Raw genomic sequence first — 72089 nt, 5'->3', positions numbered from 1 at the left:
ACAATCTCTTATCTCACATTCTTGTCAAGTAAAAATGTATCACCAGGATACGGCATGAGAGCCAGTCTTATTATCTTTATTTACAGAAACACTTCACTGTCAATTTAAAGATCGCCGTGTCTTTTTTCTGCTGTACTGTGTTAAGTTTTCCTGTCCCTCAGACAGTGATGCTGCCCCCAGAGGTGGAAAGTCATGAATTACATCTACTCGCATTTCTAGAATTGAGTAGGTTTTTTTGTGTACTTTTTAAAGATATTTGACTTTTACCGTGCTTAGTACCGTGCTTAACTACATTTTAAATCACACTAAGTAAAAATGATGAGGACAGGTGAGTGAACGATGAGGACAGGTGAAGTGGTGCTATTTAAGGTCCCTAGGTGTGTGAGAAAGTTGAAGCATTTGTGACCTTTGACCCATTTTGACTGATACATTATGTGTTTACATATTTTAATTTGTCTGCACTTTAATTTGCAAAGGTTTGCCTTTAATTAAAAACAATAATGTGAGATTTGTGTCTCCTTCTTGCACGACACAAGAAACAACCTTGTTATTAAAGGAACTAAGTAACTTTTATATAAGCTACTTTAACTTAGGTAAATTTTTAGACCAGTACTTTTACTTGTACTTAAGTGAAATCTAATCAAAATAGTGTTTTTCTTGAGTAGGATATTTCAGTACTTTTTTCACCTCTGCTGTCTGCCCGCTTTTCTATTGTGTAATTAAACTGAAGGCTTCCATGCTTTGTGTTTTCTGGCATACAAATATTACGCCGCTCAGCTTCTGTCTCTTAAAAGAATAGTCTAGATGTTAGCTGGAGCATAGGGCTGGAGGATATGACCAAAGAACATTGATGATATTAATAATCATAATTGAAGTTTAAGTTGTGCAGTTATTTTGAGTTTTAAACGTCTCGTCCCGTCATTGTTATTCTCGTCATTGCACAGCAGTCGAGGAGCTTAAGCCTTCATTAAACCCTGATTCTCAGTTCAGCCTTTCCTTTTGACTCTTGGTGGGTTTACATCACGTCTCCCGCGCCGTCCTCACTCACTCACTCACTGAACGAAGTCCCAAGAGATGCATGACTCTGCTCAGTCCACTGCGTGCACACTATCACCACCTTACACACACAATTGAGCACAATATATGAACATCAACGGGGAAAAAAGAGGATTTTTTTATTGGCCATGTGTCAGCTCACAGGTATATTTTTCCTCACTCCAGCACAAATCATTGTTAAAGGACCCAGGGGGGCCCTAACTGTGCTCAGCTCAATTTGCACATGATACACACACACACACACACGCACACCTGCCTCTTGTGCAGTTTTCCATCATAAGCTCTGAAAGTTGAGCCGATGTCGTCATTGTTGCCGGACCTTAAAAACAGCAATGGACGAGAGGAAGAGAGCGTGGGAAGGAAGAAGCGTTAAATAACTGGTTCAGTCAGAACGGGTCAGTTTTCTATAAAAAAAAATATTAAAGATGGGAATAGTTTTGTTGCCACAGCAAATACATGCTGCGATTTATATGTGATCGCACACACGTCCGTGTGCCAAATATGCAGCCAGCAAATCTAACAGCATAACAGACTGGAAACAAAGAGAAACAGATGTCTGTCAGTAACTATGACGTTATTATTGTTACATTAAATCAGTGAAAGTGATGTATTCATTAACAAGACAGTAGACTCATCCTTCATCTCAAAGCTAAATCTTAAAGAATACCATTACTGTACATGTACGAATGAGTGAGTCGGTCTTTACTGTAAGCAAGTGTGTGTGTGTGTGTGTGTGTGTGTGTGTGCGTGCACATCTGAGTAAGAAAATAAACTTCCATTCATTTTTGAAACAGCACCAAATTCTTTGTGAGATTTTAACTAAGCAGATTCAGCTGTAATAATATGAAGCAGCTGTAGATCACACACACATTCTTAAATATGAACGTATGACTCTGCTCCTCACCCCCTTTTGAAGCCTCAGCAAATATCATCAAACCATCTATTCTCTTACATAACCTTTTTTTTTTTTTCAAGGACCAGCCTAACCCCACACCATCAGACTTTATTGTTTCACTGCTTCATTGCTGACTCGCAGGTTGTTTTAAGCCACAAGTGTCCTCCTCCTCCTCCTCCTCCTCCACCACAGTCTCTGAAGGACACCGTGATCTTCCTGTGCTTTAGAGGTGAAATCACACACAGCAGATGGTTCCTCCGTAATGAAACGGCATTTGATCAAGAGACGTGAAGACTCCACAAACCATGTGATGTGCGACAGGACAGGTGTTCCCACTTCCACTTTCCATCTCATTTCACGAGTTTCAGCGACACCTCACACAGAGACATGTGACCGTAAAGAAGGATCTGGTCAGGTTTAAATAATAATTTCATTTTTTTTTTTTTTAGTGTATAACCACCCCAGAATTCAGGTGCCATTTTGGATCATGTTTTTGTTTTGCTCCAACAGATTTTACACACTGTACTTTGAATGGTGCAGGCCTGTGAATGGAGGTAAATCACACAACAACAACAAGAGTGTGCGGCATGGCGAGGAGGAAAAGGCAGGTGGACTCTTCCACAACAGAACACTTTAAATGATGAATGTTGTAAACGGCGGCAAAAGTAAGCTTAAATAATGCACTTTACTAATAGGATTGTAATCACCTGAAAAACCCACTGACCTCATCAGATTAATGCTCGAGCCGCTAACCTCCAACTCTCTATAGTGTATTAAACAAATCCTGTTTCTTTTTATGGACTAGAAGATGTTTCATGTATTTAATTCACAAGAAGCCTTTAAATAGTCACAAATATTATATAATATTAAAGTTTCCTCTCCCTTTTCCCCCCCCTCCTTTGCAGCCACGTGAGACATTTGCTCAACACAAACTTGAATTGAAACTGCATCTTAACAAACGGCTGCAGAACAGTCGCTACGTTAAGACAACTGATCTTTTTACACAGAAAAAAATCTCCAACTCTGAGCTGTCAAACTCTGTTTTTGGTTCCAGAACAGCTGATCAGCATTAGTTAAAATGAAAAAAAGCGTCATCAATGGAGCTCTGATACTACGATTCACCATGGCAACGGGTAAACAAAGAGCACAGCCTCCATTTTAATCCAGTTGAGCAGAAATATTAATGCATGCCAATGACCATGACATTTACAGTATGTGAAGAGTCCTACTATTATTATGATTATTATCATTATTTGATTTAATATTTATTCAGCTGTTACCTGACGGGGACAAATGCATGAGACAGAAACTGAAGATGAGAATATGGACCAAACTGATAAAATATAATTATAAAGACCAACTGAAGAGTCGATGTTCAAACTGGCGAACTTGTTTGACTGTATCTTACATTAAAACATCTTGCTCAATGCTATTTCATGACTAACTAAACTAAATACAAACTAAAACTAATGAAAAAACTATTATAACCTTGGTGTCGTGTCGCAGGTGATCATACACCTGTTCAGTGTCTGTTCTGTTCAACGTAACCCCGCCTCCGCCTCGCTGAATGCACGCGTGCTCCCGCCCACAGCAGGGGACACAAATTCTGTCGTGTGATAATTCCACTATATTGGCACGACACTTGCAATGCCAGGCTTTTTGAGAATATCTTTGTAACTCATTCCCAACCTAAAATAAAACTCAGTCACGTTATCTATGTCCCTCTTTCAGCTCTCCCTGTAATTCATGAGAACGTTATTAATACACGTTTTACCTATTTCTCTGAGACAAATTAGTATTTCGTTCTGTCCTCCTCTACTTTTGAAAAACCTTTCTTTTGGCAATAAAGCTTATCCGACTAATCAATTCCCCACTTAATCACTGTGGTGTGTGTCCTTTTTTTTCCCCCACAATTCCCATGAAAGGGGATCATCGTTGAGCCTACACCAGGCTTCTGTGTGTTTGCACCACTAATCGTGTGCCTTGTTTCACATTAATGAGTTGTTCGACTGCGTGGTGGTGAAATGACATGAGTGAGTGAGTGAGTGAGTGAGAGTGTGTGTGTGTGTGTGTGTGTCACTGCAAGAGCGGAACTGAAACGGCAGAAGTGAATCAAGCTCATGATGTCACCGCTACATGTCACCACTTAATACGCTGTGTTCCACTGTCACGCTTCATTCACTGACGTGCTCGGACAAATTGTTTAACAGACACTGAGCAGCCGTTTCAAATGAATGAAAGGTGCTCATCGGGATTGTCTTAATCTGCTTGTGTCTGTGCATAAATGTATATGTTCTGAGACATTTCAAAGGCACAGAATATGGAACTAAAAGCTCATTTTAGCCGAAACTGAACTGGAAACAAAGAGCAGCGTCGTCATCATCATCACGGGCATGTGACTGTCTGACTGTGAACAGATGAATCTCACACATCACTGCATGTGACTGTCACATGTTGGTGGAAATAGAAACAACTTTCCTCAGCATCAGCAACGCCTCATCATCATCATCATCATCCCCTAAGTTTGGGAGTGGGAAGGATTGTAAATGAGTGCATTTCTCTATTTTGAAAAACACACTTTTCATTTGATAATGTTATACGCCGTCGTTTCCTGGATTAGTTGGATCTGATGTGACACATGATGTCTTGCAGCTCCAGAATTGAACAGCTCCATTTGTCCCGTTTCTCTGGTTCTTTTCTCTTCTTGAAGTTGTGACTAAACAGGAGAGGTGGGAGACAAAGACATTTTTTTATTTATTTTATGTTTATCTCCACTCAGCTGTAATGTGAGGAAACATCAATGTCACTCGCCTCTGATCCTGTTTCTACTGTACCATTTCATTTTGCTTGTTCCTCGTCATAACACAGCCAGTGCTCGTACACCTCTTTACCTCGCCAGATGAGGTCAAACTGCTCATCTCTCTGGATTATCTCAAGGCCACAGTTTGGCACACACACACACACACACACACACACACAGACTGAGGCAGAATTAAGGAAAGCTTGAATCAGAAGGATTAGGGGCAAGTTAACCCAGCTGTGATTTTCAGTAACTTCCAGTATATGTACTGTTTATCTTAATATGTTGATTTCCTTAAAGCTGATGGTTCAACACTGGCCGAGTATAATTATCATAGTAAAAGTTAAAGTGTGTAACCTTTCTTGTAGTTTATTATTGTAGTAATTATTCGGCCTCTGTTCAGTCTTCCACGAGCAGAAATGATCTAAACACTGCTGACATGAGGAAGGAAGATTTCCCAGTTTGCTCTTAATTGGACATTTATTCAGTTTGGACTTCTTTATCTTGAGTTCTGTTTCTGTTTTCTTTGCTTCCTGTTATATTTTATTATGAAGTTTTTCCTTCCTGTGTACCATGTGTGTAGTTTTGCTTCCTGCCCCGTCTTCCCTGATTGTCTGCCCCGCCCTCATGAGATTCACCTGTGTCTCGTTTGTCACACCTGTGTTTGATTGTCCCTGCCTCCACTAGTGTATTTGGTCTCTGTGTTCCCCGGTGTCTGCTTTGCCATCTCATTTGTTTTGGTTTGGTTTGTTGGTGAGTCTTTGGTTACACTTCAGTCCTTTCTGTAGTTTTTTTTTTCCATACTCACATATGTCACTTTTTATTTGTTTTCCTCCATGTTTCTGCTCCAAATTATATTTTGGCTTATGTTCCAATCCTTGCATTTGCTTTATCGAAGACTCTATTTTTGTTCATTTTTGAAGTCTGCGTTTAGGTCCTGAAATGCTTAATCAGCATTGTGGAACTCATTTGACAATTGTTCAAATGTAACACGTGTCACACATTAAGACTGTAGTGTGTATGTATATATCTATGTGTGTGTATGTGTGTGTGTGTGTATACATATACATTACAGTCTTAATATTAGTGAAACATTTTTTTTTGTATAAGGGTAAAGACAAAAATATGTATACAGTGAACGCTGAAGTTTTGTTTCTGGACACTTGATGCAAGTTCAATATTCTCCTTGTTTTTTTCAGGCTTCACCAATCTGTATGAAAATGTTCTCTTTAGCTGCTAAATGAGGTTAAAGGTTAAAAAATGGCCCATTTTGCACTTTTATCTCAACTAGCTTTTGAGGACGTTAACTACCATTAAAATAGCCACTGACTGACTTCCTGTCTTACCTTCCTTTTGTGAGATTTGAAGTATCAAAAGAAATTTCACATAGTGGTGTTGGTGTCGCTTGGTTGTCTACTCCATGTAGTCTTTTGATTTATTGTTAATATTGTCTTGTACACAGATCTCTGGTGACTTTTTAAACTTGAACATCTTCGCTTTTGTCCATTTTATTTTGGGCCGTGCTTTCATTAGAGACATTGTCTTTCTGTTATAAATGAAAATAAATTAAAAACATGTTAAACCCCAAACACATGCTATTTTTTAATTTTAGACTCAAAGCCATGTCCATGTCTTTCTACAATGAACTGATGACTCACAGATTTAATAATAAAGAAGAAGAAAAAAAGCTAAAACTAATTTCCTTTTAGATTTCCAAAATCTTTTTTTTTTTTTTAATCTAAAGCGAGGTGAGTCACTACAACACCTTAAACCCCCTCATGTTCTACAAACAGTGCTTTCACCTATTTCATTATTTAGAGTCTGTGAGCAGGAGATGAAAAGCATTCATGCTTCAAAAATCAATGAGGTTCCACACACATAAACACACAAACATCAACAAAATGGATTTCCTGAGACACGTATACACAAACACTGATGACGGCCTCCGTGTCCCACACACATACAATCATCACCTCTGCGCAATAATCAATACACGGTTTACACATGGATTAGGTGTACTGAACTGCATCAGCAGGTGTTTGCCACAGCTGAATGATTTATCCATTTTCCATTTCTCTGTCACAGTCACTTGGTTATGCAACAACTTAACGCTAACCAGAGAGCCTCAGCTCTTCTTAGTTTCCCGTTTCTTGACTTGTCGTTTATGTGCCGTGAGGAAATACGACGCTCTAACAGGGAGAGGTTTGGATTTTATAATATTTTTGTCCAGCAAGGTCAAGTGCAGGTGTATGAACCTCATTTTTAGTTAATCTCACGTAGGCCAGACCAGTGAAATAATAGCATCACAACAAGAACTCAACATTTTCTTCTTTTTACCTAAGATTTCTTGAGAAAAATATGTGCAATTTTGATTCTATATAGGCACAAAACTTTTAGTCACAGGTATCTCAATCCTGTGGGCCAGATTGGACCCCCTGGAGGGCCAGTTCTGGCCCCTGGGCTGTACATTTGACACCCCTGGATAACTACGAAACAGCTAATGACCAGAATGTGTTTGCAATTACAACAGTAAGCCGAGATTTTGGAATATAACTGTATAAAGTGCACCCCAGAGATATACTGACCTCTTACTAACAGACAAATTACAGGATTTGAAAAAAAACAACACACCACTGTCTTTGGGCCAGGCACATGGAAAATAAATAAAACTAAATAATGTTTTTTTTTTTTTATTCAACGTGCAAGGAGACTGGGATCCGACCAACGCTTACGTTAAATACATCTGAGATACATTTTTGCAAAGATCCCATCCGCTGATAATAAAAGCTCTCTTGCTGAGAGAGAAATATTTTGGCAGCGAGTGTCACAGTGAAAGTGGTTGTATAAAATTTATCTTCCATCACTAAGAATGTGGTGACTGAAGGAACTGAATCAGCTAAAAAAAAGAAAAAAGAAAAAAAAAAAAGGGTTTGCAGCAGTTTCCATCTTGGCGGTGAGTCATACATCTGCAAACTGGATGTGCCTGAGGATGAATGCATCAGCCAAGTCTGTGCAAGTAAACGCAGGAGACAGGAAAGGAGAGAGCAGAGGCTCAAGTGGGTACACTGCATTTACTGTATGCAGCACTTCAAAAGACAATCACTTATCACATTGTATTAAACACCCAATGCTGTCCAAACACTTTGTTTTATTGAGGCTCTTTTATTGAATGAGAAACAGCTGCTTCTTTTTTATTATTATTTTTTTTTTTACAGAAAACGACGAATAAAAAATACAACACTTATGAGATCAGTGAGGGTGAAATAAAACAAAGACCGTTAAAGTTAAGACAGAAACTGTGTGTTCCTGCCCACAAGGGAACTGTTTTACTGCAGGGTTATGTAAATAAAATGTAATGTCATCACTATAGATGATGTCATTTCCCTGTATTGTCGTACATAGTATGAAACATGACAGACATGCTTTAATGCGCTTACGTCAGCGGGCTATTCTTGGTGCCCTTTTTTGGGGGGGGGGGCACACGCAATGTGCTGGGGGATTTTTTTTTTCTCCTGGGAACGTTTCTGGAACTTGTGACGGCACCTACAGATGACCACAGAAAAAAATGAAAGAAAAGTGATGAGGTGGAATGTGGAAGGAAAGAAATGAAATATTTATGGCCATTGAGAGATAGAACAATGAAACTCTTACTTCCTCCCATTGACACGTACTCTACAACTAGTCCATTCAGGCACACAATAGCCCCTTTTCCTCCACAGGAACCTTTCTCACTTACCCGGGATTTTGAAAAACTTTGGTGCGTTTCCCCCGGAAATTACCCAGAGAAATTTTTTCCCCTCAATGCCAAAGAAGTACCTACTCTTTTTAGACTTTTTAGATTATCAAGAACTCTGGTAATCTATGCTTTTTCGGCTGCTTTTTTCCATAACTATGTTAAAACTTACAGTATATACAGAGGCTATAAAAATGTGCAATATAGAGTGTCTTATATCCTTTTTTTTCCATTTTCACCAGCTATGTAAATCCACCCGAGCAAAAAGTACTCAAAATGTTTCAATTTGGATTGAATTTGTGAAATTTATGAAGTTTCAAATAAAGAAAAGAAAAAGGGTCTAATTTTGTGAGTTCTGCATAACTATCACTACTTTACATTGTTACTAAAAATCCGTTTAATCATAACTCTGACTCAACAACACAATTTTTTAAGCCTGAAAATGTGACCTATAAACACACACACCCGGGATCTCCATGTGAGGAGTTGTGTATTATTCCCACTATAATTGACCATGGGTGCACCTGTGGCACAGATCCATGCCACGTGAACACCATGGGTTAAACAAGACCTTTAAAAGAAGACGAAGAAAGACGAGCTTATTCATTTTGCTATCAGTCATTTCAAAAATATAGAGCAAAAGAAAAGGACGTACAGTTTTGGTCAGCTTTTTTCTTTGGTCACCTCATCAGCTTTTTCTGTTTAAATGTACATTTAAACAGAAAATGTACACAAAAAAACCCACTGTTAAATATCTCATACTCCACAGTTTGTGGTGTCCCTACTTTTCCTCGAAGAATCGTTCCTAGAAAGATCTGTTGAAAAGCTATGCTGTATATCATGTGTGTGTGTGTAAATGCAGGGCACACAAGAGTGGAAAAAACATTTGGCCACGTCTTAAAGATATATATGAGAGTGTGGGAAGCCGACTCCAAAACAAACTCACAGCAGTCATCCTTGGTAGCATTAAAGACGGTGTCTGACCTCCGGCTGGAAACACCCAGTGGGAGCAGCCATGGATTTGTTGAGGCAGGTTAGTGTCTGACATGTGAATGACTTGTTTCCTCTCTTCTGCTTCTGTCTGTCTCATCACTCAGGCTGGAGGGCCAGAGGTCTGATAGAGGAGTGGTGTCAACAGCTGTTCACCGCTGGTTTCAGGCCAAATCCTGCGATTGTCGACCACTAATGATGCGCTTATTGGCGGGTTAAACGTGGGGCCGTGTAATTGAAGCAAAAATAGACCACGAGAGGAGATGCTGGGTGTAAAACAGGAGGAACAATTTAAAAGTATTAGAAGAGCCTGCAAAGAGCACATATGAATACTCTAAAGAAGAATTGTGACAATGCATATTTTTGCATACATTACATAATCATTATTTTATATGAATGAGTCATTTTCTACTAGCATTATATATTTTATTTTTTTGACATGTTTGATGGGCCAAGCGCTTTTCTGACAGTGCTTTGAATCAAAATATGCACATGCACGTTTTATTTGTCAGTTTATCAAGAATTAATATCATAAAAGGGGAACAGAGGTTATTTCAGTCATAAATGTGACATGTCACGAGCAGCACCAGTTCCTCTAGAACATATTGTGGCCATATGTTAATGAGTAGACAATAAAGTCAGTGTGTGTGTGGGGATTCCAGCAGGGCAATGGATTTTTCCCGACCCAAAGTTCCTCATTAAATCGCATCAGATGACAAAATATGTCGGTACAGAAAGGTGTGGTTTCTTTTGTGTAACTGTGCTGCGGCATGAATCTCTACAGGTGTATCGGGAATGAATAATCACCTTTTTTTTATATATTAATCAGGCAAAAGATTTTGTATAGACTCAATGTTTTCCATTGCTTTGGTTCCAAAGTGACACCAGCTTAGAAAACTATAAGCACTGAGGTCTGCCAGCCATCTGTAACCAGCGACATTCACTCTTTGGTAATCATTATCACACATATGGGAGCAGTGTGTATTCTGTCAAACAGTAATCCTGGAATTCATTTTTTTTTTAAGTCAGAAATTCCAGCAGGTGATTGGATAAAGCGTCTCAGATTTGTTTATTATTCACTCTTTTTTTGTGTATCCTTTGGCTGATTAGTGTTGCTCCGGGCTAAAATCCATACACTGCACACTCACTTGGGTTACATCACCAGCCAAACACAAACACATGTGGATGGATGAGACTGTTGATGATTTTGGAAACTACGATGATGCAATTTCCCTTCGTCTTTGAGGCGGTTCTTGTCTTCCTTGTTTGAGATGTTTATTTGGATGGTGGTTGGACAATGGCAGGGTTACTGGCTTTGACTCTTTGAATGTCAGCCGCAGAGGCCTAGTAAAACCTGTGGTGATGACAAATGTGCTTTTTTTTCCCACTATGTGACTGCTTTCACATCTTCTGGATCTATTCTTGCCTCAGACAGTGTGTCCCACGGTTTTGCAGGTACACAAGGATCCACAGCAGCTTTCAGTTCTTCAAAATAGCAGAGGAAGAACAGGGTTTTTTTTAGATGCAATTCGGGTGAATTTGTGAAGTATAATGTAAAACAATGTGGATTTTAGGCTAATGGGATAATGTTTATGTGTCACTTTTTTCTTTTGTTCTGGTCCAAACAATCAGTGACACTGAATTAATGTAATAGATCTACATTTATGAGTTGCAGGAACAAAAAAGTCTTCGTCTTAGTCTGTAGGTAAAAGTCAGAGACCATGAATAAGCAGATATTATCCTCCTCTTCCACTTCTGGCCTCCTGCTGTTTTCAACATTCCCTTTTTCTACAAAACAAAAACAACAACAACAACCTCAGAGGTGGAGATGTTGATAATCTAGATTTGGCAATCACATGGTGACATACATGTTTTTCTCCTGCTCTGAATCAACCACTCATGTGCAAATATTCTATCAAAACACCTCCAGCACATTTTTCCAGGGGAAGCATCACTGAGCACCACATAAAATGTTTGTGACTGGTTCAAAGATATCCAAAAAAGGTAAAAGACTCTCTGCAGCACGGCTGGCTAATAATAATAATAATGATAATAATAATACCTTCAGTCATGTGGGACGAGTATCAACATAACCATGTGAATAATAAACATGAAGCATGTTTATTTCAGTGTATCTGTGGATCTCACATTGAAGAACAAACAAGATAATCGACAGTTTCGGCCAGAGTAGCTCAGTAACACACCATCTCTCCTTCTCTGTCGCTGAAAATGTCAGTGCCGGTTCAGATTATCATGCTAAACCTCACAGGAACACATGTGCTCTCCTCGCCCACAGATGTGTTACCTAACACCACAGCGGTTAATGTCAGTGTGTACCGTCTGGTTTTGAGCATAGGACCTACATTTACCAATTCTGGACAGAAACCACAGAAATAAAACAGAATTTAGCAGTACTCAAAAGACATGATAGAATGTCAGTGACACAGATAAGAGGAGATAATCATTTTTTTCCATTGAACACAGACTTGATACCAAATTTAGTGACAAAAGAAGGATCACTGCACTACACTGCAGACAATTATATAACTGTCTATAGAGGAGGTGCATTCGGTTCAGTGACATAACCTGTTACTTTGAAAGTCTAAATACTGTCATTGTATATAGAACTTTAACCAAACGGTCAGTTTAAACAAACTAAGATGTGGAAGGAATGCACAGACCTATCGTATAGCATGGATGACATAACCCACAACAATTAAAGCTTTAAACATAAATCTTTTAGCTGGATTCAATGTTAAAGTGTTTTAATTGTCGAAGTTATGTTGTGAAGAAACTTTGTTTTCATTTTTTATTTTGTCAGTGAACTGTAGAGATTTTATTAGGCAATTATTTTTGTATCTATGGACAAACCTGTATCTTCTTTTATAACTCTCAATGAAGCTAGACATTCATTTGGTTATGTGCTTACAGTTTATCTCTTGAATGTTTAATGGCTTGGTTTAGAATCAAAACCTACAAAACACCTACAGTATAGCTGCTGTTCATCGGCAAATGTTGAGATCTTGATGATGCTTACACTAACTGGACAACCAAGGCTTGTTAAACAACAACGTAAACAACCAATCACATGGCAGCAACTCAAGTTATGAAGACATGTAGACGAGACGAAAGGCTACATTAACTTAAATAACAACTCGTTACGTCCAAGTTTTGAATAAGATAATCTCGTGTGTCACATTGTACTTTGAAGCTATGGGTTACAGCAGCCAAAAAAACACACAGACTGCCACTCCTGCCTCTTTATGGGGAGTCTTGTGTACCTAATAAAGTGGCTGACGACACTTAAGGTCTTTCCATACCTTCTATGTACCATGTCTGCAGTTTCATAATGGCTTGGTTTAGAATCAAAACCTACAAAACACCTACAGTATAGCTGCTGTTCATCGGCAAATGTTGAGATCTTGATGATGCTTACACTAACTGGACAACCAAGGCTTGTTAAACAACAACGTAAACAACCAATCACATGGCAGCAACTCAAGTTATGAAGACATGTAGACGAGACGAAAGGCTACATTAACTTAAATAACAACTCGTTACGTCCAAGTTTTGAATAAGATAATCTCGTGTGTCACATTGTACTTTGAAGCTATGGGTTACAGCAGCCAAAAAAACACACAGACTGCCACTCCTGCCTCTTTATGGGGAGTCTTGTGTACCTAATAAAGTGGCTGACGACACTTAAGGTCTTTCCATACCTTCTATGTACCATGTCTGCAGTTTCACTCAGACTAAAATGAGGGTCAGTTTTGGTTTGGTATTCAGTGTTATGCATATACATAATATACTTGTCTTAGCGAGCACAAGCAAAGTCGATGCATACCATTGTGGACATGCATGGATGATTACATTTTCTCAAAAACTATGGTCTTAGTCTTGATGCTTATGCAAAAGACCATCAGCATGTTAATATGTCAAGTTAGCAACTGTGTAGCTCTTGTGACAGTTCATTTCCGGTCGAACAGGAAGTTCATTTTGGACGGCTGTATCTGTGTTTTGATGCTACTTAAAAGCGAAAAAAGTACGAAGAAAACGGAAAAACGGCGACAAAGGTCAGAGGAAGATAAAAATGACAAAGATTATGTAGATAACACATTTAACGGATAACAGGTAAGACATTATTAGCACCAGTCAGTAGTGGCAACACGGTACATTGTGTTTTGTGTCTTTTATTTAATGGCTAGCTATGTGAAGTTTTGTGTCTGCTAGCTTATTCAGTGTTGGAGATCCATCTGCGTTCACTGCTGTGCTATGTTATTTGCCACTTGCTATGCTAATGTTGTGTTTTTTCTGTCTAATCTTTGTCCAGCTCTTACGTTGGTCTTTCAAGATCAATTCAACTTTCTGACCATCAGCACTGACTTGATGCTACAGGTGAGTTAATGGTGGCAGTTTAATTTATTTTACATCTGAGGTTTGCAATGTCACAATTTAGGCAATCTGCTTTTAATTCATGGGTTTTGTTGTGTACATGTACATCTGAGTACATGGAAGTATTTTTTTTTTCAAACATGGCTGTGACACCACTTACACACATTTCCAAGACATTGTGTTATATTTGTTATTTCAGGTTCTGTCAGTGAATTAGTTAATCTGACATCACGTCGGTGGCGTCAACGGGACATTAATAGCACAGGGAGGTAGGGCCATGTGATGTGTAATAAATGCTGCTAATCTGCACATGACTCTCGTTCCTCCAGTGACACATTATCATAAAACATCACACACAGAATATCTTTGTTTCACTATACAAGTCATTAAAGTTATTGAGGAACATTGCTGCAGTTTATAACCATGTAAATATAGGAGTTCATTTTTCCCATAGGCAGAGTGTGTGTGTGTGCCTGTGCGTGTGTGTGTGTGATGTTACAGTGCAAGGAAGGAGTCATGTTTTGAATTAAAGTTGAAGTCTTTTTGCAGTGGAGTATTGTGATGAATAAAATAAGTGGCAGTCAGAGAAGAATTTGAGGGAGGCGTGAGATGTTGTACATGCACCTACTCAAATAAAAGAGATGATTGCAAAAAAAGGAGTAATGATGATTGATGGAATGATTCAGTGGTGGATAATTCTGCATTATTCCCCCTTTCATTTTCTCTTTCTCTCACTCATACACTTAGCTTTCCCTGAAGAGTGACTCACTCTCACCATTCCTTTAGCCCCTGGTTTTCCATTAGTCTCTTGGCAACCAGGGTTTGATCCCTCAGGATGAAGTCAGGAAACTCCTCATCTCCTTTTTTTTTGATGTAAAATTAGAAAACAGGAACCAGGCACTGGCAACATAATCCCCAACCCTTCTCCCTACAGACCATGCTGTAACTTAAACTACAGGTTTATGTGATTTAATAAAATTGCAAGATTCTTTCATTAACCTTTATATTAAATCTATTATTAATCTATTAATCTCTCTCTCCATATATATATATGTATGTATATATATACACATATATATATATATACATATATGTATATGTATATATATATATATATATATATATATATATATATATATATAATATATATATACATATATGTATATATATATGTACATGTATGATAGGTAATGACTTGTTTCTTGGACAGACTTACTAAACAATAAAGCATCTCATTATCTTATCTTCTTATCACTTTTACATACACATAATAGTCAAAGCTTCTCAGTGGGTGCAGCTTTACTGCGTACATACTCTGACTGATTCTGTTTAAAATGTAATTTCAGTTGCTCAAGCAGTTACCTTTCAATGGCTGCTTTGTTTGAGATTTTCTCATTCCCTCTCACAAAATATCAACAGCCTACAATAATATTGTAACTGGCCCTTCTCCTTTTCCTATTGAGCTTGGGATGAAACATTTTTTCTGAACTGTCAGTAGCTAAAAATAACTAATGAAATTATAGCAGGGGCCATACCGGGAAGGCCACCTCAACTTTTACTCCTCACACAAACTTGAACTTTCACAGCAGTTTTTTCGATTACACTCATCCCACAGGTATTTTCCGGAAATCTGAAATCTTTATAGTTCCCTTTAACAGTATGGTCAAAGAATCTGAGATAACTTTCCCATTTTTTCTTTTCCTTCCTCTTCCGTCTTATTCTATTACTCATCATCATCTCACCTACACAAACTTGAATCTTAAGTATCAAATCTTGAATTACCATATAAATAACAGAACTATTATTACAAGAAATCCCTTTTGTACGTCAAGAGTAATCATAATAGAGGTGTCAGGAAGCAACAGCTAATAAATACCAGGTGCAAATACTGAGCAATGAAACATCTTAACCGTTTCCTTACAACACTACCCTTTATTTGCTTTATATGATGAATCAGTGGAGTTCTTTTTTTTTTTTTTCTGACCGATGACATAACAGGAAATGTCTGAGTGTACCACCTGAATCAACTTCTGCTGACAAGTAACAGATGAGTAGATGGGCATGGTGTGAACAGATCATATAACAGAGTGAGAACTCATAGACACGACTTAGAATGCGAGATGTTTGCGCAGCTATCCTAACTGACAAATGTCTCTGTGGAGAGTATAAACCCAAATGTAATTGTAATCACAACCTCAAAAATGACTTTGAACCTCCCCTCCCCCAAACACACACATACACGCACAAACAAAATAATTCAATAATTATACCAAACACATGCTTCGAGTTCTATATCAGTTCAGTAATGACGCACGCTCTGGGTCACACTGTGACGAACAGCCTTAAGCAGCTGTTTTGAAAGGGTTTTATGAATGGAAGACAAAAATGCCACTGGAGAGGGTAGAATGTTACACTTTACATTACCCTACTTCCTGGCCCTTTACTGGAAATGATTGAAGTGAGTGCAACGGAATTTCAAAATGAAACCACTCATGTTTCATCTTGGTTTGCGGAATAATGAGACCTTGAGGAAAATACATAGTTGTCCTGGTGGGTGGCTCAGCATGTCAACCCCCTTAATGAGGAGGGTCCTGACGTAAATAGCATCAGTTTTCCAGTAAAAAGTGCTAATTTTGCGAGCTGCCTCAATTTTATATTGTCACATGAGGTTGTTTACCATGGTTTCCAAGCCTGAAATATGCAATTAAATGTTCCGGAGCAAAAAGTTGTCTATTAAAAGGCTAAATCTGTTTGTGAAGGCCAACTCTGTCACGCACAGTTGTCTGGTCTCACCAGTTCTTATTCGTGCTCTTGAGTCATTTGACTTCTGTTGATCTTTTCAGTCTTGTCACATATTTAAATTTTAGTTGAGCGCTGGATGTGTATGTGTGTGGTTTTACAAGAGTTTTACAAGAAGTCAACAGTGAAAGTGTGTTCACAAAGAAAGTGAAACTAATTACATTGACCTTTTTACCCAAACAACCATTGTATCAACTATACAGATTATCAGATGTCAACCTAACCTGATTAATTGTCACTTCTGCTCACGAGATACAATAAGAGATACAAGAAATTAGTCACATTAAATAATCTATGTATTGTACAATAACATTATGGATTTTGTTTGAGTTACAGTACGTGGATTACATGAACCTTAAGTATAAAGATGGTGTATCCTGTACATCAGATTATTATATTCAAATATTATTTCTGTATATCTTTTTATTAATACATTCATTTGCATCATACATTGGTTTATATTGTGAACTTTTTATCATTCTATTTAAAAACACTTTTCTGATACCCTTTTCTCCAAAAGTTTGACTCTTTTTTTTTTCATGTGACTGGTCCTCCACAGACCAAACTACACCCAGGTCATAAGTTTGAGACATCTGCTGCATAATCATAATGGGAGGTAATGATTGTTGCTACTTACGACTCACTCTTGAATGGTATAGTATGAGAAACAACAAGTAATATGAGTTCTGGTAAAGTTTTGGTTTTTCATTGGCAATAATGTGTTTCGTCCTTATGACTTGTTTTACTGTAAAAAGGTGTGTGCAGGGAGGAGCTACAGTAAGAGGCAAAGCATTCGATTATGACTCACTCAGCAGCATTTAGATTTATAATCTAAAAATAATCTGTGGTGGACTTCATTCATTCCTATCATAACTGGAACCGTGGTATAACGTATCTAGGTCACCATTTCCCATCCAGGCCTTGCAGACTGTAATGCATCCAGATTAGAGCTCACGTTTGGTTTAGTTTAATCCTCAACTCTGGCAGCACAAGTGTTATGATTCGAAATAATGATGAACAAAACAAATGTGTGCATGAACATGTGAGTGTGTGTACACAGCTGGATTTGGGCTGGAGTGGGCGCCCTCCATTAGGATTAGTTGATGTGTAATTTTAGCAGCATGTATCAAAACAAATGGATGAATGACATCATGCTAATACTAATGTTGTTTACCATATACAAGGTTAGTATTTGTTCTGGCAATCACCACTGTGATCATGGTAAATGAAATATTTATTATATAAGAATTGCATCGTAGACAAACTGTTTTTTCATGTGCATTTCAAATGTATTCATTCATTCATTGTCCACTGCTTTGTCCTCCACTTGAGGGTCCAGGATGCGAAACAGTGATCTACTTGATGCGAGGCAACAGTGCTGGCCACGTGCTCCCAGTTTGTTCTTCTGAATTCTCTGATTTTAAAGGTAATTTTGAAGGTTTATTGGCTGGTGCCAGGTGTTTATCTCTGTGTCTGTGAAGTTTTGCCAGTGTGAAGTGAACACATTACAACTGTGCAAGATGAAACACAGTACAACAAAAAGTACTGAGCAATACCAATGTGGTAGTGACAATGTTGGGTTGGATAGTCAACATGCTTAATAGACATCAGTGTGATCACATCATTAAATACCACTGTTACAGACTAATGAGAGAAAACAACCCATTCACCAATTAAACCTTCAGCGGTCTAAAAGACAAGGAGTAACATATTCCTGGAAAAGAAAGAAGGTCGAGGCAAAATACAGAACAGAAATAAATGATTTACAACGGCAAAATACCAGTTTGTTGTTTGCTTATAACTGTATACAAGACATCAACCAGTAGTCTTGCAGGTGGCACAACCTTTCAAAATAAAACCTCCATAATGTACTTTGGAATACATTACTGTGCATAAACCTCAGGGCTTGTGTTGTTAAATGATGTGGTCATTGGCATTTGGATTGGAATGATGTGTCTGAATGTTATATACAGTATTATCAAAATGTCAACAGTTCGTATATGCTCAAACCTGGTTGAATCTTGAAGTCCCTTTTTACAGCAGCAGTTTTACCAATATCATTAATTAGGCAAGGCAAGTTTATTTATATAGCGCCATTCTTACACAAGGCAATTCATAGTGCTTTACAGGGGCAAATAAATACATTGGAAATTAAAACGAAATCAATTAAAAAATAAATAATACGAATGAAAACAATTTAAAACATTAAACAATTAGGGTTCCACTCCAGTTTTAAGAGAGCCAGGGTCATGATATTGTTCTGAGCCTGAGACTTTTGCACAGTACTGTAGAAACATAGGCCTATGTGATGATTAAATGTAAAACATACTCTCTCGTCTTATAAACAACCCTTAATCTTGAATAGTGTTGAATTATCAAAACCTATTCAGGATTAATTGCACATTCATTCTTTGTCCTCGCTCTGATTAAGTGCAGTGCTGAAAGTGAGATTATGCACGTAGTGCTCTGGATCTGCTTTATAATCAGGACATGGGGCTCAGTTTTTCTCCATTGTAGACGTGCACACAGTCAGGATATATACTGTACTGTGGTACGTGTGTACGTGTCACGTATACACGTGTATATTTGGGTTACAGCGCTGGGAAAATAAACTTAGTTGCAGTGTCACAAACTCAAAGTGTGATGTTATTTCCCCAAAACACAAGCAGCAGTGGCTGTTGTGTTAAAAGGCTGCATTGTGTGCATATTGCTGCAGATGGACAGACTCATTACTACAGAACAAATCTGCTTTAGTTGCAAACCAACACAAGGTGTGTGATGTGAGTCACTCATTTTGGAATACATTTGTGAATAAATACATTCAGTGTGTACTTGCGGAGATGAGTGGGGCAGCATGATGAATAATAAGTGGTGCAGTATTTTGTGGGACACAGAGTTCCACAATTTTATATCGCTTCATTTGCAGAGAGACAGACAGATGGACAGATTTGGGGAGAGGAGAGTGATGAACTGGAAATGAAAAAACAAAACGATGTCAGAGACACCGAATAGGACAGAGGACAACATATAGGTAATACTCGGGCACAAGAGGAAGAGGGAGGACATGCTCAAAATAGCAGCAGTTGGGTCACATGATGAGCGAATCAAACAAGTCACAAGGCAAACTTTAAAAAGGAAATGAAACAGAGATAGAACAGGAAGAGCCCACCTATAAATTACGAGCAATACCTTAAAGTGTGTCCCTGCTGAGCACATTTATTTTTAGATGCTTGTTACGTGAACCAAGCTGCTCAAGAGCACTCTTGGTGTGGACCACACAGAGGCTGATGAATATGGAAAAATGGCTCTTGACATAAGAGGTGTGTAGCTTCAAAGAGCTATATGCACCTCTCAGTAACGCACAGTCAAGGCACAAACATTACATAACCTGAAACAAAGAAGGAAAAAAAAGAGAACACAAAGGTGATAAGAAAGAAAAGATGACATGGATTTAATGCTGAAACACTGAAAACAAATACTTAATTATAGGTCCTGAATAAATTAATTAAAAAACAGCGACAGTTAAGATCTCCTCAGTGATTGCTTTGCTCATTCTGCTGTGGAGTTGATATCACGGATATTACTGAGCCAGTTTCTTTACCTTTTGACTTCAGATCATTTTTATCATCATCCAGGCTGCAGCTTGTTGAAATTACGTTTCCATACAATGAGAATGCAGCAAGAAAAAAATGGTTTTGCATTTATCTTATTCAATCAGTTATCAGTGTTGTGCAAATATCTAACAACTGGTATATTTAAATGACAATTTAATATCTACCAAACATCTCTAAAGTCACTGTGGCTTTATTTAGCCATAATAAAAAAAGGTGGTTTGGGTTAGATGGTTAGAGTAGGAGTGTGATGGTTTGATACTCCATGTTTTTTTCTAACACTTATTAGGAACATTTTCTTTTCCTTGTGTGAATATTTAACTTCCATTCATTTATCTGGTGGACAGAAACACAGCTGCACATGGGTGCGACTTCAGCTTACTCCATTTTCTAAGTTAACATCAACAGCTATAACCTAACTAAAGTAAGCTACAGCAGGGTCACTGGAGCAAATCAAGTATTCAAAGGTAAAACAGGCTTTAACTTTAAACCCCCCCCAAAAAAGGTTGTTTGAAAAAGCCAAATTCTTTGACGCAGGAGTAGCATCACATCACCGGCTGAATTTAAGGCCCCCAGCCCTGCGTCAATTATAACAGCCTGCTAATGAGATTCCATTTATAGACTGCTCATTTATATGATGTCAATGCTCAGGTCAAGCCAACACACACACGCACACACACCGAATGGGTAAATGCAATTTAAAAACACCTTGAAAGGTCTTGCTTTCCTCATTAGTCCAGTAATTTGTTTTAGGGGTTCCTCTTGACCCACATGCAAACTGTTACAGTTACACAACTGTCTTTGAGCTGACTTGAAATAGAAACTCTGGGGGCCATACTTGATTCATCGTGATGTGAACCACTGACCGACGGTGACATGGCTGCCATCTCGGGTGGCTGGGGACACCTCTCTTTTTAAATTAAGGTGCAAACGGGGCTCTTCTGGCTTTGTGACTGCGGCTTAGTCCTCCTCACATCACCTTTCTAACATGTAAATAAACACAGTTTGAGCTAATCTGCACTGAACTACATCTCTTGCATTACATCACAATACACAGCAACTTGGAAACAACTAACCAAACTAAAGGATACCAGGTCGAGGTGGATTGTTTCTCAAGTACATACAGCATTAATAATGATCACCCTGTGAGTCACCAGCTGTCCACATGTTGCCTGCCTGTCTAGAGGTCAGACAACGTGGCTCTTTTGTCAACTGTCAAAAGCTAAAAACAATTACTGACTGTGTTTACTTGGATTCTTACTGGTTGTCATGGCAGGACTCACATGAGCCATGACCTCTTCTAAACCTGGTTAGAGGCCAAGTTTGTGCTTTTTGTCACGGTCTCTATTTTTTTAGCGAGAAAGTGTATTCCTTCCCCTGCAGATGGAAAAATCATTTTCGTACTTGGGGTGCATTGTAATCTGTCACACTTGCTTTGGGGAGCTTCCTGGTTTTGTTCTGTAGTAAGTTATAGCAGATGGTACTTTTAAGTCAGTGTTGCTGTTTCCAATAACATCAGACTTAATTTATCTATCAGTAAACATCCCCAAATTAGCATTTAATGAGCTCACGCGGAATGAAGTATCAGCCGTGTTGGGAGCCAGTCGGTGATCCAGCTGTGGTGACTGTCATGTGCTTCACATGAGCGTACTTCATGGCTGCAGTTTTATTTTTGGATGTTTTTATTATTTTTCAGGCTTAGTGTTGCCTCAGTGAAAACCTATTCACGTGGTGAAGGGCTGATCAAGTGTGTCACCTGAGGCAGTACAAAGAAAAGTGGTTTACTGTTGCGATGGATTCGTCCTGGAGGACAGATGGTCAAAGAACTGGGACTGTGACACAGAAAGCAGAGGAGGGGAAAAAAAAAGGACACATAAATGTGACCTGACCTGACTTTATATTTGTAATTTTAAACTCACAACAGATACGGAGTGCTTTGTGATATGGTACTATCAAAACACTGTAGTATGTCGACAAAGTGCACTCAGAAAACAAACTAAACTAAGCGGGGCTAGGTCAAAACCTAGTTTGAGAACAATTTTGAAAGTTGTTGTAATATCATTTTACACAGGTGAGCATATTTGTGATGTTATTATGCGATATTTACATTTTTGCCTAGCATCATCTGGTTTTTCTACGTATGGTATATTAATCTGGATGTTTTTTTCAATTCAGTTGCCTGAAAGTGGAACAAGTGACTGAAATGCACCACCGTCGAAACCACTCAAATCTTGATGTTTTTACAACTTAGTCTGACAAATACCACACATTAGTTAATGGCAGCAGCTGTTCTGCCATTTAGGCTGTAATTACCTGCAGGACGAGGTTACCGTGCTTGTGTGAAAGCAGCTTCTGTCTCCTGTATAATGCACAGTCAATTAAAATACAATTGCTAATGTTGCTCACCAACACTGCTAGTTTCAAACAAGGCTCCCAAATAAGTAAGCAACAATTTCCTGCCAGAGTAAACACACCAAACAACAATTGCCAAAGGAATATACGGTTTATCAAAACAAGACAAATTAATGTTTAGTGCCACTCCGTCATTAGGAGGCAGTTTTGATTTAACAGCCGTCTCTGTGAACAAGTAGTATATTTATTAATCTCAGCCATATAGTGACACAGTAGCAATTTAATAGTCAGAAATTTAACAATATTCTACTACATCAATTCTACTGCTTTAACAGTACTGAGTGTATACGTGTGTGTGTGTAGGTTAGAGGTTTTTAATCAAAACAGTTATTTCAGGTCTTACTGGTGGATTCTAAAAACCACAAGGTGAGATTGTCATGTGAGTTTGTAAACAGTGATGTCAAATTTATATAAAATATCTTCAGTCTGCGCCTACGTTTTTAGTCAAGGTAACTATACCGACTAAAGAAGATCCAAAACCCATCTCCGGAAAGCATATGCTCCGATTTCTCCTTTGACATGTCATGTTGTTGACACGTGTGACGTTGAATAATAACTATTAGGTAAACAATGGTTTTATTTTCACTAGCCACCGTGTTTGGATAATAGATTTAATTTAATTTAATTTAAATAATTTAATTTAATTTAAAGATTTCCCAGGGTTAGAAAATGTAACGTTACAATGCTAATTCAAACTGGCATCATTATAAATTAACTGTAGTTTCTTTTGTTTTACAGTTGTCTGCTACTCGATGATTTCACTGAAGAATAAAAATACATCTCGTGCCTCCTCATATATTTTCAGCTCCCTGAAGACGATGATTTTAGGTTCTGGCTTAAACTGCACAGAGACCAAATACAAAAACAACATTCAAGTACAGAAAGTGAATAACTATAATTAGCGTTGGAAAGGGCACTGCTGTAATAACATTTTGTCATTGTGGGCAGCAGAGGTTTTACTGCGTAATCACTGTAGGTTTTATTCTTAGTTTCTTCCTCAACCTTTGTTGGCTGCTCGTACGTATGAAAACATAGGTGGCTCGGTCGATTCATACTACCCTGTCATGACTATAATTACACGACTCACTTCTCCTTCCCTGATTATGTGCTCACAATGTAACTGTGGTGTTTAAGTAATTGTGGATTTTCCTTTTTTTTACGCTTGTTCTTTTCATGGTTTGCAATCAGTTAAGGAACAAAATAACCACTAGACTCTGATTACCTACACAGTGAAGTGTTAAAGGTAAATGGTAATTTGGCTTAAAATAGGTTTGTTTGAACAGGTTAAAAGTATATATTTTGTTATATCTTGTTATTTGTATTTTCTATGATTGGGTGCAAGAAAAATTAGAAAGACACACATCTTCCCCAAAGTTACTTTCAATATGTAAAGTCTTAAGTCTGCCTTCTGTTTGTTTGATTGTCCTTGGACGAAAACATACAATTCTTAGTGATATAATGAACAGCCAGGATTTCTACTTGCTTTTACCCGCCTGTGGTCAGCCTGCCTTCAACTACTGTTTTCTTGAACCAACAACACACATGAGGTTAACACCAACACTATAATGGTTGGTTACACAGAGTAATGATATTTCAACTGGCCACAGATTGGTCAGAGATGTCAACTTTCTTGTTAAATCAACACTGGCATCATTCAATGTTATGGCCTAATTAAAACGTGTGCTGTGTTTGCACCCATGTCAACAACACCTTAATGTGAACTGTGTGTATGTGCATGTCCATGCTCTGTCTGTGAGTTCTGCAGGGATCCAAATTAATCTATTGCGTATAATAGTGAGAAGTACTGCATGGTCAACTTCAGATTTATTTTGAGCCAAATACACACCAAAAACCTGGCTGTTTCTGCAATTATTTCCATGACACAACTGAACCTTCACTGCAAGTTGTTGCTCATGTTATTTTTGTCCAATTTCCGAAAGACCAGGGTTTCAGTTGAATCAGTTTGGTGGGAACTTTCTCTAAATGTATGCCAAGCTCTTGAGCATGCTGCAAAGGTCTCTTCTTCAGCCCAAGTAGGTCACTGAGAAAAAAATAGCATCATTGTTGTCAGCCACTCTCTCACCTGTTGGTTCTTCTGCCAGTTGAAGGAATATTTTTTTTTTAGTAAGTAAGTAGGTTGAGAGAAGGTCAGGCCAACCTTGAGTTGTGAAAATGGTGAGAAAAAGAAAGAATGTACAGGATAAGAAGACTACAGTTTCTGCAATGTGCTTTATCTGAAATGTGCTGAGCAGCTGTTTGAGCAACAGCCAATAACTCCTTCAGTATAAGTCAATGGATTCTATTTATACTCTGCAGCTGTGAATAACTATTTAATTCATCCCCGATTTGCTGAAATACTTTTCATGCTTCAACTCTCATCCCGGGTGCACATTAGACCTCAGTGTCTAGTGTTGTGAACACTTAGGAATAATGGAAATCCTCTTGTAACAACATGGGGTGATTTGACCATGAACTTGTCTTGCATGGTTTATGGAATCATAGAGGAGCTTTTATCAGCACTGACTTTGGTTTTAACATTTTTTTTCTCTCCACTTTACCACATATAACTGTCCATAATAAATGAGATGCTGAGATTAGTTCAGGTGTTTTGAAGTGAGGTTGTTGACACATTATCATGACTGACTTTGCCTGTGAAAACCTGAACTATACCTTTAACAGAATTTTCTGCAGGAGCCCATATCTTAATTGGAGCAATGCTTTCACTTTTAAAGACCTCCCCATTGTGGAGCTAGTAAATATTATCTAATGTTATCTTATCTTAATGGTCTGATGTTAGATCACACATGTTGGGGCCACCATGATATTATGTGAAGTTGCCATTGCTACTGTCATACTGTTGTTTATCCAACAACACCACACAAATATCACCTCAGTGCTTTGACTAAGTTTCATATTTGACTTTTATATGATGTAAATAACTATACTGTAGTTTCCGTTGAAAGTGACTCTGTGACACAGAAAACACGCTCTTGCATGGAGGCACAAGAACAGACATCCCCGGCACATACTGCATCTATTCCCGTTGTGTTGATATTGCTCTGACCTTTGCAAAGTTTTGACGGCAGAGGGAGACAAGGCAAAAAAATGGTCAGGTTTTAGTGAACTTACTGTTAGGTATAGGTGGAATGGAAGTGTCACTTTGTTGGCATGCTAGTGCTCTCTGCTGGACAGAGAAAGTAAATGCAGCACATAGGACTGAGTGGGTGAACTAGGTTCCTACAGGGTGAACGTCAAAGCATTGAGTGTAGATCATAAATACTTAATTTACTGACACTAAATTGCAACAAAACTCATGACCTGCTACCAAATAAATCAACATAATTTGCAAACAAAACAACACCTGCATGTGTAACTGATGAAAATGACTCCATCCTGATAAGTTAAACTGGTCAAAAATGGAAACGTTACACTTGTCTCACTGCCTTGTTTGACTGTTAAGTAATCCGAATACCCCACTTCTATATTGTACATGTAGATATTAACAGTACTTTCACATACACGAAATGATATTGATTTCATCACCAGGAAAAACAAGACTTAAGGGTTACAAGAAAAACCATTCATGCTTTTTTAGTCAGTGTTGATTGAACATTATAGATTGTATTCAGTCTTTGTGTTGTACATATTACATATTTACATATTTACAATATTAACATATTTTTCAAGAATCAGATAAGGTCTAGACTTCTTCAGTAACTGTGAACTGTAAAGTTGCAGCTTCATGTTTGGGACTGATGTCTTCAAAAGAAAAAAAAAGAGTTGCAGTTCTCTTTTTCTTTGTGAATTTCTCTGCATGTTGCTGTACACATTTGACCCACTACCCTCCCCAGCCCCCACCCAAGGCCCTCTGCAGAGAAGGATCAGCATGGTGCCGCCTTCCACCATGACTCATGTAGAGATGCTGTTTTTGTTGCTGATGTTGCTGTTGAGTGTTTACAATGATGCCCCGCCCCCAACCAAAACTGTACCTTTGATCCTATACACTTCTCTCACTTTAATTCAGGCGTACCAACAGAAAAACCTACAATGACATCATGACCTTGTTTTTGCCACATTGCAGTAAATAAGTGGTACAGCACACGGACACCTGCAGCTCCTTTGAAATTGTCCTTCATTTATGTACGATATGCGTACGTTATAGTTCTATTCTGAGAGACACTTAAGTCATATATAAGTTCACATTTGGTTTATATTGTCAGTCAAAGATCATTGCAATTCAATGTTTATTTATTTGTTAGTTATTGTTAGATGAAAGAGAAATAAATACAGTCAATAATAACACTCCTTGTCCTTGCAGAGTGATGCGCATATTTGTTAAAACATATGTACATAATGTCTTAGTGACTGTTCAACAATGTCAAACATACATTCATCAATATTTACTGCAGTGCTACACCATAGGCTACTGAGGCAATGTACATATTATAAGTATTTATTGTTGTATGTATTATCTAGTTAAAATAATTTAAACCTTCATACAGCCTATATTTATCTGCATTTCAAACTATTCTGTGCTACATAAAAACCAAGGAGGTTCTACAAAGGAACCAAAGGTTTTATTTTTAAACAAACCAAATTATTTTAAAAGAAAAAATATTTACTTTGAGTTAATTCTAGAATTTGAAAAAGAAATGTGTTGGCCAACCAAAACCTTGCCCTTCAACGCACATGTCAGTGTTACTATATTTGGAGGCAGCATATTGTATTCGTATATCAACAGACACCACTGTTATTACAAATAGTCCTGGATTTCAAATAGCTAGCAACCGGCGTCAGAACAATAAAGTCAGAATAATAAATACTATGTCAGGAAACACCTGCACAACTTGACCATTATCTAAAACTGGCCAGTGAACAGAAACCAATTAACGTTGCCTGGAGCCTCTATCTAATGAAAAAGGATAAATGCGTATTGTCTTTATAGCTTCTACTGCACCGCAATAAACAACAAACGCCTAATATGTTGCAATTTGATATAGTTTTGCCTTTGCGCAATTTCTATTCGCCCTAATCCCCGTGTAACTTCATAGTTGGCCAACATATTTTTCTTTCTGTCTGCTTCCCAGACTTTTTTCCTTTTTCATTTTTTTCTTTTTTTCATGTAGGCTAATATGCAGGCCGGCGCTGCAATTTCGAAATCTGCCCTTGTATATGGCGGACGAAAATTTCCACAGGAGGAACCGCAACGTAAACCCGCTGTGCACGGCTAAAAACGGAGAGCCTGCACGACCTGAGCGAACCTCGGCAAATTCATGACTTATATTACGCCATTACTTCTTTCTAAAATGTAACGCAGCGCGTCCGTTTCAGAGCAAAAAACCCCGTCGTGGTGGATTTTTTTTTTTTTACATTCGGAATTTCTCATAACTAATTCACATTTTTGAGGGAGCAGTTTGCAGTTAGTCACCTCCGGTCGGGGAGGGAAGATCTCTGGAACGGGGAGACCGTTTCGCATGAGCTGCATCGTATCTGGAGGTAAGTCAATAGTGTTTTATTTTTTCTCTCCCTCGTGTAGAAAAAAAATCCTTAATTTGAGAAATTTCGGTGGCGGATGTTAAGTTTTTCGTTTCAAAGGAGAGCTGGCAGCCCCTCTGCGTTGCTGCTGCCTCTGCCGCCTGTCAATAAAACCAGATGCAGGCTTTGAAGCCATCCGTAACAGACCTAATCTGTTGATGTTTTTTTGGACCGAATTGTCTGTTAATGAAGTTTCCGTTTAACTGCTGACTAGTCGCTTGTGCACCGAGCTGGTTCACATATTTATCCACCTACTATGTTACAACCACTGGGTCTGTTCCTGTGGAGACGAGGGGGGAAATGAACGCAACATGAAGGACGATGAGGGGAGGAACAATCTGAAACACAAAAACCTCCTGCAGCCATGTTTTGTGAATTTTCCTGCAAATTTGAGCAGAGCTCCGGAGTTGCTGTTCAGAAAGTCACACATTTCGAACGACACTTGTGCTCGTGTGTAACGGCTCGGTTGCCACTGGACACGGATGACAAAAAAGCCATCAAAGTGACGTTTTTGTCGAGATACAGTTCGACTTTTATTTTATTTAGGAAGATAGAGGATTAAAAATTTGGGCGTCATTGGCGCCACCTGTAGGCAGCCATTTTGAGAAATTAAAAAATAAATAAATATATATACACACAGCATATGTGTATAATGAGACTGACATGTATTTATTGAGATAAATGTTAGTTTGTAGTTCGAATATCACTACACTGACCAAACTCTTTAATACACAAATTAACTTGAAAACGACACATGAACTATTGTACAAGTACAATCTTACTGAAGCATAAACAAATAATAGCTCTTGTGTCTTTGAATTATTTTGCCAAAGGTTTATTAGTCTTCATTAGAAATACAGCCTGTCCCGTATCTCTTGAATCTAACATGCACATCAACTGTAGTTAATGTTAATTAGTATTATTTTGTGTGGTTGTCTTTGTTTGCTTTTATGTGTGCTGTGAAGTGTATACATATGTAATTTACGGCATGGTAAACACACTGAACAATTTTGACTTTTATTTACTGAGATTGGAAATCTGTATGTGGAAAATAACTATCCGAAATGAACTGAACAGCAGTGGAAGAAGAAAGACCAAGTCAGCATAATTTGAGGGCAGGAAAAACAATTACAACCAGTGCCTCTACTGTTTATATTAATCCTGCAGACGCCAAACACTTTCCCATCTTGCATGGCTTGCTTTTTATTTTAATGTAAGGGAAACTGTGAAGGCCATTTTGCTGTGGGTAATTTTAATGCTGACCTTCAAATATGTATAAATTTAAAGAGCTGGTGGAAATTGTGTGTCTGCTATGCAAAATCTAAGTGTAAATTCTGACCTTTGCATGCATAGTCTAATCAAAATGCAGCAAGTTCAGTTGAAGTACATAACTGAAGTTGGGCAACCAGTGTTGTGAGATAAACAGGGCTGGATGACTTAAAGTGATGAGAATGTTTACATGCAGAGTAGCCAAAGAATCAAGTAAGAAGTTGTAAAGCTCCCAGGAATAACGTTTCTTTCAGTGAGTAACACCTCACACCCTGGTTCACTTAATGGGAATTGGATTCTGGAAGTGTTCTCATTTTTAGTAAGGTAAGAATGCTGGTTTGTCAGTACACAAACAAAAGCTTTGTTTCACTGAAGATCTTTGAAGCAAATAGTTTGAGGAGAGAGAGAGAGGTGAAACTTGTCCCTCCCAGGCTCTCATAAACACAAGACGGAGGGGGATCAAATCACAGACCACTGGTTACAGTGCTTGAAACATAGTTGCTGCTCTAATTAATCAACTCAGTACAGAGGTTTTGTTTTCTACTCAAATGGTGAGAGCTGTTCAAGCAGCTCCTGTTTGATATCACGTTGATTCTTTTTTTGTACATTTACTGATTTGTACTTTGATGTGTCTAAAGAAACATGGATTCTTTTAAACATAGTGAACATTCATGTTATTTTCTTAATGGCGTGCTGAAAATGTCTGAAAATGGCTTCAGTTAAATTAGTCTCCAGGGAGCAGCTTTTCAAGGGTTGGGCCTGCTACATTAAAATAATTCTGTGCATTCTGCACATATTTTTCCTGCCTCTTCCTTTGTAAAAATGAACCTTATTGGTTTCATGAATAATGCATAAGGATGTTCAATTGCTGCAGCAATGAAAATTAGGGCTGTTTACGTGCTGTGGTTATGTACACAGAGGCGTCTTTTTTCTTGACCATTTTCTGAAGGTAGAGTAGAGCCTGAATAGCTTTTCTGAAAATACAAATTTTCAGCAAAGCAAATCTCATTTCTTTGAGTGAAAAGGGGAGGGGTGGCACTCCCTCGGGTTTAATGAATCCATAAATCACAATAGTGCCAGGTTTGCGGCGCCTGCATCAGTGTGCAGTGTAATTTTGATTTTCATCAAAAATTTAATCTGCCAGCCTACAAGGGTTTAGCAGCAGACCGGATGCCGCCCTGAATTTCTAATTTTAGGGGCCTGATCTTTCAGGATTTATTTTTGTATAATTCAAGTCTGCTTTTCAATATCTCATGTTATTAAATTTTAATTCGTGGCATTAACATATAGATTGAAAAGGTTTTTATGGCGGTTTTTGAGTGTACGCTGATGGAATTTTACTAGACGACACAGTTTCTTTTTCCAGAGCATCCTGGGTGTGTGTGTGTATGCGTATGTGGGGTTGTGGGGGTGTGGAGGGGTTATCCATTTCTCTGCATTATTGCTTTTTGAAATCATTGGTCATACACCATCTTGGAAGACATTTATTACAGAGGACAGGAAAATGTGCTTTTGATTAAAGAAACGGAAAAACCAGGCAAAACATTTAGTGTGAAACAGGTTTTGGTCAACATTTGCTCCTAGTCACTGAGTCTGCTCTGAAAGCAGTGATTGAAGTGACCCCCTCCATCCTCCATTTTAGCTGATTCCTATTTTAAATCCCCCAGAGTGGAAACATTTTCATGAGCCTTAAACAAATTTGTATTTTATATTTGGAATCTCTATTCCAGTCATCTTAACATGCAGAGCACAGTGATTTTTGGCAAAGTAAGATACAATTCAAAGTAAGAAAACCTCTCCAAGTTAGAAGCAACTTTTTTTTTTTTTTTTTGCTTTAACTGAGCACAGTGATTGATTTACTTCTTTATTGTGCAAAGGCAGATACTGTACTGTCCTAATATAGGCCAATTATTTTAAGTACCTCGACTAAGCATTGGATTCTGAAGAGAGATATGTCCTCTTAGAGATGTTTTCCTTGTAACCTCCTTATCTGAAGACAGCTGGGTCAAATCACAAAGTGAAAACTAGTCTCGCTGGCATAAATCACAGCACAACACACCTCTTCTTGCTGTAACATGTTATGTTGATACTATCAATAGATTGTTTATATTACAAGTAAATGACATTTCATTACTTCATTTAACTGCATTTCCTGCTGTAGTGGTGGTGGTTAGCTTTAGTGCTCTTTTAGTTTTCGTTGGTTTTTGAATGTGCTGTATATGTTTGGAACATCAAACAAATGTGCATCTGGTTAATATTTTTGTTCAGTCACGGTGCTGTAGGTTTGAGTATATCAGAAGCCTCGGACTAGGAGAGAGCACAAGGCCAGATGGCTAATTTTGCATTTTGACTTTAATTAGAAGGAATAAACGGGTCACAGCAGGCATTTCATACTCAAATATAATCAAATATTACGCATTCAAAATATTACAGAAGAAGTATAAGGAGGGAATGGACAAATGTGTGATTACTTTCTGACATGCATGTGTTGCAGCCATTGTTAAATTTAATTACAGTTGGCAAAGGTTTTGTCAAAGCATACATTAAGATGCGTTCATTTCCCCCTTGCATGAAGTACACTCTCGATCAATCAGGAGCCAATCAATATCATCAGATATCCAAACACTCATAAAATGGCTCAAGCAAAGAATTGTTACCCCATCATTGATTTTTCCTCTTGGCCTCCTTCTCTCTGCTGTTGGAAGCTGCTTATGTTCTTTCCAATCATAAGATGACCATGAGTGCGTCTATGAGGTGCAGGGAACAGACAACTCTGGGGTCCTTAATTAACTTGTACAGTGCTAATATCCTGTTCCTGTGTCAGGTGGTGCTTTACTGTTGCATTTTGTTGAGTTATCTATCTATCTATATATATATGTGTATATATATGTGTGTGTGTATATATATATATATGTATGTATATATATGTATATGTATGTATATGTATGTATATAAATGTATACATATATATTTGTTATGTCCAGTGGTTTGCCATCCCAGGGTCAGGTCTCTCTAATGTATCACAAGATGAATCTGTGAGGTCATGAGATGATTAATGGGAAAGGAGAGAACCCCACTCTGTCACACAAATCTGTTTTAGTTCTTTTCGGACTTCTCTAATCCTCTTCTTTTCTATACAGTAATTGCTGTTGTGCCTCAAACAATGATTTAATTGAAACCATGTGAAAAGTTTAATTAGCTCATATTCCTTAAATGTGGCATAGGGCCCCAACCATATAGTGTTTTGTGTCACTGGTTTCTTAATAGATATTTTATTTTTATTCTAAAGTCTTGTTCTGTGAAATAACGAGTGTCTAGTAAATGTAGCATAACTGGAGCAGAAAGTACTACTTTATCTACCTTAATAACTATAGTTAAGTAGAAGTGCAAGCATCCACTTTTTTATGATAATAAGATGTAATCAATAATTTAAAATAGCACCACAAAGGAATGTAGTATAGTAATTTTTCATGGTTGCTTTCTTCTTAAGGCATCTTATGGTGGACCTAATTGTAAGACCAATATAAAAAAAAATAAACTAGAAAATGCCCCAAAGGCATATACCTCCACCCCCACAAAACTTTGGATCATAATTCACATGTTCTGTACGGATTTATTTCAAAATGTTCTTTCATGAGGAATTCACAAAAAATGGAGAAGAAGAAAACAAATTAAACAACATTTATTTTTGCATCCACCAAATTCTCCCATCACATTGCAACCAATTGCGACATCAACCATAGGAATCTGAACTCGCCTCAAAATGTGTTATTTGACTGGTTCCATGTTGACGTTTTGCAAACTTAAGTTCACAGATGTTATGTGCAACCAGGCTCTTATTGGACAACCAACTGTCATTCACACTTGTGTCCACTTGTGCTTTATCTTTTGATTTATTCTAAGCAGGAACATTTTTTACAAAATCAACAGCATGTGCTTTTGAAGAAGACCTGAAACTAGCAGTTGAGACCTCCTCAGGAAACTGCTTATTGACTTATCAACTAATCAAGTTGGAAGGAGGCTCATTTCCTCATAGACTTCTTCTCAAATGGAGTTATTTTTGCTTTGCTTTTATTTTTGTAACTGTTCACTATATCCTGATTTCCTGGTTGGCTTCAGGAGGAAACTGGAAGACTACATCAATTTTTTAGTGCATCAGTTCAATAAAAGCCGATCAATATTTTTTGTGTAATCCTGTGAACTGACAGCACTGCAAACAATTTTTTGGAGAACTTATTTCTGATTGGTGTCACATCAGCTGATCGTATTCATTCATTCAGCTGATCTTAATGATGAATAGTAATAGGAAACAATTGGGGGCGGGTAGAAGGGTAGAATCGATATATGCATCCTTGCTTCATTCATTTTTAGAATTTAAACTCACAGAAGCCATTTATTATATCACACATAACAGAACAATGATGACACTCCTTTTTGTATTATGCTTGTCTCAGTAGAACATTTTCATTCTAGTGTAAGTTCTGCCACAACACTGCCAAATGCCAACTCTGTTGACCTTGAAACTGCTTCCCATAGGCTAAATTTTTAGGATAAAAAAAAAGCTTTAGTCTGAGAAGTTGGTTGGTTTTTACTGTATTTTTCACTGACTCACTCTTACATTTAGATGGACACACACATTTCACACATCATTTTCAGGAGGAAGAAGATGACTGTGAAAACAGATGGTTATTTTTAAATGACATGAACAGTCAGCACAAGCTTGTCAGTCTCGACACACACTGGGTCCAGTAAAAATGTGAAAAGACCCTCTCAAAATTCCCCTTATACCCTGAGCAAAAGTTCCCACAGAGAGACACTAGCTCAAAGCTTAACCTAAACCAGCATCATGATGGAGCTCTTCTATTTATTGTGTTCACACAAAGTAATGCAGTTACTTTATTTCGTCTACATGAGTCATAAAATGTTAAAATGGAAACTTAATTCTCTGGCTGGTGTTATTTATTTTTATGCCCGTCACTTTTATTTTCACAGTGTAGTATTATGGTCTTTATACCACTGTTGATACTGTTCACTGCAAAGAGCCTTGTAAGGAACAATGTCAAGAGAAATATTTATAGATACACACACACAGCAAAGCTTTTGAGCTTTTCTTAAAGGTATGTTCTGTAAAACAAAAGCTTAAATATATGAGATATATTAGAGATATGCAGTCTTGCTTAACTCTTAGTCCTAAATACATTAGCAGCATTTGAGTTAAAGGTCGTAAAAGGGGAATAGCAACAATTACAACAATTCACTTGTTATGTATGACTGCCCAGTCCTGAAAGTAGAGAATGTAGAAGTGACTGTGGAATTTATGATGTCACAGGGATGTAAAATTTGGCACTGCTTCGTAGATTGTGTAAGTAGGTGTCTTAAGTTTGCTGACCCAAAAGATCTCTATTTGAAAAATGAGGTTAAAAATCTGGTTCATACATTCTTATTGTAGCAATTCTAAAAGTGTAACAGCATTCATGAATGAATGAAGTGTCACCATTTCAAGGTGTTTCTAGCTTTAGGTCATTATGATGAATCCATCTTTATTATCGAGACAGTATATGGACTTTGTGATTTCACTCTCTTCTTCAGCAAAGTGAATGTAGTAATAATAGTAATAGAGGATGCTGTGCTATATTATGAAGTCTCAGTTTTGAATTGAGCTGGTTTATGGGTGGGGCGTGCAATCTTTGAGACTAAAGATCTTTGGCTTCATGTTGTAGATGTAAAGACTTGAAAGAATCTGTGTTCCAGACTATCATATGTTAGTTATCACAGAGCAGCAGCCGGCTTATTTCTTTACTACATGTAATTCACTCCTCCTCAAAAGTATTTTTTTTTTTTAAATCCTGTTAAAATGCTCAATAAGCTTTAATTTCCTTTGCATAAACATAGCTACTTGGGCTGTTTCTGGTCAGTTGCAACATGTTGCATATTTGAAAATGTAAACTTGTTGATCGGTTTTTATTTCCATATCTCATTATCTATTAATGTCATGGTTTTGTCTACGAACCAAACATATTCAGTTTACTGTCTTACTCACATTTAAATTAGAAAACTTGTTTTTATTAAAAAGAAAGATTGTAACAAGAGCTGGTGTTTAATTTAGTTGTCGATTAATAATTGATCAATGAAGTGATTGTTGTAGCGGGAATGGGAATTCATTGTTATGGGAAAATCAGTAAGCAGAAATGCACTTTGAAATTAGCGAGTCAATATTAAAAAGTTAATCCTCTTTAAAGAACCTAAAAATATGCAATGACCATAATGGAAATAATCAATTCAAAACCCTAAATGTCAGTGTTTGCCAATAAATGGATGGTTTGCCTCCATGCTTCGGCCCCAGGGCTGAATCCTACTGGCTTTGTTGACCTTTCCTGAAAGGTCCATCAGCCCGTCAACCTTGGACACCAACAGTGAGGTTCATGGTGATAAGATTTACAGATTCACATAATATTAATGAAATATTTGCACATGACACGTGGTTTACCGGTGAACATAGAATATTGATATAGTGTTGTTTCGCTCACGAACGATTTGTTCAAAAGAACGTGTACTGATACATCAAGTGATTCGTTCACTGAGTGTACTGGGCAATATTCAGTGTACCAGTTCACTAGTTCAGTGATTCAGTGGCTTAAACTGACAGAAAATCTGCCTCAGCATATCCAATAACAATGCCAGACTGTAGATCAGTTCAAAATACCTAAAATTTCAACATTTAGCAAGCAAATATGCTCTATTTTAACAGAGGGGGTTTGGGCTATTTACAATGAGCATACCGGAGGTACTGTATGAAAGCAAATCTGTACCATAATTCAAATTAAAATGGATTAACAGAAATGCTTTTTAATTTTCAGAATATATTTGAGCATTAGCATTTCTTCAAGACTGCTCATTTTATGACACTACCAAAAAGAAAACAAAGAGCACACATGAATTATTCATTTTATTATTAAAAATGCAGCTATATTCTGAAAATGAAAAAGCATTTCTGTGAATCCATTTTAATTTGAATTATACAGACTTGCTTACATATTACTGAACTGACACAACCTGTTCAGCTCTGTTTCTGTTCAGTTACTTAGTGACCGAGTCAGACGGAGTCTGCGCTCTCGTCATGAAGGAACAACTGAACGATTCGGTGAACAAATCTTTTGAATTAATCTTTTTAGTGAAGTGATTTGAAAGGTTCAATACACCGAAAAAAAATGTTGTTCCCATCACTATAGTGTTTTTTATTGTTTAAAGCAAATTATTAGATGCTCAACAAATCAACAAAATGCAACAATTTGCATAGCTTTAATAATTTTGTGATAGTGCAACTTTGCATGTTCTCTGTGCGTGAGTTTCCTCCCACAATCCAAAAGAAAACATGTAGATTTGGGCATTAGGCAAACTGGACACTCTAAATTGACCGTAGGCGTGAGTGCGAGAGTGAGAGAATGGTTGTTTGTCTCTATGTGGCCCTGGCGACCTGTCCTGTGTGTAACCTGCCTTTCGCCCTATGTCAACCCCCCGCGCCCTCATATGGAGGATTAAAGCGGTAGAAGATGAATGAATGGATGGATGATTAATGTAAGCTTTTTAGACTAAAAACCAAAAATGTTTTGTCTCAATATTATCTAGTTCAGAGGCCTGTTTACTGAGTAAACGGTGTGTTGGTTTTGTGTCATATCCAAAGAAAGGTGTATGAGTGCTATGAAAAGGACTCTTGTTACTGTATTAGTTCACTATTAATAGAAGACCAGTTTTCCATAATTCCATCAGTCATTCTAGCATAACTCTGTTTTGCTTGGTTGCATTTTAAGTACAGTCTCTTGACAAGGCCTTTTATAGCCCTGTGCTGAAGTGGCAATTTGTGTAATTTGGATATTTCTGAAATTAGAGCATTTGGGTGCCACAAAACTGGTGTTTATACCATCAAAGGTCACCCATGAACCTTTCTTCAACGGCTCAGTGTTTTTTTCTGCCCTCAAAATCACTGCGTCACAGGTGTTTACATAGTATTTTGAGCTCATATCTCACAGTATTTAGGAAAGGAAGTTTGTCTCACAATTTTGACTCTTTTTATGGTTTCTTTAATTATCAGATGCTGGTTGTTTTTGGAGTGAGATCTTGGATACTGCACTGTTTCAACATGAAATATTTGACCATTACATAAAACATTTTCTTTATCGCTGTTTTGTCTTCTCCTCATACAGACGTACAGGCTCAGAGGAGGCGGAGTCATGAGTGCACAAGAGGCACCCAAACTTGGGAAGGAGCAGGGAGATGGTGGAAGTGCAGCCACAGACGGCCCCTCAACTGCCTTACCCTCAATGACCACAAATACGAGCCCAGCGCCTGTCACAGTCAAGAAGGAGCCTGGGACCTGCGAGACGAGCAACGGGAAAATTGGTGATGTCAACCCTGCTGAGATTTGTGTTGTCATTGGAGGAAATGATGGAGGAGCAAGTGCAGGCGGATCCCGTCGAGCTCCGACCGAGGGTATGTTTGCCCTTGGTACTCCTCCTCCATCGAAGAGCACAGACTCATGCATAGGTGTGTGACTGAATATACATGCATTTGTTGACTGCAGTCGTGCCTGATGTCCGTTGACCCTGGCACTGCTTCCTGACTGTCATAACAGGCGGCACCGCTTTTGATAAATTGACATTTAAAAAGATCAACAGCAGTGTCTCTATCAGTGTCAAGAAACAGCGTCCTGCCACTTTTTCCATAGTTTTTTATTCTCTGCATATAACATGCCTCCTGTGAAAACAGTTGACTGTTGCTGCTGTTGAATTTTTTAAATCAAATTTTCCAAGCCTATAAGCACAAATGAAATTTCTTTCTTTTTTTAGTAATTTGAGTGAGCCCTTTTTTTTTTCCAGTACACGTAGTATGATTTGAGCCCCACATTCAGCTATTCCGCTTTCCACTCTATTGCCAACCTGAAGCTCTCACATGACGGTGGTAATGATTGTTTTCAGTATTAAAATACCTATTCAGCAAATTCCGTGGTGAAATAATTTACACAAACACACACACACACCAATGCACTATGCATGCACTGTGCAAAAGTCTTAGGTCACCATTCAATTTGTTTCAGCAATGCTATAATGACCATACAGTATAATTAGTTCTCAATCACTTTATTGGAAAACATCCAGCATCCAACATCCACACTTTGACATTACTGTAGCAGGATCATGGCTCTTTAACTTTAAGTGGAACCTGAAATTAATGTTATTGGATGTACTAATATTAAGTAAAACAAAGGTCTTGTGGAAAAGGTCTTTCATTACAATGTCAAATTCTATGATCACTGGAATTTGGAGACGTTCAAATATCTTGTACGCATAGTGCACTTGTTTGCTTACCATTAGATAAATATCATATTCTAGTTACTTGCCAGGTGTACCTTATACACTTTTTACTGACTATCGATGCTGTCATATGAAACAGTTTAACCCAGAATTCTAATGAACCACAGTTAGGTTGACATATTTCATTACATAGACTTGGAAATAAAAGCTGGATTTCATGCAACTGTTACTGACCAGTTAAAATTGTGTTGATTATCCCGGATACAATTCTTGGCTCAGGACGTTCTCATTAATTAAATCAATTAATCACAGTTGTATAAATTCTTTCCCTTTTTAGGCAACAAAATCTCAGAGGAATTTTAGTTCATTTTAAAGTAAAGGAGAGAACACAATTTATAAAAACATAAATATTGTGTGAAATGTGATACCCGCAGCAAAGGCGATTAGCTGACTGCTTTGGTATTTACTCATAGGGATAAAGATAGGGATAACAATGACAGCAAGATCCTAATGACAAATATGCTACATGTATATTCTCCTGATAATATTGCACTTGCCTCCTTATTTTCATAACACCATTTTTGAATTCCCATGCAGGTTCCTATGTATGTGGGGTGTGTGGGAAGAAGTACAAGTATTACAACTGCTTTCAGACGCACGTCAGGGCACACAGAGGTAAGACGAAAGAAAAGTATTTGCCTCTTTCCTATTGTGTGAGTCAGTCAAATCCTGTTGTGACCAGATTATTAGTTAATCAATGCTTTTTGACCTGGGAATTATTTTAATCTCAGTGAGAACATTTTTAACACAAGATTTAAACTTTGAGCTGATGTCAGCACTCGGTTACATTAATCTGTAAAACTTTTCTGTTAGGCCAATTTCTAATGACTTTTCTATTTTCCATGTTTTCTTCTATAGAATCAGAGGCTATGGTTGGGGATGGTTTACCCCAGGCTCCCAACAGTGAGTACACTTTTGCACACCCAAGCACAAAAACGTTTATCAGCATGCCAGCACAAGCTGTTTATTTCTCACTTGGGCCATTCAACAGACATAATGATTTACCAGATATCTTTCAGATTTTCATTCAGAAGACTGGAAACTGCACCGCAGTCTAACTGAATTGAATTTACCTTACCTTAAAGAAACAATTTTAATGTACGTGATTGCTGGAAAAAGCTGTATTACTTTCAAGTGTATGAGACAAAAATGTTCAGTGCTGTGAAAAAGTATTTGCCCCCTTCCTGATTTCTTATTTCTTTGCATGTTTGTCACACTTAAATGTATCAGATTATCAAACAAATTTAAATATTAGTCAAAAATACCCCAAGTTAACACAAAATGCAGTTTTTAAGTGATGATTTTATTAATTATGGGGGGGAAAAATTATCCAAACCTACATGGCCCCATGTGAAAAAGTAATCGCCCCCCCGCTGTAAAATCATGAGGTCCCTGAGGTTAGTCACATTTTTTGGAAAATTTTACTTGCCACACCCAGGTCTGATTATTGCCAGACCTATTGAATTATGAGACGACTTAAATAGGACCAGTCCGACAAAGTGTAGTCAGCCTAAAGATCCCAAAAAAGGAAGACATCATGCCGTGATCTAAAGCAATTCAGGAACAAATGAGAAACAAAGTAATTGACATCTATCGGTCTGGAAAAGGTTACAAAGACCTTTCTAAATCTTTGGGACTCTCGTGAACCACGGTGAGGGCCATTATTCACAAACTGAGAAAACATGGAACAGTGGGCCACCTTCCCATGAGTGGCCAGCCGACAAGAGTTACTCCAATAGCACAGCGACGACTCATCTAAGAGGTCATAAAACGACCCAGAACAACATCTAAAGAACTGCAGGCCTCACTTGCCTCAGTTAAGGTTAGTGTTCATGACTCCACCATAACAAAGAGACTGGGCAAAAATGGGCCAAAAGAACATTAAGGCTCGTCTCAATTTTGCCAAAAAACATCTTGATGCTCCCCAAGACTTTTGGGAAAATACTCTGTGGACTGACGAGACAAAAGTTGAACCTTTTGGAAGGTGTGTGTCCCATTACATCTGGTGTAAACATTTCAGAAAAAGAACATCATTCCAACAGTCAAATATGGTGGTGGTGTGATGGTGTGGGGCTGTTTTGCTGCTTCAGGACCTGAAAGACTTGCTATGATAAATGGAACTATGAATTCTGCTGTCTACCAAAAAATCCTGAAGGAGAATGTGCGGCCATCTGTTCGTGACCTCAGGCTGAAGCGATCTTGGGTGCTGCAGCAGGACAATGATCTGAAGCACACCAGCAAGTCCACTTCTGAATGGCTAAAGAAAAACAAAATGAAGACTTAAGAGTGGCCTAGTCAAAGTCCTGACCTGAATCCTATTGAGATGCTGTGGCATGACCTTAAAAAGCCGGTTCACGCCCGAAAACCCTCTAATGTGGCTGAATTACAACAATTCTGCAAAGATGAGTGGGCCAAAAATCCTCCACAGTGCTGTAAAAGACTCATTGATTGCAGTTGTTGCTGCAAACAGCGGCCCAACCAGTTATTAGGTTTAGGGGCCATGTAGATTTAGATTTTTTCCCCTCCCTTAATAATAAAAACCTCCAAGTCATATTTAAGTTTAAATATACTTGGAATAAAATTCTGGAATTATTTTGAATAAAGTATTCATTTTCATATTTTATTTTAGTTGCAGAGCAAATTTTTTTCGGATTCAGAACTCTCTTTTTCTTCTCTTTTTACGGTTTAAAATGTTTTGGTTGTTTTTTTCAGTTTCAGATCTGTTTTTCACTTTCAGGTCATTTTTGTCAGATTCAGACTTTTGGCGCTGAACTACTGGGCGTGGTGAGGGAATACAAAAGTATCGTGAGGGAATGCAAAAATCCCGTCTAAAAATATTTCCCACCATGTCCCTAACAGGGCTCCGTATACCAGTAGTGGAACATGTCCATCTTGACAGTGTTGTACAACTTCACAATCTGGGCTTGTTTACTGCTCCTCAACTGTAATTTTTGTCAAGTTTTGTCTAAAATTAAATGGGAATTTATGAGTTTCTTTGATTTGCTTACTGTGAGTCACATGAATCGGGCGTGTGGATGGCGTGTTTCCTGAGGGCAACATGACAGCGGAAGTTCCTCCGCCTTGAAACCTAAAAAAACAAGACTTGAAACTGAAATGTTTTTGTTTTTAATTAGTTTGGTAAAAAAAAATAGCAATTTAACTTTGATAAAACATTTGCTAATAATAAGATCTCAAATATCATAACATCTAAAAATAAAATTTGAGAATTAATAATTTATTCAAAATAATTCAAAGTATGTTTAAACTTTTTAAAATTTGAAAATGTATTTTTTGAGTTGAGTAGAAAGACTTAATCTGCCTCCTTACAGAACACTTGTCCATTCACTTGTTGAGGATTACGTGGAGGAGTGTTTAAACTCACTTAGACTTTATCCTGAGATTAGACCGGGGAGCTGGCAGGAGAATCTCCGTCGTAATTTGCGCTCACACATATAGCCCCTCTAGATGATCTGTGGACATTCTCCACAGATCGTTGTGTGTTGTAAGGTGTAAAGATTGTCTTGAGCTTGTGGTAACTGTAGACCTAAGAACACATTCTAAAAAATCCCCAAAACAAATTTCCAGAAACTTCCAGACAAGGAAACTGTAAGTGCAACATGGCAAACTTGTTTGTGGGTTTTAGGCCTCTGCCCTGCAGCACTACATAAATAATAAATAATTATAGTCTATGTGAATCTGTCATGGTTAAGATGACTGATGTGAATGAAGATTGATGGCTGACTGAAGATGTATATCTTCCTCTGGTGCAACATGAAGAGATGGAATCGGGGGGTGGGTTAGACTGACGAAAAAGACTGCACACTCTCTGAGCGCTGTTTGTGTGGAGAGATATTATCTCTGGCTATGGAATGTGAAGCTGTGAAAGTTGTCCGAACACTGTTTTGCGTATCCCACTTTATCCAGTCTGTCCCTGACAGGGGAGCTAACTTATGGTAACGGCTGTCTGCAGATATCAGGCTGATGTCTTGTCAACGCAGATGATTAAATGAGCAGACTTTCAGTTTCTGTTCTGCCTGTGCTCAAAGTGATAATTACTGTTGATACCTGTAGTTGGTTAAGCATCTGCTACTGACACATTCCCAGGATAAATTCTTAGAAAACACTTCATGCAACTTTGGTAGTTGTCTGATGTCACACAATCATTAATTCAAATCCAAATGAATTGATTGTGAAAGTACATTCTTGGTGTATGTGACTGAAGGTTTCATGTTCCTACTTTGCACATTGGACTGTAATTGACTTCCACATTATTTGTGGTATCACAAACTAAAGCACCTATGTTTGCATTTAACATTTTGAGACTTGCACCATAACAGATGACTCACATACAGCATTCTATACAACACATTTCGAATATCCAACAGCAGTGTCAATCCATAAAAATGCATTTTTGAGTGGAGAAAGAGGAGCTTTAAACTGAACCAGGTTCTGTTTTTGACCATACACACAATGGTGACACATTGGACCTTATTAATCTGTTAACACCTTGTCATTAATACATTAAATGGCAGCCTCCAAGTATGTGGCATCAGCCGCCAGGGCCTGTGTTCATTAGACGTCTTAAAATCACTCCCAGAAATCGCTGTGAAAGTTTGATTAAGACTAAAAATACTCTTCACAGTACTTGAGTTATTTATAAAGATTCCTACAGCACTCGTAACAAATCATTACTTGAATGTGCATGTCGCTTCAATGCAGCGGCAACAACATGGCGAGAGAAAATAGAGAATACTCATCCTCAATGCAGACAGAACAACAATAGGCTGTTTTTCTTTTAGCTGTATGAGGTAGTCAAACACAGTTAAACCAAAAGGCCTGTGACAGTGTTAATAAGTAGGGCAGTTTCACTGCTTGGCAAAAGAAAATGCTGAAAGATTAAATTCTTCAGAGGATGGAACATGCTGTAAAGCATTTTTGGTCGATGTCACATATTTTGAGCTTATATTTGACTATGACTGGCATGCCAATTTACTGTATGCATGTATTTTTAAACATAATTTGCCACTACGAGCAGCCCAAGGAGTCTCGGGAAGAACATGGCAGCAAGTAAAGATAAAAGAGGCTGAGGCAAATTATGACCTGTTTTTGATTCATTTGATAAATTACTCTGTGTATCGTCAGATGTGTTACGTTATAGGAAACAGCGGGTGTTAAGATCTTGACTGCATGAGACCACGATGGTCTGTAATGATTGTTTACTGTATTACCAATCATTCATAAAAAATAAAATGTGGCCAGCCAAAGTGATCATGAGCCCTGATTGTCCAGGTAATTTGGTTTGTCAAATATTTTTGCTTTGAAGAAGTGTAGGTATGGAAGAATTCTGGCTGAAATGTTGTGGAGGTGTGCTCAGTGTTGGAAGAGATTATTTTGGGAGTGTGGCAAGAACAAGCTCCATGTTATTCTGACCAAGTAGGCGTTAAGACCATAAACAGCTCTATAATTTCAAAAAAGTTGCAGGGGGGTGTGGGGGTGGGTGTTTGGCTTCAGGTAACAGTTAAACCAGGAAGTCACCAAAACACCCTACAGAGGTTTATTCTACTATCTGACAGGAATTATATTGTCTAAATTATAATCTATAATCAGTTGTAATGATTGAGAGGAAACACAGTAGTAATTGTCAATTTGTGTGTTTTTTAAAAATTACAAAATGGAGGTACCACTTATTGCCCTAATGCAGATTAGTGGCATTTTGGATGCAGAGGTGTTTGGCATCTGTCTCACCAGACATTAATCCAGCCAGACAGTATATAGACTATATATTTCTAAACTTTGATTCTACGTATATATTACAAAATCATCTAAAATCCTCCTCAGGGAGCCATTTGCCTGAGTCTTTTTTTTTTTTCCATTTATGTCTTGTGTGTCTGTTCTTCAAAGGCAAAACAAATATGCCATCTCTGCCCCTTTACACAACTTGGCACCAGAAACATCATTAACTAACTAATTTAATATTGCGATAAATGAAGAGTGCAAAAAGTGATAGATTTTCTTAAAAACTGCGAAATGACCAATGACTCGGATTCTGATATTTTATACCACATAGTCACTTAGATTTCACAAGAAAATCACATTTCTCGATGTGCCAGTCAATACTACCCAGATTCAAAATTTGGAATTTTTGACATTTTTGACAATTACTTCTTTCTGGATTTTTTTTTTCCAGGAATCCTTTGATTTTCAGTACAAATTTCAACCCAAGCAAGTGAAGACAAAGTAATGAGGTTTAGAAAACGCATAGAAAACTACATTTATAAGATGCTTTTAGTGGAAATTCAGGATTTCTCAAGGTCCCTTGAATTTAAATTACCTTTTATTATTGTCATAAAATGACTGCACTGTTTATCATTGCTTGTAATGCCCATTGTCTGCCTGCATATATTAGTCATGCTTATAAATGCTGCCTGTGTCTCTTTGTCTGTTAATCTCCAGGTAGCTTCCGTTACTCCTGTGACATCTGTGGTAAGAAGTACAAGTATTACAGCTGCTTCCAGGAGCACCGTGACCTGCATGCAGTTGATGGTAATCTTGAATTTTGTATAGTATTTTTCTTCTTCTTCTTCTTTAAGACTGTTGAAGCCATTCATTGGAAAACTTCACATTATTTGACAGTGTTCTCTCGCAGTAAAAGCTGAATGGCATGGTAAAGAGAGTAGACCAAAGGAAAAAATTGGGCCTCTTTGCTGAAAAATTAAAGCAGTAGCCTGTTGCCGACAACAGTCTCAAGTAGGGATGCAAAATATTGGCTTTAAACTGTATTATCGAATATACAGTAGGCAGACTAATGACTAAAATAGTAGGCTGAATAGGCTGCTACCTCCCTGACATCTATGCTTGTGCCCACTCCAACTATTATTTTCTTTGTTATGTTATTTTGCACAGTGAAAAGAAATGTATGTCTTTATCTGCTACAACACGAGTACATAAATATTCATAACTTTCACCAGAAAAGAGAGTAAATGACCTGTGCAGTTGAGCACAGGGAAAAACATATTTATATCAGTGTTGGTATCAGTTATTCGGCATATCGGATATTGCCAGAAATCCAATGCCAATATCGTGCATCTATAATCTCATATGGAGTCCATAAGAAGGTAGAGAAAGTTTAAATATCTAAATCAACTCAGCCATTTTCCACACTGAACAAAAGTTAAATAGATGCACATACGCTTTAGTAACCTGAACATGTATTAAAATGAAGGGTTAACTGAACCTTGTCATACTTTGTGCTCAGAAGGGCAGGGTCATTTAGGGACATTATGTTATTTGAGCTTGAATACACAGTGTTTCTTTTTGAAACTACCTTGAAAAGAGTTGGTAAAATGCAGCAAAGTGTGTGTGTGAACCCAATGTCGTTTGACAAAGTAGCTTGATGAAATTCGAACGTGTGAATATGATCTATACAAAAAAAGAAGCTGAATTCATGTTTTATGACGAGCCTTGGTATTCACTGAGAACAAAATATCCTCTTTGTTTCTTGTCCATCTCTCTCAGATCCTTATGAACAGGTAGTGTTACCTGTGGATGGCCTTAAAGAGGAGGAGCCAGTTGAACCCTATCAGAAAATTGGACCAAGTAAGACCGTTTGTTTTTAAAGTTAGTTTCATTTTATAGGAAATGAAGGCACAAGGTGACTGGAAAATTGATGTAGACAGTCACAGATCAAAGCAATATTTCAAAACTCTCTTTAAATATGGTTGTGTCAGAAGGAATTGGGATGATTTGCCTCTGTACTGCATTATCTGAAGGCCATTTGATATTTGTTTCAGGTAATATTTTGCTGATTATTTAGATATCAAAATCTGAAATTTTGAATTTGAAACACATGTTTACTTGTCTTTGAAACTCACATTACACAGCTTGAGTCCACCTGTGTCCAGTTGAGTTCATTTGACATGGTTTGTAATGAAAGCCTTATGTCATGGAGATGATCCATATTCAAAAAAATAACACCAAGCATATGAGCTAACTCCACACTGGAAAGGTTTCAGAACATGAGTCCAAAAGTCCTCCTTCGCAGGGGAAAAAGCTCTCGCCCACCTCAGCAGAGATCGTGGGTTCATTCGACGGCAGCGGGTGTCCCTTCAAACACAATTGGCAGTGTTCGCAGGTGGGAAGCCTGCACTTGTCACTGCACTAATGACCTACTGATTTGGGGGATAATATGAACCTCCACACACAATACAGGGAGCCCTGTGTTTTTAGTTTTTATCTTCCGTAATATTTTGGGATTAAAGTTAAATGTTGAGTTAAAAATTTGAGTTGGGACTTTTCACTTCAGTAAAGATACAATCAGAATCACCAGCACCTTCCTTCCTTCTTTCCTTCCATAATGTTAGGACTTCCTTTTTTTCCTGCTTCTCCTTAATGACACAAGGCATGAATAACCAAACAATTCCCTCGCCTTTTTTCAATGAACGCAACTAATCACACAAATTGGCTGTTGCATCATGAAAGATCAGCAGCACACGTATAAATGAAAACAAAGCCCTGTGTGTGTGTTTTCTCGTCTCCAGAAACTGGGAGCTATGTTTGCGAGTTCTGTGGGAAGCAGTACAAGTACTTCAACCCCTACCAGGAGCACGTTGCTCTTCACACACCAATGGGTGAGCTCATTTTTAGTGCAGCTCCTTGTTGTAGTCATTGTGTTTGTTTGTATTATCATGACTTGTGATAAATATATGTTAAGGAAGTGCACTTATCTTGTATTTTATTTCTAAATGTTTACAATGTTGGGTAATTGAACTACAATGGAAATCTCTTGGCACAGGCTCCTTTGATATGAAGGCGTCACGGGTACAGGAGTGTGGAAGTATGGATATGAGTAAATTTGGCCACAGCCAAGCTGCTAAGATAAAAAGTAAGTTTCTTTTTTTTTGTATTTTTCAGTTAGTTTTGATTATGTAAGAATGACTGGTGAAAACTATTAAGTACACTGATTGTGTATACAAGGAAACTAAGATCAAGAACAATATTTACACACACATCAAGAACATTAGATTTGCCAGCAGTGATGTAGATCTTGCTTTGAAAGTGGCCACAGGTGTTGACTTAACAAATTGTAATCCTGTTGTAAATTAGTCCATTGGGCAGACTGATGCTGATAAAATGGAAAAAAACAAAACCAGACAGCCTCTCTGTGAACAGTTGGAGTAATGGTTTTGTACAAACCTGCACTGTGACTCTTGTCGCCATCATGTGCACACTCGTGGTCATTAAATTGGAAAAGCCGGATTTGAGGGCCGTCCCAATAAAATCACAGTCCTGCTGTCAGAGTGCATCAGAAATGTACACACATACCATACTATAGCTCAAGTGTGTTATGCTACACTGAACTAGTGGAACAAGGATATAAGTTTGACTCTTAAGCGGTGTTTCCACTGAGTAGAACAGTTTGGTTCGCTACAGTGCGGTACATATTTTATCCATTTCCATTAGGAATAGTACTGAAATAACCAGCCCTAATAACTATTCCGTTCATTGGCACCCTTCCCTAAAGGTAAAGTAATATGGTACGGTCAGAGTGGAGCAAGTGCCATAAACAACCACAAACCAAGCAGGGAAAAAAGAACTGCTTGATGTCCCCCATTATTGTCCGTTGTGTCGATGTCTGTCGTGTTGCGCTCAATGTTGTCGTTCATTGACGCTGCACCAGTTTCGACATCACACTACACGGCTATCGGACACAGCTCACGCCCCGTCTTCCAAATAAAGGGACTGTTCTCATTCAAAATGCAAGCCTGACCCTAGGGCTTTACCATTTCAAGCTGTACCAAACTGTACCAAACTGAGCCATACCATGACAGAAACACAGCATAGAGACTGCATCACTTAGTCCTTGCCACTGAATTTTCTTCCAGACATTATTAACCTCTGGTGAATAGTTACTAGTTTTTTCCTTGTTATTTTTTATTGCCTCTCATGCTGTTAAACACATTAAATATCTGTTTAAAACATTAATTCAAAATTAGCCTTTTATATGAGCACATTATTTGTGGTGTGTTGTTTACAATGCAGACACTTTGAAATAAATTTGTTTCTTTGCTTCACCAAAACCTTTTCTCCAGCTGTCATAAATCATTGATTTCACTCCCAATTGGTTCTGTATTTGTGGCAAATGAGTCCTCCCAATCTTTCTGCTGAGAAGCACTCTGTTATAAAGAACTATTTAAAGCACCACACACTCACATCTTAGAAGTGGGTCAATAAGATGGATTGAAGAAGAGGAATTAAACCAGTATTTAAATGTAATGCAAACATTTGGATCCTTTGTCAGGGTTGTTAGCGTGATTGATTTTCATGCTGAACTAAAATTAAGTTTAAATTGCATGTCATTGACTTGGCTCCATTTTTAACTGATGATTTGTTAATAATTTGAATTAGAAAAAAATGTATGCACATGATTTAGCACGATGTCCCTCATTGTTTCTTCTGCACTTTCACCAACAGACAGTCCTTTCAGGCGGAAACTGGAGAGTGCAATTCAGTCGAGTCTGGTTGACACAAATAGCTCGCAGAATTCAAGCGGTGAGCTCTGAATCATGTATTGTACATGGATGTGACACTGTGTGTGTGGAAATGTATTATTTCTGCTCAAGTGTCAAAAAATATTTTCTGTTTTGCCACAGTGCTATTAAATGTGAATGCCAGTACAGATTGAAACACTATTTCTGGTGTCAAGGATGTAAAGAAGTTTGTATGTCTGGCTTGTTACTTTAGAAAACTCTTTTTGTCATTATTCTACCAGCTCAAATGTAACAATTTTTCCTTAGTATCTGCATTTTTAAATGACTGCTGAAAGCTGATGGATTCTCTTTTCGAGTGTTTTTTTTTCATCTTCACTGTTTTTCCATGGACAAATTACATACCGAGAATCTACTTTCACAGGCAAATGTACACAGATGGTTGTCAAACTCCACTGTTACTGGATACTCCTTTTTACTTTTGCCATTCTCCAATTCCTAAAGTGATCACCCACCTAGCAGCCATTTTGCTTCTGCAAATAACAATATTTGGGAACACTACAGTCTTGGTCTTTGGTCTAAACTTAAAAAAAATAATTGTTGTCTTGTTCACAGTTGATGTTGAGGCACTGTTGTGTGCTGTTTAGTAGATGGCGTAAATATAAATCAATCAAAAACTGGTGTGGTCTTAGTGTTTTAATCACCGTGTGTATGCTACAGTACATGTGATCACTTGTTAGGGTTTTACATCTTTGATAAAGTCTCAGTAATTCTGCCTCAAGTGCATGTTTGCATGGAGTTTAAGGAACAAAGTTGTTTGCTTAGGGTAAGATTTCACTCACTGTGTGTCAGTAATGCACACAGTGTTTCATGTTGCTAACACTTTTATTGAAAGCAGTTATACTAAAGGTGACAGTATGGCTTTGCCCACATCACAGGGATACAGAGCAATATACGAGTAATTAAATAACACAGCAATGTAGTATAAAAAGCAGTAGAGAATCGTTCACTGTTACATTACACTTTTTTTTTTTAATTTCCCTTCCTCCTCATCCACAGGAACTCCGAGCCCTCTGGTGGCTGGCTCCTTCCCTACAACCCAGAGTAAGTCCAACCCCACCTTCCTGCTCAAAAAACACATAATGTACTGTATGCATGCAGCACTCCTTCTCATATCACCTTTTTTTTCTGGTATGCTTCATTTTTTTTTTTGTTAAACTGGCTGTGTTTGGTGCGTTTGGGTCTTTAATCTACAATGATTATACATATTTTACATAATTAGCTTTATGATCAGGTTGGATATGATCAGTCGTATTGTACATCAGTCATGCTTATTTTTTTTTCTTTCGGTGTGAAGCAGACAGCAAATAGGTGGTAGGTGATATGCAACAGAGGATTGTGGAACACAAAATGCAAAATCCAATCCAAAACAAATTACACATTACAACACAATTTCTCGAAATGCTACTGCAAATTGAGCCAACTTGGGCTCCAAACCAAATCACCTTGGTAGAGCTGACTTTCAGGGCTGCTCCATTTGGCAGAGATCCAGTATAGATCAGAGATAAAAAAAACAAAAAACAGGCTGCACAGTATTTTTTACTTTTTTCTCCGACAAAGAGTCAACACTCTTCTGGACCTTGTGATTTTTTAGAACCCTACACTTGTGGTGCCTGTGGCATCCAGTTCCAGTTCTACAACAACCTGCTGGAGCACATGCAGTCCCATGCTGGTGAGTCCACGACTACAGATGCATGTTGCGCTCGACAGGGAGACAAATGCAGAACGCAAACACACCCTCCGCTGCTGCAGTGCATGTGAAAGTCATTACGATTACGCATAATCCGTTTATTGTTTGAGGTTTAGGCATTGAATTGTTGAGCAAAATACAACACTTGTATACTTGCAATAATGAGTTATGAGGGTTGTTGCAGATCTGGATCTGAGGCTGCAGGATGCAGTTTCTTTTTTTATTAAAAAAAAAAAAAACTTTAGTTCATCACAAAATAAACAACATACGCCTTGTCTTCTTTATTATCTCACTGATTAAGTAATCAATTAGTTTATAAACTGTAAAAAGTAATGACTATGTCCAATGGCAAGCACCCACAACTGAAAGTCATGACAAAATGATTAGGTTAATTAATGTATGACAACTTCAATATCAAGCAAGCATTTGAGAAGCTTTAACTACTTGATTTTTTACTAGTGTTCTTTTGGAATTGTCTTTATACTGGATACATTATCATATCATAACTGCATAGTATAATCGATTGAAATTATTCTTTTTATACTTGATGTATGATGACCCAAGATAGATTTGTTGCTGATTTAAAACCAAATTTTCAACAAATTTGCACTGCTGTTTCTAATGCATAGTTTGATTGATCACTTGCTGAGGGAGTACAAATACTAAGTTATTCTCATTTCTTTTTCTATCCCCTTTTTAATTTTGTGTCACGATATGATTATTTGCATTTCTCTCCACTGGAAACTCTTTAACACACACAGATTGTCCATGAAATTAGCACAATATCATCACCTGTGCCCGATCTTCCATGTCTGTGTCCCCCTCAGCTGATAATGAGAACCACACCAAAGGGGAGTCTCCCAAAACCTCTGCAGCCACAGGTCCTCAGGAGCAGCTGTGGAGAGGTCCTCAGGCTCAGGCCCATTCCTCAGTGAAACTACAAATCCAGCCTCAAAGTATCTCCCAGAGAAACCACACGCTCAGTCGTAAGTACTGCCATCAACCATTTTCATTGCAGCCTGTTGGTTATTGTATATACATGGATTTATTAAAAGTGTACAGCCCTTGACTCTTGAACACTTTGCGTCAGGGTGGTTAACAGGCATGCCATATAACTGTAATATCCGTGTTTAAAATAGCAGCATGAACATTTGTTTTATGCCTCACCCGTCTTCTCTCACTACGTGTCCTTTTTTGCTACTGTATCAGTCAAATAAATGTTTTCCAATTTCAGTTTTTATAACATTCTCTGTGGGCTTTGCTAGTTTATTGAACACATGTGTCACAATTACCTTCCTGATGTGATGCCTGTAACTACTTCTTTGGCAAGGTGTTTGATAGCAAATGGTAGCAATAACCTCGACGATTATGTTGATTTGAACAAATCCTTACCTTTGTTAGTGTCATATATGGTTTGCAAATGTCTCCAATTTTGCTCACACAAATATGATTCTGCTCTCTATTTTACCCAAGTTTAAAGTGAATCCATTATGTGTACCATTCTCTGATTGTGTATTTTTTTGAATATTACCTCTCTATAGTTCAAATTAAAAAAATAGCATCGCTAATTATATTTTCTGATTTGCTCTGCTTTCATATTCATCTGTCTGCTGTTTGCACGGGCAGAAAATAATGGGCTGCCTGAGAAGGAGCGACAGCAGGTGGCTGAGCGCCTCTTACGGGTAATGTGTTCAGATTTGAGCATGCTAAATGTGCTCAACAGCAAGGACTTCCTCAAGTTGGCACAAACCCTGGTGGATACCGGTGCTCGTCATGGTGCCTACTCCACCCGTGATGCTCTTGGCAACATGAGTGCCTTGGCACTGCGCCAGCTGCCCCGCATGTACAACCAAGTGAAAGTCAAGGTCACATGTGCTCTTGGCTCTAATTCCTCACTTGGCATCGCTGTCACCTGTCACTCGCAGATGATTGGACCAGATGCTTGCTATGTTCTCACAGCGTACCAGGTGGAAGGGTCGAGACTGAAGCGCTATGTGCTTGGAGTAAGGGAGGCTGAGCTGAGGGAAGGCCCTGAGCAGGTTCACCACTGGGTGCAGAATGTGCTATCGGAGTTCGTGATGTCAGACATTCGCACTGTGTATGTCTCAGAGCCCAGGGTGTGGTCAGCAGGATTTGCAGGATCACCTCTGGGTGGCAGTGGACGGGGGAGGATATGCCTACGCTGCGCCGGGTGTTCACTTGGCGCAGTTGTCCAGGCCGTTCTTGGGAAGCGCAGTCTCCAGGCTCGAGGTCTTCATGAGTTGGCCGAGCTTCTCGCAACGTGCAGAGATATTGCCTCCTCCACCACACTGGCTCTCCGCGAGGAACTGTTTACCAACACATCCTCAAGCTCTTCTGATGAAGGTTCACAGGGCGGTCCCACTCAGTGCCCCTCTCCGCCTTGCTGGGATCGCATGGCCGAAGCTCTTCTTCAGGTCCATGCCCACTTTGAACAGATCTGTGAGGCCTACGGACGCAGCAAGGCCACAGCTCCAGTACTCCAAGGTCTCAACAAGCATCTGCTAGGTACACTGGCTTCTCTGTTGGCCCCTTTGCGCCTGGCAGCTCTGGAGTTGAGCAGCCAGAGGAGACCAACCTTACAGCAGGTTCTGCCCGTCTACCTACGCTTGGAGAAGTTTTTCACATCCAAAGCAGGAGAGGCTGGAACTGGCACTGCTAGTAAGCTCTGCCACTACTTCCTAGAGGCACTTAAAGAAAACTTCAAGGTATTGAATTTGTATCACTTCCTTCCAAAAATTGGCATTTTGCTGTTAAAGTGTGATTATGCATTAGTAGGACTGCTTCTTGTTCCAATACAATGCCAGAAATTTAGTCCTTCAGTCGCAGTACTTTTTTCCACAGTACCAAATATCGAAACTTAATTCTGCACTTTATTTAATAATTTAAAACATTTTCTTAAAAGTGATATACAGGAATAATTTTAATTAAAACCACAAGTCTGACTACACATTTTATTACCAATTTTTGGTACTTGATGGCCATTTAGTTGCTCTCAAAAACTACCCCTCTCTAGTAAAGGAAATTGTGACATTACATAGCTAGATAGATAGATTGTGTCTGTTCCAAATAAAAAAATATAAATTTGTCTTTGTCTATTGTCATATAGTTGCAGAGTCACTGTCTGTCTGTCCTCAGGTTGAACGGGCTCACCAAGTTGCCATGGTCCTGGATCCACTGCTCAAGCTTCGCTCAGTGCCGGCTTACCAGCACGAAGACATCATCTCTCGTGCCTGTGAAATGGCTGCTGAGAACAGGGATGGAGGTATGACAGGTGGTGGAGGTTCAGGTGGAGAGGATCGTGACGCCGACGGCCCCCCAACTAAAATAAGCCGTGTTGAGTGTGGTGGAAGTAACGGCGGCACCTCAAGGGGGGCGTCCTCGTGTTCTGTGTCTGGTAACGACGAAAGTCAAAACAAGGTTAGACAAGAAATATTTCAGTACCTGGCTGAGCCTCTTCTCCAAGGTACACCTGATCTCTTCCACTACTGGAGCTCAGCAGTGGGTGAGAAGTTCCCCAGGCTCTCTCGTCTGGCTCTGTGGCTCCTCGCTGTGCCTGCAGTGGGCATACATGGCGAGTGCGTGACTGTGTGCGAGCAGAGCCTGGCTATGAAGAGGAGGCAACAGGTAACCACTGAGGAGATGAACAAACTCATTTTCCTTCGCTCTAACATGGGCTAGAAGAAAGCTCCAACCAACCCTCAACAACCGAACCCTCACCTCCAACAAATGACTCAAGACTATTATTTATATACTGTAGGGTTAGAACAACCGTAAACTTCAATGTGTATGGACAATAAATACTTCTCGAAACAGATATTTACAGGAAAACTCACATTGTATAGGTTGCAAACACCCATAAAATAGCTTATTACATATTTTATATGGAGAAAGGACTGTTGTAAAGTACTGTGGAAAAAAATGTAGGGGTGGAACGTTAACTCTCAAAAGGCTGTTGTGTTTGGTTATGCCAGACTCGGTTTGGGATGCACATGGAAGCAGAATGAGTTTCTGTCTTCTCTTGGCCAGTCATTTGAATTCCTCCAGGCTATGTTGCTGTTGTTCTCACTGGATGGCAGGATTTTCAGGTATAATCAGCTTTCGCTGCTTGAAACTACTGTCATAGACCTCTGAAAACAAACTCACTTATCAAGGTTTTCAAAGAGGTTAGTATTAAATACTGTAGCACGTACAGTAAAGTAATCATTTTCATTGGTGTATGACAAAAGGAAATCAAGTAGTGGATCTTCACTGCCGTTGTTTCTCTGACAATTGTGTACTCGGTTTATGATTTACAGATTTTTTTTTTCTACCACTGGAAATGATGCATTTTGACATATCCAGCCATGGGAGTTGTCTGAGTGAAAACTATTTACAGCAAATTTGGGTTGTTACATCAGTGGTCTTGAATTGTAGCTGCAGATCATTTGCATGCACTGCACTGCACTGCATGCATTTTTCACCCAGAAGGAAAACAAAAAAAAGAACAGCTGATAAAACTTTAATTCTGATATGATGCCTTCCTCCTTGTTTTGTGCTACAGAAAGTAAGAAAATTGTCAAACAAGAGACACATTTAGGCAGCGGTCTAAATACCCTTCTGTTGGGGACTTTTGTTTGGTGCGTGGCGCACAGAGGGCAGCATGGTATCAAAACCCGTTTGTGCTCAGCTTTTAAACAGATTTCATGTAGCCTTACTATATTTCCTTTGCTGGATTGCACCAACAATGAATTGTGGAACATACTGAATAAATTAATCTTATTTTATCCTTAAATACTTGATGGTACAACCCAGCTTGCATGTTAGTAAATATACAAAAACAACATGTAGAGGCCATTTTGTGTGTTTTAATACTTTCCAGGGCTGGTAATTCAGTAAATGCCACATCAGTTAGCTTTGTGAAAAGACACTTGTATGTGTCCTTAAGTGTGTCCATTAATACACATTTTCCTATGTTGAAGATGTTCTGCCTGTGCGTTGCCATTAGATAAACAGCAGTAAGTTATTAGCCTTCCGTTTTAGCTTTTGGACAAGGATTTATTTCTTAATTATATAAATCCTTGTGTGGTTGCCCACTGTATGTGTGTGTGTGTGTGTGTTCAAAGCTTAATTAAGAAACTTATTAGTGCTACCTTTTTATTTATTATTCTTTCCGCATTAATCTTTCTAATATAAATTTTGTCTTCCTTATGTGAACCACATATTTTCATTTTTAAGGCAATAAGCTTTATCACGAGGCACCGTTTCTGACTTTCTCTCGTTTAAAAAAAAAACAAAAAACGACTGTTGTCACGATGCTCCTGCAGTTTTAATATTAAGAATATATTATTTTCTCTTTGTGAAATAAATGGGATCTTCTCAGGAATGAGTGCACCCACGCAGGCACCGCCACTTTTTCCTCACTGAACCTAAAAAACTCACACAACTGTGACCTCAACGCCGAGGCATGTACTGAATCGTGACTTTTGTGAAACGTTCCACCCCAAATGCAGTTGGTGCCATTTGCAACAAACAGAACAATTTAAAAAGATGGAACACTTTTAGGACAAAGCAAATTCTCACAGTACATTCATTAAAGTCACCACATGCATTCTAATGAAGTCAAGTTATTTATTTTTCTAATGGATTTTACAATACATTTACACGAGCTAATACCTCCTAAAATGACTTGGATGAATGGAAGTTATACTGTAATACGTTGTTTGTTGCCTCTGGTACTAAATCGGTCAACTACTAGTTTGTCATTTGTGTTTTTTGGGCCTTAAGTCTCTCTTTCATGCGATCACTTTAACCCCTCAAGTCAGAGCCAATGCCATGCCTTTTCTATTGCTCTTCGATTGCCTTCTGTTCACCATCTTTTTCTGAAGCTTGTAGTTTTGTTTTCACTGCTGTCGACTCCAAAGGACTCACTGACAAAATGGTTGAAGCAGTGCCCTCTGGTGGTCTGATGTGGACTTCTTTTGAAAAAAAAAAAAAAATATGAGGTATTTGAGAATCTGAGGTATTTGAGAATAAGTGCTTTATTCCTATCTTCCCAAGTTGTAAAAAGTTACAAGTGAATGAGCACATAAGCTTTCAAATGATCTCAGTTCAGTAAAACAGGCCACTATTGATTGCAACATTGACACACACCCAAGCACAACTGTTCACTGTATGAAAACAGACTCCTTCATTTTTGCTATATAACCTACCCTTGACTTAAATGTTAAACATTAGCTGCCTAACATATGCTTTAGATTTTTTTTTTTCCTCACAAGGCCGCAGTAAAACACAAGGTGCGGTCTCCTGTTTTTTGTTTTTTTTTGTTTTTCCTGCTTAACAACTCTCACTGTTTTTGGTTGACGACACAAATACTGCTGCACTGTATTTGAAATGAAGAAGTGACTTGTTTAATCCTGTGTCACTATCGTATTATCACAACTTAACCGTCTACAAACTGCACCACCGTCACCCTTGTGGACCGTTGTGATTGTTTATGCTTTATTTATCACCCACACTGACTGGAGTCATTTTGTTACATGGCGACTGAATATTTTTAAGAAGTAATCAGTCTCGGTATGATGATGATGATGATGATAATAATAATATTTTTGTTCCATCTAAATACAGCCTGTATGGGGATTCATATGATACAATTTATTCAAAATGCATTTGGCGGCCAGTCTCATATGACAGATGTGCTTTGAATGGACTTTTTTTGTCACATTTTTTATGTTCACTGCTGTTTTCAACCTGATTTATGTCACAAATTTGTATTTTTTAGTATGAAAACCAATTACTGTAAATTCAATTTTTCAATTCAATTATTATTTTTTTTCTTTTACAGTACCAGTCTAATGTTTTTACCTCAGTACTCAGAAGGTAATGTTGTAACTTTAGGGATTGGAAATTAGTTGTTCATACAAAAAAACAATTATAGCTTCGGTCAAAGAAGTAGTCGATAAACTGTACATTGGTCTGCCGTTAGAGCAGTGATCCTCGATTGAACTGATAGAGAGAGATTTTCTTTTTTTCCTTTCCGTTTTTAAATAAGTATTTTAAATAGGATATGCTCTGGGACAAAAATGCCATTGTTGACTTAATGATGTCAACGGAAATTTTACTTAAGAATAACACTTTTTGTTAATTAAATGAGAATTATATCTAAGATATGCATGCTTTTAATAAGAGTACAATATATAAAGTTATCAGCCAGTGTTTCTCATCAGACGGAATGGAGTCATATTGGTGCAGAGTAGACGTTATCTAAAGACATGTCATCGAGAGATTAATAGGCAAACGTGGACTGAATTTTAGCCTTTTTGAAGGTGAAAGTAGCGACGTTGATCATGGGTTTGGTGTTAATGGGCTGACATCATCCATTTTCAGAGGATGTATATACAAGAAAAACTGCTGTTTTTATGCCACAAGGGGGCGCCTTTATTTCAGAGATAAAGTAGGGAGCACCAATAACATTATACCTCTTTTTTCTACAGTAGCATTTCAAAAGGTTTTGATATAATAGAAAAACTCAATTTAGATACTGTTGTTAGAAATCAGCTGTAAGTTTTATTTTGTTTCAGGATTTTAACTTATTCGGATAATAAACGTTCACTTGTAAAAAGTATGGTATAAGGATGCTAACATGGAGATCTGTTTTACTCTGGATTATAGTCTGTATCATCAATTCAGGTTAAGAAACTAGTGTTGCTTTTATCCTATTTAACAGGCATTTCTTCCTTTTATACTCTGCTAAAATGCAAAAAGAAGAAAAAAGAAAAATCGTGTTTGATTCTATTAATTTTTGTCTTTTTTTATCGCACTTTGGCAGCAGATTCCTGTGTAGATTCAGATCTGAGTTGTCTTATTAGTAAGCCTAATTTATACTTTTGTAGCAACACTATTTTTATATAATGGCAAAGAAACAGTTTAGTGTCTTTTTTTTTTTCGTTTTGTTTTTTGTTTTGTTTTTCCTGTGTCATATATGGCAGCGCTGTTCAATGTTTCTTGAATACATTACCCACTGTAGTATGTGATGTGTGAATAAACTCCAAATCTGTGTCAGGCAGTTGTGTACATGCATTTTGAGGAATGTGTGTGTGTGTGTGTGTGTGTGTTGAGAGAAGTTATCTTTTATATCCCTGTTAAATTCTGTATTAAAGGGTTTGGAGCTAAAAAAGCTTCACCTCTGCGTTACCTCTGGGCTGCCTGTGGGATGAAAGTAGTTTCTCTTAAAGTCAAGGGGCGAAGTGAATGTTTAGAAAACCTGCTTTTGTATTTATGAGCCATGAAAATCTCAATAAGATATTTGACCACCTTCTTGTAAAACGAGGCCGGCTGCGTATTTTTAAGGATGAATGAGGTCTCCCACCTCGAGAGAAATAAAGCATTGGTTTCCATGCAGTGGATGAGAGGGAGAGAGCGACAGAGGGCCTCAAACACATGTAGAGGGGAAGAGGCCTTATATAAGGGCAGAGCGATTGAAGACTCACACATGGGGAGTGAATGTACAGAGGCTGCTTGCAAAGGTTCCCCAGGGGCTACGGATAGGGCAAAAGTGCGAGGGGAGTGAGACAGAAAAAGGGAAAAAGCGAGCAAGTGTTCATCACAGCCCCCTGTCGCTCTTCCTCCTCTCGCACCCGGGTCAGCCGGCCCCCAAGGTGCAGCAGTCTGCAACCGGGCAGAAACACTCGCACTCTTGTCTCCTCCACTGCCTAATGAAGCCTAATTTGCAGCACATGCGTCCAAGTTTTAACACATACACACACACACTCTTCCTCCACTTCTCACCCTACACACACTTACCCCCACTGCCTGCTGACACTTTTCCACCAGCTATTGCTTCAGTGAAAAATCACGTTTATTTTCTCTCATGTCACCAAGTTGACCCTTCCGCCCAATGGATACAAACCTGTCCAGTGGCAGATGTGGCGCAGGTTTTTACCACGAGCCGACAAAGCACACAAATCATACAAGATAATTACTATTTCTCTGCATGATATTATTTACGTTCTGAAATAATGGATTTGGGCTGTGATAGATGCAGCAGCAGTTCAGTAGAAAAGGGGAAATCCCCTCGATTTGTCAGTATGTGAACACTAGGTGGCAGTCTCTGACAGATGATGGTGTCTCCTGAGCAGTGGATGTTAATCTGATACAACCATGACCTCAGAAATGAAGACTTGATTTATAACCCAGTGCTTTATTATTATTATTATTTTGTTGATTGATCTTATGGAAAAATAAGTGGTGAAAATGGAGGGACTGGCTTTGAAGTATAGGACGATACATTGTGCTGAGAGTTTCAAACACAGCCTGACATCCACCCAGTAATCCAAAGACTGATTTTGCCTTCATTTAGGCTGTTGTGGCTGTGCTAACAGAGTTGTCAACTAGTGTTGTGGAGTTTTTGAACTGGGGGGACTCATGTTTTTGGAGCTGACATAGGGCGATAGGCAGGGTACGTGCATCAAACTCCATGCAGAAAGGCCCTTGTTCTGACCGGCTCGTGCTAATAACCACTACACCACCCGTGCAGCCCAGTGAAATGGAGTTCCCTGAGGAAAATCCCCTGACAGCAGGTAACGTGTAAACACTCCAAAAACTGGACTCAATCTGATGACAATGACTCAGTGAGCAGAAGTGTGCCCACACAGGTTACTTGTAAACCCCCCCACATTCAGCTTTTTTTTTTGTCCAACTCCATTTACACTGACAGAAAGATATTCGAACTTCCATTTGCCCTTGGCTGTTACACAACCATAAGGAAGCATTCTGTGTTTTGTTTTTGATTTTTCCAAACCTAAATCAGGTGGTGCCATGTAACCTTTCTCCCACCCCCGGCACCGACAAGGTTATCACCTTCACCCCTTCAGTCAGTCCAACGGATGGACAGCACAGCTGTCCCGACTTGTCTGCCCAGTGATCATTGGAGGGACAGGGAAGGACAGGTGGAAGGAAGTGTTCTCATCCTCTACTCTTTGTCCTGTATCGGGGACTCGGTGGCACCGGTGCTGTAGTTTCTCCCACTCAGCAGGTGTTGACTTTTATCGGGAGTGACATGAATGTACAGAAGTGCCAGGGCGCATCCTCCCAGCTGCTGTCAGGTGTCGTTCCCGCTAACACTCCACCTCGCCCCTGACCTCACAGGCACCCGGCGCGCCTGTCTGTTCGCCTGCCTGCCTTGCCTGCCTCTCTCCCACTGCACACCTGCACACATAAACACATTCACACACATCAGACACAGACACCGATTGAAGTCTTTTCCCACAGAAGGCCAAAAATACTACGTTTGTGGCTTTCTCGCGAACCTGTCAGAGTTCCTGGGTTCTGGGCAAAGTAACATAGGAGAGAATATGATGACTACACAATGATGCCTTCACTGACACAAATGATGTGCATCCAGGTGGAGTTTTTCTTTTTTCTTTTTCTTTTTTTTTCCTGCCTTTGACTCCTCATGTGTGCCAGCCCGCAGTCTGTGAGGCTGACGATGAGGAATTTCGCTGGCCATTACAGCAAGCAGAGCAGCATTTGAATATTTCATATCCGAGTCAGAGTTATGAGATGACGCCGAAGTGTGAAAATATAATGTTTGACTCTTGGCTTGCGGGAGGCAAATGTGGTCGTTGTGAAAAAGCAGGTCAAGGTTAAATTTGCTCTGTGGATATAAATAGCCCCTCGATGCCGTCCCCCTGATCTCACCGTTATTATTTATTTATTGCTGCCATGATCTGGGGAGCTTGTCCATCCTCCGCCATGCGACTTCACACAGCTAATGACAATGACATGAGAAGGACAAATATCTTTTCATCTGCATTTCAGAGCCTTTTAATTAAGGCTACGTACGAGGTTAAGCGTAACAGGCCTATTTGTGTAACTTGTCTGTTTGTGTTCTGGCTTGCTTTCGCTATTCCGTTTCCAGGGTATAAAAATGACTCGTGTTCCCGACATGACTCTGCCTTTTTTTTTTTTAATTTCTCAATTGTATAATACATTTTCATCGAGAGAACCCAAGCCTTGACAAGTAACATTGCACATACCAGTAAAATTGTGTTATTTGGCTAGGAAATGATTCAAAATGTCAGAAGTTGAAAATAATCAACTCCTCTTTCTTGGCTCATTATACGATTGGTTCCTTCTGTTGCCATTTTTTCTTTCTTTTTTTCCTCTCCTCTGTTTTGTCTCCTTTGTGTCTGCACAGTCTTAGTGGTCCATTCAAGATTTTCATAATTTGAATGTGTCTCTAGTTTTGGTTTTTGTTCTTTTGTGGGTTCCTCGGATTGAGGCTGATGGACTCAGTTGACAACTTTGAGGTGAATTCCAGGTGTCTGATTGAAGTGGTCTGAAGGTAACACACACCACTGATTGGATGTTAAAGTGTCATCACTTGATTATATTGTTCAGGCTGATTTTAGAGCATCCACCTTGTATGAAATCTGTTTTATTGCTGCATGTCGTTGCTGTGTTCTGAGAATATCACCCCTTAGTTGCAAAAGAATTATCTATCTATGCCACCGAGCGGCGCAGGCTAGCTTGCACTTTATGCTTGGCTCTTGGCCAATTATGTCATGTGTGGCGTCGCTTAGAAGCCGAGGTAAAGAAAGTATACTTGTAATGATTTAGCATCGACTGCCTTTCTCTCCTGTATTCCATTATCTCATTTCCATGATTTGTAACTACTCGGAGGCAGGAATTATTCCTCCGAGAAAATCATTTCTTGGCACAGAGGCGGACACCTGAGTTGAAAATACACACTGGGCAATTTTAATTTGAGAGGATACTGAAAAATGACCCATTTGTTAAAGCCTGTTTGATAATCAAAGCTAATGGATCATTTCAATTTTCACAACACCGCAATTGCTAAAAAGGGAAACGAGGAGCAACTGCTTGTGTCTTGTAATTTGGATATATGGAATGAGAGGATTTATAATTAAATGAAAGTATGCTTCTTTTGTGATTGTAAAGCTTAATTGTTTTCTTTGTGTAAGCAAATGCAGTGATTTAAGTTGAATCGAATCCTCCACTAATGTGAACCATTTTAGTTTGAAATGAGGAGCGCATGTGTGTGTCTGACTGTGTGTTTGATTTTAATGTGCCACAAAATGACCAAAAACAGCATTACAGGTGCATCATTATGACGCATATCACCCACCAATGTCCCCGTCCTTGACAATGTCACACTAAACTGAGAAAAAACAACAACAATCCTCTGGGATCTGTTCACTGAGCCTGACATTTTCAAATTCTCTTTTTCTTACCCCTAATTCATCCTGCCACTCGCTCTCCTTTGCTTTGATGGGAGCTGGTTTCTCATTGGTGGACACGCAAAGACGAGTTGATTGATCAGGCTGGGGGGTATTGATCAAACTGATCCTCTGCCGTGACCCCTGACCTTCTGATTGACAGCAGCCCCAATAATGAGGCCTCAGAACAGAGAGGAGAGTGTGGTGTGGGGGGGCGGGGGGAGTTGTTTTGGGAAGGACATCTGTGGGGGGAAAAAACCCAAGGGGATGGGTAACACACGCACACACACACCACATACCATACAAGGCCCCAGCTCAATCAACTTGGTGCCATTGTTACATCGCATTGCCCTCGATAACCCCAATTTGCATAATCGGCTTTTGCATTGTTTGGCCTAGACACATTAAGGTACCACATTGTATTGTTGACTGCAAATCAGCACGTGCCCATTGTTTGCTCATCTCACTGTAGTGTTATGTATTGTTTACTAATGCTGCAGCATGTGTTTTTCTGCTTACTGACTTTAGCTTTGCACTAAACGCATTACTTTTTCTTTTTTTCTCTTCACTTTCCCCCGCACCGGCCCAGACTGTGTGAACGCAAATTGTCCATAAACAGTGCAACGTTGCTTATGTACTCCATAGAGCACTTTGGCCAGCTGTGACACCAAAAGAGCATGAGGTATTTGTTTTTAAGTCCACGGCTCTTTTTTTCTCTTGTTGTTGACTGTGCACCATTTCTAACATTTTGCCGTGATACTGAGCTGAAGGCGCTTTTCCCTGTGGTACATTTGCACTGACTGGCCTCTTTATTAGGTACACAGGACACCTAATAAAATGGCAGAGGTGGCAGCCAGTGTGGTCTTCTGCCGTCTTCTGACCTTGTTCATCAACATCTCTTTTTCAGGTCATTCTATGTGAATACTGGAGATGGTTGTGCATGAAAATCCCAGTAGAAAAAAAAGTTCCTTAAATCATCTTTTGTCCCCATTGATGCTAGATTTGAACTTCAGCAGGTTATTTTGAGCATGTCTACATGCGTTGAAAGGCATTCATCAGCTGTACCTAATAAAGTGGCCACTGAGTGTATCTGGAACGACCCTGTACAATCCATTCAGATAAACACTGGCTCTCTCACACACACATACACCCATACATGCCGAACAGAGTCATTACACTGCAGCCTATTTATGATTCTAAAGCTTTTGGAAGGTTATTTTTTCTTTTATTGTTCCAAATTATGTAAATATTGTCCTGCCAATGAAACACGCAATCTCAAAGATATTGAGTAATGAGGCTAGGTTGTATTAATAAAGGGGAAACTGTAGTAGGTGTGAGGCTTTGAGCTGTGCTTACAAAGGTTTCTTGCGAAAATGTTGACTTTGTTAACAGGCACTTGAGTCAAACTCGCCTGACCTGCAAAAGCCATTTGTTTCACTTTAGTTAGCTTTATTCTGGCATCTACAGTTCAGGAGCACATTGTTCTTTTTAAAGTAGATCTTTTTTCTTTTTTTTGTTTTTCACCACTTTCCAAAGACCTCCTGACCCCTGACGCAAAGCACAATTTAAGACGAGCTCTACCTTAGCATTACCTCAACTTGGAAAACAGTTGAGCTGCAGCGTATGGTTATTATACGTCATTTGACTAAATCTTGAGGTTGTTACTGTGCTGCTCTGTCAAAGTCATTTCATTAACATTTCTGGATGATACAAGTACATCTTAAATTTGTATTTCAATGAAATAACCGGACATTTTTTGCATGTTTCAGGTTGCTTCCAGTTTTTCATTACACGTTATACTTATTCTCAGTTGATGTTTTGAACTTTAACACAGCCTAAGTAAAGAATGACATTCGGGGCCAATGCCGTTCACTTGAAGAATGTTCAATAAAACCCGTTAACCCGCTCGGCTTTTCGCTCCGTCTTCCTCTCCATCATTTCCTGAAGGAAACTATTTGTCCCCTTTAGTTGCTAAACACTTCACTAAGCTCACAAGCTATAGTCGTTAACTTTATCCGTCCATCGTTTGGTGTCAGTTTGATGGCAGTGGTGAGAGTGAAGCGACGCAGTAAAGTTGCGAGCCATAAAAGCAAAAACGGGTTAGAAAAAAAAAAAAAAACACACGATGAAGCTGCTCTGAAACGCTGTGTGACCTCTCTCTGCTGAGGATTTGTCACTTGTCAAGGAGCGCTTTTCCACGATGCATTTGAATGATTTTTTCAAGTTTCAAAAGTGCAGGTGCTGAAAGTTCAAAACGTGATTTTGTTTTGGCTCAATGAGTGAATATAATGCTGATAATTCAGTAGTTGCAATGAATTTGGCCTTTGCACTCTTTTCCTCAAATCTTTCTTTGCCCTAAAGCAAACCCTTGGTCGCCATAAATCCATTTTTTTTCCACAGGGCCATATCCCTCCCGTTCACCTTACCAAACACATTTCCATTCTTCCTTGCCCAGATGGATCAAACTGCCCCAAGCAATAATTTCCAAAAATCTTCCAATGATTCCTTTCCTTATTCCTTTCTTGGAAAGCATTCAGTTTCAGCCATCGTTTGGTGAACTCGAGGCCTGTGCCAAATTGTTGTCTGCCCTGGGGGCTTGATGCCACAACCTGGTTAATACCACTGCAGAAACCACTCTACTTTGTGTTTTTATGGACAAGCGTCACTGCAACTGTATTTCAAGTAGGCCGGCTAATGAGCTTTTTAACCATCTCCATATGGACGTGCTCTAACGTCTAGACGGTGCTGCTGTAGTGGTGGCAAGCAGCAGTGTGCTGACTGTGCCGTACTCTGCACCTCTGCACATATAATCCTTCCCCACAAGCAGTCGAGTTAAACGAAGGACAAGCCTTTGGTTGCTGTTGGAGACTCATAATGGGTGATTGTTTACCGCACAGCTACAATTGCAGCTCCGAATCCAGGACGTGCCGATGATGAGGAACACACTGTTCGTGCACATTTACATATGGAGAAGACGTGTGATAATCAGCACGGTGTTTTCTGAAGTGCTGCATTTGCATTCTGACTGCTGTGTGTATATATATATATATATATATTCATATTTATTTTTATTTTTTTTACTTTGCCATTGCACCTCCACTGGCGGAGTGGCAATAAACCTGTGTACATCTCACTCAGTGAATTATCTTACCTTGTCTCATGATATGTCTTGAAAGTGCAGACCCAGGTGAAATACAGCATTTGGTTTATGTGCAGATTAATGCTCGAAATAAGTTTGATAAAAGCGTTGTCTTTCTGAGTTGTGGCTGTCTGGAGTCGATGCAAATGGAATGTCTAAGTAAGCTTTTAAAAAAACACAAATTTGTCCCTTTTTGTTACTTTTGTTGTTATTTTTTTTTATTTTTTTTAAAGGGAAACTACCGCTCTCAGTTTTCACCTTTGATTGCTCTGCTATTTAGCAGCAATTTCTTTATTTACTTCTTAAAAGCACAGAGGTCTGACGGCGACAACACGCCACTGTGTGACCCGTGTTGTCTGATCAGCAGCATGACAGCGCTGCATAGATGATCTCAGAGAACAGAAGCGGCGACAAATGAGCCTCTTAAATGAGCCGGGTCAAGTAAAAGTGTATCGGCGGCTCAGATTGAACCGGTCAGCCTCATGGTTCACCTCTCAGATGCATCTGCATGAAGTTTGTTAAGAATCAAGAAGCTGTGCTTTAATATGGACTTCTTGACTATTTATTTCTGTCGGGAAAGTATACATACGATGACACTCTCATGTCACCATGGTCAGCCTACGTGGGCTGTTATAAAACCGAATCAGACGCCGTTTGACGGCAGACGGCTATTCAAGCATATATCACTTCCTCTTTCTTAACCCCAAAACTGTTTTCCCCAAAAGCGGCGAGGTTGTAATTTGCACATTTACACTACACATTTAGTCAGAGAGGAAATATATAATCGTATCCTTCCTCTTACGTTCTGTTACTCTAAAGCTGAAAGCTATGACTAATAAATGATGTAGTGCCTGGAAACCAGAAGATAAAGAGACAGAGTGAAGAGTTGGTGAGGTAGGATCGGAATGCACAAATTGTACGCGAGCTGTATTTATGCATAACATAGTGACACACGTGCACTCAGGGGAGATGATTCAATTACAAACTGCATAGCCTTTTTAATATAATCAAATATCTTTTACATTCAACCCATTGTCAAGTGAGTCCACACAATCTCCATGTGACTCAATGTTTTAGTCAGTATGTTTACATACATCAAGCTAAGACCGTAGTCAGACTAAGACAGGCAATCGGACAACCGAGTGTAATCTAGAAAATGTGTTCGCCGTGCAAGTTAGACTCCGCCTCTGTAGGTGGCGCTGTATCGCTCTATAAGCTAGTGCGTATTCAATTCAGTTTCCTGTTGACCTTTACGTCACAGAAAAACAAACAGCGAATGGCGAGATGCATCGTGTTGTGGTACCTGCTGTGCATGTTAATTGTGATACAAATTAGATGGAGCACGCCGTCACCGCGTGATTTCCGGCAAAGGACAGAAGTTTATACGACGTCTCTTTCTTCTTCCGCGTCAAAGACCGGGGAGGACAGAACGGCAAGTCTGACTCCAGTCTGACTAAGCATATACATGCAGGAGTAATCGGACTATGAATCGCATCATCCAAGTTTGTTAATCCGACTAAGGCTAGCTCGATTTCGTTCGGACTAACGGGTTTACTTGACATTGAGAAAACCTAATTGTTGTCTTAGTCTGACTAAAATCGGAGTTAATATGCAGGTAAACACACGTGTTTCGATCAGAAACATTCTCCCTCTGCACACAATTGATTTGCTTTGTGAAGACACACAGAGGCAACAGCAACATTGTGCTAGTAAAGCAAAAATGGGTGAATTGTGAATTGTATTCCTAAAAATACTGGTTGTACAGCAGTTTAACAACATTATTTTGTCTTGTCCCTGTCAGGTCTGATAGTATTGCTTGACAGAGCCCATTTTCAAAGGCATGCATACAAATAATGTTACATCATTGTTACAAGAAAAGTCACCACTGCAGCTTTAATCTTACATTCATATGCAATACAATTTCTGTCTTTCTCAGCAAAACGTGTCATTCTTTAAAAAAAAACAAAAAACGTTATGCATCACACGAGGAGTTGATACTCTGATCCTGTTTGTCAGACCCTAACACAATGACGTTTTTTTTTTTCTATTTTTAGTGCCCATATATAGTATGCCACTGCCCTTACATGCTAAGCGCATATAACTGACAGCTGTCACAAGCATTAGAACAGATTAAACCTGATTTAAGGGAATGTATACATTGTCTGTAATCTGTGATATTCTCTTTTAAAAGTAACAAACAACACCTCATTCTTTGCTACTCCAACCCCACCGCCCCAGCAATCGCCTGGCACGCCACGTTTTCACGGAATCATTGAAAATTTCAACCTAGCATGAGTTTGTAGGTAGCACAGGATTATACTCTTAAGGGCTTTAATGGGCATTCTGTAACGGCATTATATTTAGAAAGGGGCTACTGCCTTACAAGGTTCGGCCTACTATCATGGAATCCTATTGTCACTGCAGCTTTGCACAACCACTTTCATTTCCCTGTCATCTCTGTGGGCCATTCAGAAATTCTCTTTGATTTGCTGTAAATATAATCTAGGTTTCGCTCGAATGTATTAACATCTTGTGTGTAAATCAGTTTTTCTCTCTAGATAAAAAGAGAAGAAGAAGAGGAGTGAAACGCATTTAGGTTTCACTTAAGAACAGCCACAGTCACAGATTAATCTGGGTGCATTAATGGATTATCTGACAATGTTTTTTTTTTTTTTTTTCTCTTCCCCCTATTGGACTTGCACATGGATGACGCAGTGGGATTATTGTACAACACTGGGATTTTTCTCTTTTTCTCCAAACACAGTGCAGCCACAGCTTTAGTTTGATCATACCCGGGTGTCTTTTTGTGATATATCATAAAACCTACAACACCCTGAAACATATTTTACTCCATTGCTTTCATTGAATATGAACTTTTAGCTTTATTTTACCCATCTCACAGACAGTATAATCTCTCTAGAGCCAACATGAGTGACAACAGTGGGGATGCCAGTATGAATGTGGATAATCCAAACAGTTTCATTTGTTGTGACAACTCCTAAGCTGCAGTTGAGCACAACAGGTGTGATTACTTTACTTTACTTACTACCGGGGGACCCCGTTCCTCACTATCTATTTGAATTTGTTGGTATTTTGATATGAATTTGGACATTCTAATGGATTTCATTTTACTGAACCTTTCTGTGGGATTTTTTGAAGAACAGTTCAGGAACTCTGCGACAGGGACCATGACGGATGGTTTGGGTTTAAGATGAGATGTTGACTCTGGACCATTTAATCCAGGAATACCTGTGAATCAGCCTGTTTTGAAAGGAAGAGATATTGTGATGCTCACCTACTGCCGACTGACAGATCCAGGGAAGCACACTAAACGTTTTTTTTCACATGTTGATCGGTCCATGGCCTGAAGGGCTGGACGGTGGACGCCAAGCCTATACTAAAACAATTGAAGTCAATGTTCTTGCATAATAAAAGAGGAACAGCACATTACCTGATGTATGAGTGTCTTTCACATTTTTATTTTCTCCCCCCCCCCTTCTAGTCTGTACATGGTGTACCAATCTGGAAGGATGCTAACTGCAAGACGTTATGTCATCAATTCTATCTTCAGCACTCATGATGCTTTATTGAGATAGAGTCACAGTCTGATCTTAGGTGAAGAATGTAATTACAGGACTGGAGAAGTCTTTCACCTCCTGTCATGATCCTTTGACACCATGGTGGGGTTGTGTTTCCATTTTCCTTCAGTGTCAACGTCTGATGCCTCACCAAATTACATTAAAAGTCTGCAAGCCAGTGGCATTTTAGGGATTCATTGTGGATCAATTAAAATGACGTTGTACGCATCAAAGGCGAGGGAAGGCATTGGTTTGGACCGGGCTGCGTCTCCTCTGAGAAGATTTAAACCCGCGGTTCGTGTGAAACTTGTGCTCGCAGGCGACTTTCAAGGTCAAACACCTTTTCAATATGTCATTTCCCACTACTCCCAACACAAAAGGAAGTATGTGGCCTAAAGTGGCAACACCATACAAAGAAGAAAGCAAATATTTAATGTTTGTTCTCTCTGCCCTTTATTGTAGGTGGAAAGTTTTGGGCTGTCTAAACACACATTTACGACAAACGACCGCGGGAGAACGGAGCGCAAAAAAACACTGGCATTCCAGCCGACTGTGTCTACGAGAAAGAAGGAGGAAACAAAAAAAAGCCATTACAGCTACAGTCACTCTCTTTTCTGTGTCAAAATGTTCTCAGAGCAACAGCAACATTAACCAAAGGATTGTTTTACTTTCACTCCACAGCTGTGACGAAGGCTTTGTCACCGGTCTGAAAGGATTACGAACCCTGGTTGAGAGTGTGGTTTTGAAATTCAGATCCATCTAAGGTGACATGTCGGTAAACACGAGGGTGCGTGAATCAACCTGAAGCCCACAAATCTCTTACATTTTTCTTTCAAAAACGGTTTATTTCACACCGAAATAAGGTGAATTAGTTTCCTTTGAGCTAAAGGAATGAGGTGGTCTCCATATGACTTACTTACTTTAGGTTGAATAGACTTTTATTTGGGTACAAGTTTGTCAACCCTTCTTTTTTCAGTTAAAGTACATGATGCTAAAGGTCCCTTAAAGACATCCACGCACGATTAAATAAAGTTAGATTTGGCCAGATGTTATGCACCGGTACAGAAGTGCACTTTATCATCATATTGTGGTTAAAAAAAAGAGAGAAAGAAAGAATCAAACTCTGCTTTTTAAAGTGAAAGGAGAGACAGGACATATAATTTATCAAATTAAGTAAAGAAGGGGCAGTAACTGCTGCGGCTTTGTCACTGTGCCATATGTTTTGATCTACTATAACGTACTTTATTTTGAGAAGACTTTAATGAGAAACATGATGTTGACAGGAACAGTTGGGTCTACCTTACAATACGTCATACTTTGCCAAACTTTTTTTCCAAAAGGGAAGACTTTCCAAAAGGGGGGAAAAAAGAAAAAGAGTAGCTCAATAGTTTATTTTTCACATTACATAAAACACATGTTGTTTTTCCTGTGTGTGAATGTTAATATTTGCTGATTGAAAAGCGTTGACGTCTAAATCAAATGTGCCACAGTGTCTCATGTCATCATTGTGCATTTTTTGTAAACATCCACAGAGCAGCTGCTTCTCCCACTAATTCCTGCTTTGCATGTGGACGAAAGTGAGCGCCAGTATCCATGACTGAAAATGAAATCAAGTGTGGAGCGGAGCTTCTCTTTCAGCTGAAGGTATCACACTCTGGGATGATTCCTTTCTCTCCCCCTCTCTCTCTCTCTCTCTGTGTGTTTTTTATCTGCTCAGACTTCTTTCTCGCTTGTGGTCCTCCTTCCTGCATGTGCTCGCTGGTGGAAGTATTGGATTGTTTAAATTGTAGCCGCTAGAGGGATACACATATACGCCCTCCAAACTCCGTAAACACCATCCCATCACTGTGCGCCACACAGAGAATTGCCGTCAGTGAGAGTTGCCTACCTGTGTGACTTCCCACTTTGAAAAAAACAGAAAGAAAAGCGAAAAAAAAACACAGCCCCGGAACATTTGAAACATGAGTTGTTCTTAAAAAATACTTAGAGAGCAACTGCCTCTATAGCGGACGACGTGCTCCCGACTCCTCCAAGTGTAT

The 72089-nt window shown here is 38.8% G+C and overlaps 1 protein-coding gene across 5 annotated transcripts; it reads left to right on the top strand.

The window, feature by feature from the left end:
• Nucleotides 1-28049: 28049 nt before the first annotated feature.
• Nucleotides 28050-57074, top strand: znf618 (zinc finger protein 618). Of its 5 annotated transcripts, none has more exons than XM_044012195.1 (15): nt 28050-28184; nt 37694-37979; nt 39398-39475; nt 39719-39763; nt 45314-45403; nt 46376-46456; nt 46902-46991; nt 47398-47487; nt 47652-47741; nt 49331-49408; nt 50404-50448; nt 50999-51076; nt 51922-52080; nt 52721-53820; nt 54251-57074. In XM_044012195.1, the coding sequence occupies exons 2-15, from the start codon at nt 37721-37723 to the stop codon at nt 54791-54793; spliced, it is 2826 nt and encodes a 941-aa protein (XP_043868130.1). In that variant the 5' UTR covers nt 28050-28184; nt 37694-37720; the 3' UTR covers nt 54794-57074. The 5 variants fall into 5 exon arrangements, with proteins under 5 accessions (XP_043868130.1, XP_043868129.1, XP_043868134.1 ...); XM_044012194.1 differs by having other exon boundaries at nt 37694-38033; XM_044012199.1 differs by lacking the exon at nt 46902-46991.
• The last annotated feature ends 15015 nt before the right edge of the window (nt 57075-72089 follow it).

The sequence above is a fragment of the Solea senegalensis genome, linkage group LG21 (assembly GCF_019176455.1).
Source record: "Solea senegalensis isolate Sse05_10M linkage group LG21, IFAPA_SoseM_1, whole genome shotgun sequence".
Lineage (NCBI taxonomy): Eukaryota > Metazoa > Chordata > Actinopteri > Pleuronectiformes > Soleidae > Solea > Solea senegalensis.
This window is presented reverse-complemented; position numbering and strand designations above follow the sequence as displayed.

Coding starts and splice junctions, on each gene's coding strand:
- znf618 (XM_044012194.1), top strand. CDS start 37,721: ATGAGTGCACAAGAGGCACCCAAACTTGGGAAGGAGCAGGGAGATGGT. Junction 38,034..39,397: donor GAGCACAGACTCATGCATAG/GTGTGTGACTGA, acceptor ATTCCCATGCAG/GTTCCTATGTATGTGGGGTG. Junction 39,476..39,718: donor GCACGTCAGGGCACACAGAG/GTAAGACGAAAG, acceptor TTTCTTCTATAG/AATCAGAGGCTATGGTTGGG.